Source organism: Mytilus galloprovincialis, chromosome 7, assembly GCF_965363235.1.
Source record: "Mytilus galloprovincialis chromosome 7, xbMytGall1.hap1.1, whole genome shotgun sequence".
Lineage (NCBI taxonomy): Eukaryota > Metazoa > Mollusca > Bivalvia > Mytilida > Mytilidae > Mytilus > Mytilus galloprovincialis.
Window position 1 is genome coordinate 72,330,676 of NC_134844.1, and position 52,420 is coordinate 72,383,095.

The 52,420-nt window shown below is 33.3% G+C and overlaps 2 protein-coding genes across 2 annotated transcripts; both read left to right on the forward strand.

Moving 5' to 3' along the window:
- The first annotated feature begins 4,985 nt into the window (after window positions 1-4,985).
- Window positions 4,986-16,630, forward strand: LOC143084265 (complement C1q-like protein 4). Its single transcript, XM_076260674.1, has 3 exons — window positions 4,986-5,012; window positions 9,830-9,935; window positions 16,145-16,630. The coding sequence occupies exons 1-3, from the start codon at window positions 4,986-4,988 to the stop codon at window positions 16,600-16,602; spliced, it is 591 nt and encodes a 196-aa protein (XP_076116789.1). The 3' UTR covers window positions 16,603-16,630.
- A 2,193-nt stretch (window positions 16,631-18,823) lies between these two features.
- LOC143083616 (nuclear receptor ROR-beta-like) lies at window positions 18,824-30,769 on the forward strand. Its single transcript, XM_076259891.1, has 7 exons — window positions 18,824-18,943; window positions 23,592-23,952; window positions 24,672-24,828; window positions 25,408-25,682; window positions 26,213-26,441; window positions 27,609-27,842; window positions 29,926-30,769. Exons 2-7 carry the CDS (start codon window positions 23,611-23,613, stop codon window positions 30,174-30,176), a joined length of 1,488 nt encoding a protein of 495 aa, XP_076116006.1. The 5' UTR covers window positions 18,824-18,943; window positions 23,592-23,610; the 3' UTR covers window positions 30,177-30,769.
- The last annotated feature ends 21,651 nt before the right edge of the window (window positions 30,770-52,420 follow it).

The following is a 52,420-nucleotide window of genomic DNA, read 5'->3' on the forward strand; positions in this document are numbered from 1 at the left end:
TCAATAGACACTCCAACACAATCAATTTTGTTGGTGATCCCTATGCATCTGTTACTCTACTGTGCTCTATTTTATAACACTTTCAAGGCATTGTGACGTCCAACACATTGGTCATTTAATTATAATTGTGACCGAATCGTGGGTTATCATAATGTTTAAACCTACTTTGACCCAAACTAATAAACTGTTCCACCGTTTGCAGATGCAAACAGCTTCTGTCACAATTAAAAAAGCACACTTTAACAAATTGTCAAATAATTTGATAATCTAAAATTCAAGATATTGATATTGTACAATGTATTTCCATGTATGCTTGCTGGGTGAATGGATGGGCGTTCAACGTACAGCGGCCAATTAATATGCATATTCAAGAAGAGAACTTGTTAATGTAATATGAATATCAACCCTGGAAAATACTAGACCGACACTCTGAGACGTATTTTTAAAGTGCAAGTTAATAGTCCACAGGAAGACATTTCACCTTACCCGTAAACATTAGTGCTAAGCGAAGAAACTGCAAAAATCAATTTTAAAGTTTTTAGTTTGATCTCCCGCAGCAAAGATGAACGGACTACCACGGTACAACAGTAAAGCGTTATTCACAGAGATCAATTTATCCGTCCGCAAATGTACAATCCCTTGAGTAAATGGCAGATGCGAATGAAGAAAAAAAACCAAAGTACTAGTATCTTTTTTTTGCGTTAGTTATCCTATCATAAGAATATATTTGGATTATTTTTTATTCGGAAGTCCTGAGCTCAAACGCGATACATATATTGATTATGTTTTCAGTTTTCAATTTGTGTGTTTTAAGACAAAAGCAAATTGAAAACAATGTTGAAAAAATTTCAGGTCAGTATGATGTCACTGTGAAATACCGTGGTAAAAGAGGGACAGAAATTCCTAAATCGAGAGTAATTGCATTTTATGCCTTTATGTCAAAATCAATCACAAACCCGAGCATTGGCAGACGATTGATATTTGATGTAGTGAAGACAAACCAGGGAGGTGGATATAACAGCCATACAGGAGTGTTTACCTGTCCAAAGACCGGGATTTACGTTTTTGTTTGGGTTCTTAGATTGTACTCTGCGCATCATTCGACTGAATTAATGATCAATAATTCCGTATATGGATCAATCTATCTTAATAACGTCAATCGCGATAGCAGCGTCAGTAGCACAGTTGTTGCGCATGTATCGGAAGGCGATAGTATTTATGTTCGTATACACTCTTCGTACAAAGGTTCGGGTTTATTAATCAGTGATAAACACGGCAGACCAGCATTTTCAGGATGGTTACTGAACTAGACAGTTTAGTTTGAATAAACGCATTTCAAAACATTAACACGATTTATTTCTCTAGCTCATATTACAACATTATCTATAAATAAAGGCAACAGTAGTATACCGCTGTTCACAACTCATAAATCCATGGACAAAAAACCAAATCGGGGTAACAAAACTAAAACTGAGGGAAACGCATTAAATATAAGAGGAAACAACGACACAACATTAAAATGTAACAATGTGTAACACACACAGAAACGGACTAAGCATTAGACAAAATCTTATGAGAATAACAAATATAACATCAAAACTAAATACATGAATTTCGGATAGATAAGTACCATGACACGTCTTATAGTAATGTGAATTCACACTAAATTCTATCATTATTCAGCAAATATGGCAGCTCTTTAATCCAGAAAAAAAGCCATCAAAGACACAACATATTTACGTTGCTATTTTATTTTTATTAGCAAGTGGATGGATACCGCTAGCTACAAGCAGACTTAGATTAGATTGTTTTCATCCATTCGTTTGATGGTTTGAACTTCTGATTTTGCCATTTGATAAGGGTCTCTCGTTTTGAATTTTCCAATATGAGTTGTTTGTGTGATTTTACTTTTTTGTCGAGCCTTCGATTTTTGTCGAAAAAGAGAGACACAGAGATCCTACATTCCGTCGGGGGCGTTCACAAATATTCACTCTGTGGTTAATGTTTTTGAAATTTTAATAACTTTCTAAAACGATCTTGGACTTCTACAAAACTTGGACAGAAGCTTGTTTATGATCATAAGATAGAATCCAGAAGTAAATTTTGTGAGAAAAAAAATCCTGTTTTTCCATATTTTACTTATAAATGGACTTAATTTTTCTTCCAGGAAACATTACATTCACTCTGTGGTTAAAGTTTTTATAATTTTAATAACTTTCTTGGATTGGTATCAAACTTGGATAGAAGCTTGTTTATGATCATAACATAATATCCAGATGTAAATCTAATTAAAAAATGATATTTTTTTCGGTATTTTACTTATTAATGAACTTAGTTTTTCTACCAGGAAACATTACATTCACTCTGTGGTTAAAGTTTAAAATTTTAATAACTTTTTAAAATTTTTCTGGTTTATGATCAAAAGGTAGTATCTAGAAGGAAATTTTGTACCTGCTTTTCCGTATTTTACTTGTAAATGGACTTAGCTTTTCTTCCAGTTAACATTACATGCAGTCTGCAGTTAAAGTTTTTAAAACATTTATTAGATTCATATTCTTTCCTGGATTTTTACCAAACATGGACAGAAGCTTCTTACAATCAAAATATACTTTTGAGAGGATTTTTTCCCCTCATTTTTGTTGAGCCTGCGATTAACATCAAAAGTAGGCGGGACACTGGGTTCCGCGGAACCCTTACATTTTTTTTTCATCATAAGCTCAGTAGTTATTCTCAAGAAACTAAGATTCCAACTCCCACATACAAAAGTAACCCTAAAAGAGGAAATATAAATGTAAAATCTGAGGTTCCTTTCCATCCTATAGCTCCTCTAGTTTTTAAGTAACTTTACATACATACTTGGCTTTCATGTTTTTTGTTTGGCCATTACTGTAGTGTGTAAATCAAGATAGCGCTTTAAAGCACCAATTATATAGTACGATCTTTCAGATCTTTACCTTACATGTTTCCATAAGAATCAATGTGGTATATTCATAAAGGTATTTTGATTGACAAGATTAACGGAAACACAGATTGTATTTGGATTATTAGTTTAGTTTAGTTTAGTTTAAACATATTTATTTACAGTGACTTATATTAATCCCTTTCCACTTTGCGGGTGCGAGTGCTGCCTTGTAGCGGCATTATTAGCCCACACAAGGTAAAATAGTTACGGTGCATGGAGACTTCCAGTTGATAATGGCAAATGTTGAAGACATTTGAGGACATTAAGAACGGAGATATCTTCGTTTCTTGTGATATCGTTGAGAAATAAGAACATCACCATTTAATCAATGTTTTTGACAAACACACTAGTAAACACACTTATTTGTCAAATTAACATGATTTTTTACCATTGCAATAGTTATACATTAAGACATTCTATTACGTGTTTGTCTGCTTTTTAAAAGGGCAGTTTCAGAGAGTGTCCGTTCAGTCTACATTTTCTATAGCTAAATAAAGGCAACAGTAGTATACCGCTGTTCGAAACTCATAAATCGATTGAGAGAAAAAAAATCCGGGTTACCAACCAAAACTGAGGGAAACACATCAAATATAAGAGGAGAACTACGACACAACAGAAACACAACATTAAACTGTAATAAAGCTAATAAAAGTGTTTGATGATTTCTTTTATTTTTACTTTGGGTAAATCAGTACTCATAATCAAACGTATAAGCATAGATTTATTTTTTAATTTCTTGTTAATTTCAATGTAGGAATTAGTTTTCCTCGTTTATAAGTATTGGACACAGTTTAGAATAGTACCCCTTACATATTTCTAGGGTTAAATCATTAATACGGAGTTTTATAAAACACCTCTTATGAAATAATTTTATTCTGGTATATGAAATAAAATTCTTAATTTTGGACGCCATTTTGATATAATTGAGAGAGCAAAAAAACAATCATTGATCGTATTTAATTGACAATTATTAAAGACGTTTTATCGCTAAAAATCTAAATAAAAATAATCATATTAGCGTAAAAAATAGTAAGAAGTAAAGAAAAAGTGCCAAAAAAAAAAGAAGAAACATTTTGTTAACAATGGATCACCATCTTATAGATCGTGAACAATTGAAGGTCATATGATATAGCTAACATCGACTTCATTTTTATATGGTGGAGAGTTGTCTTATTGCCAATCACACACATAACTTTTTATATATTATGTAAAAACTATTCTTATTAGAACAAGCAACATGAGAGTCTAGGTGGGGGCCCTTCATTTTTATATTTTTGAATTTTACCCATTATTCCCTATTCTTTATTCATCACCATTATTCATTATAGTGGAGCACCTCAATATTCTATATGTTTGTCTTTTCTGTTTTGGCCTTTTCATAAATTACAACCACTTTCACTCTATGAAGGCTTTTATAGGATTATATTAGGGTGTAAGTGTAGTATTTGGAGGAGGGATGAATTTGAAGGCATTAAACTCTTTTAAAGGTGTTCTTACGTAGCCTCGTAGAAGCAATATTGATGAACCCTATTAAGCATGCCAATATATTTCCTTTAATGAATTTTGTTTTTTGGTTAATTTTTGTCTTATCATCACTTCGATTTGATAAAGGTGAGTATATAAATTAACGTTTAGCCCCTTTTATTTAGTTAATTGATTACATGACAATTTACGTTCAGTGACAAGTATTACTAAAATATTGAGGGGACCACATGTTTATTAAATAGTATTTTACATTAAACTCATCATAGATACCAGGATTGAAAGTTCATATTAACGCCAGACTACAAATTGAAAAACTCATCTGTGACGATCGAATAAAAAAATGTTGAAAAGGCACAATTCAAATTTCATAGCATAAACACGCAAAAGTTTTGAAAATCATAGGTATAAAAGTTGTTTCATTATAGATAACGCTAGTATATTTCAGTCGCTATGTCTCTAACAAGCATGCTGATTTCTTGGATTGTGGTATTTTATAATGGTAACCTTTGCAGACGCGATGAAAATAATAAAACTAATTATGTACAAGTTTAACCTTTGTCAAAAGGTATGTGGTGCTTCGCAGTATATCATATAATTTATTTAAGGTTTATATTTTGTATTTTTGTATTTTTGTGATTTCATGGTTATTATTAATAGTTTAAAATTCATATATAGGTTATATTAAACGAATCGTGTTATGCAAATTTTGCCAAGGGAAAGCAATATTATAAATGTATCAATTTTGACTATCACCGCTTATCCAACCCGACAGCAACAAATTCATTGATCGGGTTTAAAAATCTTTAATGTTGAGTAGAAAGACAAAATCAAGCCAAGATAAATAAATAAATGGGGTGTGCCTTCAAAATTGTAGTTTATTAACGACAATCTCAGCAAAAGAAATCAGCATGTAAAAAAAATATATTCAATATTGTTGTTATACCGACAAATCGCGAGGCTCAGCCTAAAATTTATTAAAATAGAAACTCCAGGATAATACAATTTGTCGGTGTTTTATCTGTTGCTCTGACTGAGCTCTTTGTAAAGGCTATGTGACGTCTAATCTTATAAAAATATATATCTCTGATTTCGTTATGTTCATATGTATATGTACAAGAGCGGGAGTTGATATAGGTCAGAACTTTAATCACATTGTGTGACGTCCAATACGCTGGTCCTGTATTGATAACTTTAACCGAGAATTATCATAATGTTTGAACACACTTTGCGTCGTAGCTACAATCCCCTTCCCTTTCATGAATGTGACCTACCGAATTAAACTATTTACCGGATTTGTAATCACATAAGCAACACGACGGGTGCCACATGTGGAGCAGGATCTGCTTACCCTTCCGGAGCACCTGAGATCACCCCTAGTTTTTGGTGGGGTTCGTGTTGTTTATTCTTTAGTTTTCTATGTTGTGTCATGTGTACTATTGTTTTTCTGTTTGTCTTTTTTCATTTTTAGCCATGGCGTTGTCAGTTTGTTTTCGATTTATGAGTTTAACTGTCCCTTTGGTATCTTTCGTCCCTCTTTGATAAGTTTGAGTGACCCAAACTAATAACATTGTCCTCCGTTTGCAGCTGAGATAAAAAAAAAATGTTTTACAAAAAACACAGAGTCAAATACAACTAAATAGATCAATAATCGGATTTTCATCATATTGATATTATTCAAAGTCAGCTGATCGACACAAAATATCGAATCATGTTTGAAACTCGTTCAATGCGATGCAATAACTTGAAACAATCTTCATATTGTGACTCGCAGCTGATATTTAACGGTATCAATATGCAGAAATCCTGACAATCGGTACTTGCTTAAACAATATAATGGAAACATAGTTCTCTGATTTCGCTATACTTCATACGAACTCGTAGATTGTTGCTTAAACGGACAATATAATATAACCTAACCTGTATTCATCCAAATTAAGTTGATCGCTTCAAACTTCGATAGTACAATCACTTGAGTAAATGACAGTAATGTTTGAAAAAAATAGTATCAGTTTCTACCTAGTTAGCTTACTTTAACTATTTGCATTTCATATTGAGACAATATACAAAAATGTACTTCAGTGGCGAACGTGATGCATACATAAAGTTAAACAATACCACGTCTGCAGTTTTCAATTGAATTTTTACCAAATCAAACTAAAACAGTTTTGAACAATTTCAGGTCAGTATGATGTCACTGTAAATTACCGTGGTAAACTTGGTTCAGAAACTCCTAAATCTACAGTTATAGCATTTTACGCCTTCATGTCAAAAAAGATAACAAACCCGGGCATTGGTCGACGACTGGTATTTGATGTCGTACAGACAAACGAGGGGTTGGATATAACAGCCATATAGGTGTTTTTACCTGTCAGAAGAATGGGATTTACGTTTTTGTTTGGGTTGCAAGACTGGCTCCTGCATATCATTCCTTTGATTTGATGATTAATAATTCTGTATATGGAACCACCCACCTTTATAACCTTCATACAAATGGCAGTGTCAGTGGTACAGTTGTTGCGCATGTTTCGGAGGGCGATAGCGTCTACGTTCGTATGCATTCTACCTACAAAGGTTCGGGTGTTGTACATAGTGATACATTCGGTAGAACAACATTTTCTGGATGGTTACTGAACTAGACAGTTTGATTTAAATAAATCCAATCTCAGAATACTTTTTGATGTTTATAATGGGCGAGTAATATTTATGCAAATACCATTACCGCTATAATATAGTGCATCATCCTCAGTTATTAAGTAGAAAACATTTGCTAGCTAAGGTTTTGGATCTATTCTTCTCATCATTATCCGGCTGTATCGAGGAGGGGACCCGGATTGTATCCTTTGTATATTTGACAGTTCAACAGACGTAAAATATTCACTTCAGTTTTTTTTTCAAATACAATATCTTTATTAAGCGCTCTTTGTAATGCTCAAGTTATACCCGTTTTAAATGAAAGGTACAATTGTTATTTCTTTAGGCAATGCCGCATATATCCTTATTTACATCTTTCACTCATAACGTATTCAAACATAATTTATGTTTTATCAATTGCAACACCAGTTATGTTGTTTGTTTTCAAAATGCAGAGTAGTCCCCTAAATGATGTTCTGGAGGAACCGGTTTCCTTCAAATCTTTATTCTTTTTTAATACTATTTTTCTGTACTTTATCGTTGTTGTTTTTTATTTTATTTTCTTTGTCGTGTTTACTTCTTGTTCTCTATTCTTGTCTATCTAACTTTTTATTCCCTATTCCTTATATTTTAACACCCCATTTTTCTCTTTCATTTGTTTCTGTACTTTTTTCCATAAGTTCTTTGTCGTTTATTTTTGTCCATTATTCTATACTATGTAGACAGACTTTATCCTGACCGTCCTAAATGCGAGTTCGCTCTCCCTGAACCTTAATGATAACTATAACAATCATGTGTTTTAGCTTGGATTACGTGGTTATTATTCAGCAATTATAGCATGCTTAATAACCTAGAAAAGCACTAGCACTAGGTAGTTGCTGGAACACTGTTAGTATAGAAGGTATCATAAGCTCGGCTGTTTTATCAATATAACTAAGGTTTCAACTCCAACATGAAAAAATGAGCGTAGAGTAAAATTAAATGTAAATAGTTCCCTTTCGGGCACACAAATCCTCTAGTTATCATGTTTGCATACATCTCTGACTTTCATGTTTTGGGTTTTACCATTACTTTTGATAGTTAATCTCAAAAGCGCTTTGAATGCACAAAATATTAAGTACGATTTTTTAAGATCGTGAACTTACATGTTTCCATAAGAATCAATTGGGTATATTCTAAAAGGTATTTCAATTAACAAGATTTACGAAAATACAGACTGTCCATGGATTATTAGCCCACACAAGGTAAAATAAATACGGTGCATGAAGACTTCCGGTTAATAATGGGAAATGTTTAAGTCATTTAAAGACATTAAGAACGGAGTTATCTTCGTTCCTTGTGACATCGTTAACAAATCAGAATCAATATCTACATTACCATATTATCAATATTTTTGACAAACTTATACAAAATACTGTCAAAGTAAATATGAATCTTTACCATTGCAACAGTTATCAGGTTATATACATGTAATAAACACACAAGCTTCTGTCCACTGTTTAAAAGGACAATTTCAAAGAGTATCCGTTTAGTTCCACATTTTCTATAGCCAGTGTTTGATGATTTCGTATTTTTTTAATCTTAGGTAAATCAGGTTTATAAACCTGAATTAAATTAATATAACAATCTATAAAGAAGTTTTCATTTTTTTTTAAATATTAGACACAGTTTACCCTTACATATTTTTAGGTTTTAATTATTAATACGTAGTTTTATAAAACACCTCTAATGAAATAATTTAATCCTGGTATATGAAATAAAATTCTTTATTTTATAAGTCATATGATATAATTGAGCTAGGGAAGGATAAAAAATCATTGATCTTGTTTAATTTACAATAATTAAAGGTGTTTTATCGCTAAAAATCTAAAAAAAAATAAGTCATACTCTGAGCGTTAAAGATAATAATAAGAAAAAGAAAAAGTGCAAACAAACAAATAAAAGAATTTTTTTGTTAACAATGAATCACAGTCTTATAGATGTCATATGATATAGCTAACATCAACGTCATTTGGTTTATGGTGGAGAGTTGTCTCATTGGCAATCACACCAAAGAGCTTTTATTTTATATTATTTAAAAACTATTCTTATAATAAAAATCAAATTGAGTGTTTTAAATTTTCGCAACATGAGAGTCTGGGTTGGGGCCCTTCGTTTTTGTATTTTTGAATTTAACCCATTATTCCCTATTCTTTATTTATCCCCATAATATTTATTATAGTTTAGCACCCCAATATTCTTTTTTTTGGTCTTTTCATTTTTTGTCCATTTCATAAATTACAACAGCTTTCACTCTATGAAGGCTTTTATAGGCTTATATTAGGGTGTCAGTGCAGTATTTGCAGGAGGGATGAATTTGAAGGTGTCCATAAGTAGCCTATTGGAAGCGATAATGAATCCTACCCATTATGTCCTTACTTTTCATGGTCTTTGGTTAATAGTTGTGTTATTGGCAATCAAACACCATCACTTTGGTTTTATAGATGTGAATATATTGACTTTTGGACCCTTTAATTCAGTTAATTGATTACACGACAATTTCAAGTCCAGTGGCAAATACTACAAGGATATTCATGAAATCAATATGTTCATAACATAGTATGCAAATTTCTGCATTTACTAGACCAAGAGAGAAAACATATTTTTTACTGTTTTTCACAGATTCAAATTTCAAAGCATAAACATGCAAAAGAGAAATTATAGTTTTGAATATCATAGGTATAAAAGCTGTTCCATTGTAGATCACGTTAGAATGTTTCAGTCGTTAGGTCTCTAACAAGCATGTTGATTTCTTGGATTGTGGTCTTTTATATGGTTAACCTTGCAGACGCGACGACCTCATGCAGAACAGCAGACGGTAAGTTTGTAAAATTTACAAAGTAAAATGCTAACGTAATCAAAATTTACAAGTGCAACCTTTTCAAAAATTTATGTAGTGCTTCGATGTATCATACAATTTACTTTATTTTTTGTTTTGTGTTTTTGTGATTTTATGGTTACTATCTTATATAACTGCTATAATATAAACAATACACATTTCAAATACAGATCGTGTTATGCAGATTTTGCAAAGGAGAAGCCTTAAAGTAAATTTAACAGTTTTGACTGACAGCGCTTACATTGTAACCAACCATAATTATGTTATCCCAGATAGTAACATATTCATTCGATCGGGTTTAGAAAATCCATACTGTTAAGAAGAAGGACGCAATCAAGACAAGTCTGACACCAGACTCGGACTTCTCTTGAACTGAATTTTAATGTACGTGTTGTTATGCGTTTACTTTTCTACATTGGTTAGAGGTATAGGGGGGAGGGTTGAGATCTCACAAACATGTTTAACCCCGCCGCATTTTTGCGCCTGTCCCAAGTCAGGAGCCTCTGGCCTTTGTTAGTCTTGTATTATTTTAATTTTAGTTTCTTGTGAACAATTTGGAAATTAGTATGGCGTTCATTATCACTGGACTAGTATATATTTGTTTAGGGGCCAGCTGAAGGACGCCTCCGGGTGCGGGAATTTCTCGCTACATTGAAGACCTGTTGGTGACCCTCTGCTGTTGTTTTTTATTTGGTCGGGTTGTTGTCTCTTTGACACATTCCCCATTTCCATTCTCAATTTTATAAGATAAATGACCAGGAGCCTGAATTTAATTTTTTAGTTTATATACTTATATACGCACGGTATTGATGCCACTTTGCGTTACACGACGTTCCTAATAAAACGACGATTTTGACGTTGTTCCACAGAAAGTTTCAAACGTTGACCTTATATTCTACTCATGTGGAAAGCCGCTTAAATTACAGAGATTTTCGAAGTTGCTTCTTTATATGGTTTTATTTTTTTAAGGCGGTGCAAATAGAAAATTCTATTGACTTTGAACAAAATTTTAAATACATTAACAATTTTTAATTTTTGCGAAAAATTATAGATGCAACAATAACACAAAATAACAATTTGATGTCTTGTTAAATGATTGAAATATATAAAAAGAAGATGTGGTATGATTGCCAAAAAGATAACTCTCTACAAGATACCAAAATGACACAGAAATTAACAACTATAGGTCACTGTACGGCCTTCGAAAGCAAAGCCCATACCGCATAGTCTGATATAAAAGGCCCCGAAATGACAACGTAAAACAATTAAGACGAGAAAACTAACTGCCTAATTTTTGTAAAAGAAATGCCGTTGCCAACTTTCAATGATTTAAAGATGGTCGGGGTTTAAACTATTTTGTTTAAAAAGAAAATATTTAATAAAATTGAGAATGGAAATAGGGAATGTGTCAAAGAGACAACAACCCGACCATAGAAAAAAGAACAACAGAAGGTCACCAACAGGTCTTCAATGTAGCGAGAAATTCCCGCACCCGGAGGCGTTATGCATATCATTCGAAAGGAAATAAACCATAGAAATCAATAACATAGATGAATGTGTGCTGGCCCCTAAACAAATATATATTTTGTACTAGTTCAGTGATAATGAAAATTGTAATCAATGAAATTTTTTCATTGATTACAATTTTTAAATCAGGATTGTTTTACCAAATAATTAAGAAAATTCATGTTATGTAGGAATTTACACATTTTGTATATAAATCAGGCCGTTAGTTTTCTCGTTTGAATTGTTTTACATTTGTCATTTAAGGGTCTTTTATAGCTGACTATACGGTACGGGTTTTGCTCATTGTTGATTGCAATAGAGTAACCTATAGAAATTATTAATTGGTCTTTAATGGAAGTTTGTCTCGTCATACGGCCGCATCTTCTTACTTTATTATGAGAACGGTGATTCTGTATTGTTGTGTTTTTGCATTCGCAAACATATTTTACAAGCTATCCTTTCATCCGATATTTTTTCACAAATTCAAGCTTCAAAAAAGGGTCGGCGATCAATATTTTTTTTATAATATTGAAATTATAGAATTTGGCAAAGTATAGAAATTCTTACACAGACCAATACCTACCTCACAGATTAACAGCAGGTCGAAATCCGATTTTGAATGATACAATTATTTTCATTTTACTATAGATGTGTATTTTTAGTAATTGCTATATGTGCATGTTCACATGGATAAAAAAAATTCTCAAGCGAACAACTATGGACCAGGAATGCATTCCATGCACTTTTTATATACTATTAGTTATATTTGGTTCAGCGCTTCTATTTTCAACATATAACAGAGTATATCGGTTTACACTAAATCTTCTTAGACTTTTTAAAAAAAAGTTTCCAAACTGATTATTTTTATGTTTTCGGTTTCAATCTTTTTGTTTCGAGTTTGCATTGTTTTACAAGTATAATCAAAGTACTGAAGTACTGAACATCGGATGACCGCAAGTTCTTGTGGATGGTCACAAGCACTTGTCTCAGAAAAAGATCACATTTCTATACCTGAAACTGAGATTTATGATTTTTTTTTCTGAGAAAAGTTCGTGCGTGGATGATGAATAAATGACATGGAATTTAACCTCACTGCTTCAATATCTATTATATTGTGGTGATACAAATCAGTATATTCTGATATGTTGTTATATATTAAATTAATATTTGTATATATATATAGCAGTTACATGTTTGTATAATTTTCGTCCAATTGTGTATCATTCTATTCTACGATTCTAATAAAAGTGCAGTACACGTGCATGGTAGACACTCTTCAATAACAATTCGATTTTTTCAATAGATAAGATTTGAGTCGACATTCATAATTTTCCACAGAACTTTCTTGTGATATTCCTCCGCATGCGTTAACACATTTCTTTTGCACGTGTGCATAGATTTTAATGCATATAAATATTTCAAACGACACAATATGTTTGTATTATTAATTTCCTTTCTTATGAGTATTCATTGCTGAAATGAATTTTTAACAAGCGATATATCGATGATATCCGCGTAAATATGCGATCGGTTTCCAGCCAAAAACGAAAGTCAAATCTCTATGGCAACAATACATCGGAATTAATCCCCTCACGGTCATCGCGATGTAAGAATCAATATTCAAGCTATGTTTTGTGGCGTTTTGTGAAGATTAAAAAGATCTACTTTACACAACAACAAAAATATTTGCACATAAAAGATTGATTTGTTATTTTTTTCTTTCTCGAATGAGTTTGGAGTGTCTGTAAATTAATACATTAGAGCTAGCTGCTACATGTTTATGTGCCATCCATCATATATGTCGGACAACAACTCTATCTCTCTCTCTCTCTCTCTCTTTCAGTCGTTCTCAAATTAAGGCAAAAGAAATTTTTTAATTTTCATATACATGCCTATTTACCAGACAATTCTGTTGGAGATTCGAGAAAGTAAACTTCATTCTGTCACACTACTTCTAAATATAATAACCACATTTTTCATAATAACATTGCTGGGTAGATGTACTCACAGTAGATCAACAAAAATGATCGTTAGCTATACTGAAATTTTATGGCATACGAGTATTTCTCTGATAAAACTTTTTGTTAAATGAATCGATGCAACAAAAGAAAAAATGATTGCACGTTTTACTGATATGTTCACGACTAAGGAGTACTTTTTCTCATGAGATTTATTGTGAGAATTTTCATTCATGTGTATAGCTTCGAATTTTTTAATAGCATTGCTAGGAATTACAGATACTGTCTGGCTGAGGAGGATAATTAAGAAGATCTCACTTTTGTTTGCATTTCCCTTTTCAATGTAACTTGCATGCTTTTATAAAGTGGGGGTGTGGTCATTAGTAAGTTTTCTCTTTGTTATAGCTCCGGGGCCTTGTCTTTATGGAGTATCCCAGTTAAGTATTTCGACATCTTATATCCTTGAAACAATGCAGACTTCATTTTTAATGCATATTAAACGAGAACTTTATTTTATATAGATCAGACCATTTCATTTAAATGTGTTATGCCAAATATGCAAGAAAAGTCGTATACCAGTTTAACGTTATTATAACGCGAACGTCAAATTACGGTTACGGGGACATTTCATTGGACATCTTAGATCGTTTCGGATTTTCTACCTGCAATTCAAACAAAAGTACATATCATATCATTTTAAAGGAAATTAAATGTATTTTCCATTCATATCAGTCAACAGGTGATAAAAATTAGAGATATAGTAGAATTTCGTTTGATAAAAAGCCTCTGAATTATTCTTTGTGTTATTTTGTCCAGCGGGACATTTTATTGGACACGGGAAAAATGACGATGTTTTTAAAATAAGACCGCAGTTACATAATGGTGACTTCAGATAGCTTCTTCGGAACATGTATAATTTTTCTGATATTATTAAAATCCATTTTTGTATGTTATATATTATGAAATTAAAGACAGAAATTTTTTTTACGGGTTGAGCAGCAAATTGGGACATTTTTTCTCTTTTTTGTTTAAACTTTTCTGACGATCTTCCTACTCTTATAGTTAAAAACGTATATTACTTCATTTAACGTTAAATGTATACAAAATAGTTGTAAACTTTTAAACCATTCTACTTTCTAATGAATCCGCACTGGGCTTTCAAAGACGCACATAAAACAAAATTGTAACAGCGGGACACCCTTAAAATGACGTTATAGGCATCGAAATGAGCAATTTTTTACATTAAAAAATAGACAAAGCACAAATTCATCTATGTTATTGATTTCTATGGTTTATTACCTTTCGAATGATATGCATAACATGGCTATTTATTGTAAAGGATAAGAGCATGAATTTGAATAACCCGCCATCTAACCCATATTTCCAAAGTGACACCAATATCGTGCGCAACGTCAAGGCAAATTGAATACCATCTATAAAAACTAGATTATACAAAAGTAGTATTGAGAATTGTTGTAATATCGACAAATCACGAGTATCAGACAATACTTTTTCTCAATAAACTTAACTATAATTCAACGTATCGGTGTTCCCGCTTCATTTATCACTCTGCTCAACTCGTCATAAACTCCATTTCATGGACTTTTCATGTCTAGTATTTGGACCTAGCATTGATGACGTTGATATGCAATTATCAAGGATGTCATATTGTTTAAATCCATTTAGAGTTTGATTTTCTGGTAAAAAATACAATGTTTCTATCATATCTTCGTTGCATACGAATGAGAAATTTTGATTTGTGGATCATATTCTCCAAGATTTCTTAAATAAATTTTAGTTCCCAATAAAATGTAATATTGTGAATAGACATGCTTTCTTCATAACAATGTTTCAACAGTGAGCCGGAAGAAATACGAAAAGCTTGATATAATTCTCAAAATGATGGTTGTAGCTTTTAAAATAAAAGAGTTCTTCTAGCATTGTAAAGGAGTTGATTGTGTCCTCAGTTTAGTGCAGAAGCGCTTCGGTGCTTCCTAAAATGTACTTCGGTTAACAGCTAATAAAATTACAAAAAGAAGCATTCAATTCATAATTGAAAAGCACAGTCAACAGTGGCGGATCCAGGGGGGGGGGGGGGGGGGGGTTCCGGGGGTGCGCACCCCCCCTTTATTTTTGCCGATCAATGCATTTGTATCGGGACATATGTTTTGCACCCCCCCCCTTTGCCCTGGGTGCCCTGGGTTAGCATCCCCCCTTTCGAAAATTCCTGCATCCGCCCCTGGTCAAGTTTAATAGACTGAATATCTAATTTTATTCCCATTGATATCACAAACAAACAATTGATATATGCTGCCCGACTAAATATTTTCAAGCCATTTTTCACCTCGCTGCGGTATTACGACACTAGTATCTTCGCAATGTGACTGACAACTGATACTAGTATTTACATTGTATACCAGTACTGCATCAATATCCAGAAACACCTTTGAAGCGATACTTCCTTAACCGACAATTTAATAAAGGAAATATATAATTATTTAATTGCGTATCAAACAGTAAAAAAGTAAATCACTTGAGTAAATGATAGCTGCGAATGAAGCAATGCACAATATCAGCTATATACAGCTTACTATAATAAATGTTTGCATTTGTTTGTATATGCATATGACCGAGTAGCGAACGTGATGCATTGATTAAGGATGAAAACCATGTTTTCAGTTTACAATTGAAAATCAAAATGATTTCATTTTGAATCAATTTCAGATCAGTATGATGTCACTGTGAATTATCGTGGTGAAAGAGATATAGAAACTCCAAAATCGACAGTAATAGCGTTTTACACCTTCATGTCAAAACATATCAGGAACCCAGGAGTTGGTCGACGGCTAGTTTTTGATGTAGTAAAGACAAGCAAGGGCGGTGGATATAACAGTCATACAGGTGTTTTTACCTGTCCAAAGACCGGAATTTACGTTTTCGTATGGGTTGTAAGAGTGAATTCTGGATATTATCCCTTTGACTTGATGATTAATAATTCCGTGTATGGAACCACCTATCTAAGTAACGTAAATCGTGACAGCAGCGTAAGTGGTACAGTTGTTGCGCATGTGTCGAAGGGCGATAGTGTTTACGTTCGTATGCACTCTTTCTACAAAGGTAAGGGTGCATTACATAGTAACGGAAACGGTAGAACATCATTTTCTGGATGGTTACTGAACTAGACAGTTTGATATGAATAAACGTATTATCTAAAAAAAATGTTTATTTTCATTACATCGTTTTATCGCAAGAATATATAGTGGCTTACCAACAGTTACGCAACAGAATTGTTTATTTAATTACGGCAATTTAAAGGAATTAAAACATTAAGGGTGCATTTCTTTCTTACACAAACGATGCAAACGGCTAAGCACGAAAATGTTTTGATCATCTGTTCGTTGCTGTTTGTTTTTCTTTGATTGTCAGATATTTTTAGGACTTGTTAGTTGTTGTTTTGTACTGTAACAGTTGTACTTTCCTGTATGTTTGGTATATCCCGTTTATATTCTTTTATACGAGGATAAAATTATCCTCGAATTGAACCGAAGTTATACTATCCAGAGTTTTAAGAACTTCTATCTGGTATTTAAACAGGTTTACAACCGAAAAAAAAAACATGTATACGTTTTTGCGAACTTTTGCTTGAATTAATTAAACAATGACTTATTTAATGTGCAAACTTGAATTACTACAGACAAACTTATTTGAGTGCTGGAAGCTGATCAACCATTTATATGAAGGAAAAAAATACGAAAAACAATAATAATATATACGATTATGTAAGTTTGTAAGCATGTGGAAGAAGGCACATGCATGGACGTGCCTACTTCACAGTTCACCAACGATAGCTCAAGAGTCGGTTTCTGAAAGAAACTTACGACTAAGATTAATCGTAAGTTATGAACAATAGAAAACTTTCGAGTTCGATGCATTTCCGTCAAAAACTCTGGTATTAGTGAACATCATTCCTGCGTTTAGGGGCATCGTCACTTCCATCCCAATGTTGAGCGAGTGGTTGGAAAACTATAATGCTATATTGCACGAATTATTCGGCAAATTAAATTCTCATAATTGACAATCAGCACTGCTTTCTTTAGGGAATTGTGATTAAGTATTTACAAAACAAACATTATTTCTAGATTATCATGCACAATGACGATCACTAAGACGCTTGATGAACGTTAATAGTGCAGGGATACAGGCGATCACCTCTATCTGGTAAATGACGTCACAAAGGTGCGCAAAATTGACGTTTTTTTTTTCTCCCCCAGTGACGGATGAACTCGAAAGTGGTCTATTCACACGGTTCAGTTTTATTGTATGCACTACACAGGGGCGGATGCAGGAATTTTCGAAAGGGGGGTGCTAACCCAGGGCAAAGGGGGGTGCAGGGGGGGTGCAAAACATATGTCCCGATACAAATGCATTGATCGGCAAAATAAAGGGGGGGGTGCGCACCCCCGGAACCCCCCCTGGATCCGCCACTGCTACAGTATAGACCTTATTAGACTACATATGGTAAATTTACTATAATAAGGAAAATCGTTATTTGACAAGGTTTAAGAAAAAATCATTCTTTTAATCGATTTTAAAACAAACTTTATTAGCAATGGTTAGTGAGCACAACATTAATACAAAAGAGGTTCGAAGGCTAATATACAAGTACATACAAATTAAAATTAACAACAACATCATGACGAGGTCAACATAAAAAGAAACTGTTGAACACACATTAGGGAGCTACCATTTGATTTTTATGGGGGGGGGGGGGGGGGGGGAGGGGGCTAGGATGAAAAATTTTGTCCTACATTTTTTTTAGTTGTAATCTCTGTCCTGCCTTTTTTTTTATTAGTTTATCCTTACTTTTTTTACCTAAATTGTCATCCTGTCTTTTTTTTTGCAAAGTGTCTCATTCTGCCTTTTTTTTTAACTCAAAACTCCTGTCCTGTCTATTTTTTTCAAATTTCATCCTCAGTGGCGGATCCAGGGGGGGGGGGGTTCCGGGGGTGCGCACCCCCCCCTTTATTTTTGCCGATCAATGCATTTGTATCGGGACATATGTTTTGCACCCCCCCCTTTGCCCTGGGTGCCCTGGGTTAGCACCCCCCCCCCTTTCGAAAATTCCTGCATCCGCCCCTGATCCTAGCCGCCCCCCCCCCCCCCACCAATAAAAATCAAATGGTAGCTCCCTTACAATAACTAAAAGAGCATTACTGATACCATTTCACATGTTGGAAAGTATAGTTGGATTTAAAAAAGCTGCCATGACATGGTTTACTTAGATGTCCGTTGCATGTTATTCGTATTAATTAATCAAGTTTGTCTCATGTGTACATATTTAATAATTCAAAATTTCCCACATTTAACTTTTAAGTCACGCCAATTTGAACACACGAACAGTCTACACTATGTTTAAACCTATATGTATATGAACCTACCTGTGAAGATATAAATAGAAAGTTAGTATTATGATAACGGACCAATGTTTTGGTGAGTGTTAACAGTAAACAATACGATCAAAAAGTAAGTAAACAAGATATAAGGTTAATTACCAAAGATACCATACTTAAAAAAGCCATTAAGGGTTTCCTAGGGCGTTTTATTTAGTACATCAAATGATATTGGGCGCTCCTTTTCAGTCGCTATTTAGACACCGTTCTATTTATTGAACGCAGGTTATGTGTGCTCAGATGTGTGTTATGAGTATAGTACATCTTTTATTCGATAATTAACATGGATTGCGCAATATATGTCCTTATACTTATCAATTGTATTACGTGGCTATATTTTATTGCACACATTCAATTTTCTAAGTAGTTTTACAATTCAGGGAGTGTTTCCCTTGACCTGATGAACTATAAGGAAGTACGATATAATAGCAACATGTGATAAAAAACCGTGTTCTATTTTTAAAGAATGTTGATGAATCGGATGACTCCGTGTCTCACCGTGCGTCATTCCTGTAGATTTATTGATAATTAACTTCGATATCAACATTATGATCCGTACCGTTTGTCTTGAGCGAACTTAACATTAAGGAAAGCAGAGAATTGAACAGAAAGTGCCTAAGTTAATGAAAGTCCCTAAAATATAAAGAAAAGAGAATAATTTTTATGTAAAATAAAAAAAAGAACAGAGACATTTCGGAAAACAAATTAACAGCTAGAATACAGAAATTAAGCACCCCTTCCAGACACTCCGTATAGCTTGTAGATGTCTACTGACAAATATTTTTATGCATATTACATGTAAAGTAATTGCAAGTTCTCTTAGATCACTACTTCAATGTCTTTTTTCTTCATGTTAGTTGTATCTATGTGCTTCTTGTCAATCTGACGATTTAAGCCTTACCAGCTGATTTTATAGTTTGTTCTTCTATTGTTCTCCGTGTAATCCCATGCACTATCAAAGGTTTGGAAATGTTTGGGCGTTTGTATATAAAATTCTGTATAAGGTTGTCGTTTTTCGCTTTCTACTCTCTGTCATTTTTGTGATTATTGCCTATAATAAATCAGACTGTTGATTTCGTTTGATTGGTTTTACATCTTGTTTTTTCCTTTTATCATGTTTATAGCCGAATCTACGGTTTATATTTTGTTCATGAATGAAGGCTTTACGGTGACTTATAGTCATGATAGTTGTCCTTATCAATATCATCTGGATTCTGATGGATATTGTATAATTTACAATCACTTTTTTTATTTTATAGATGACTGATTCATCATTTTCTATATTTAGAATCTTTGTAAAATGCATATCTGTTATCTGTTATTGTTACACAATAAAGAGAGATATTGCTTATTTCTATGAGGTACATATCTCCTAAATCATCCTCTTTCATTGATAAAATTAAGTATTTGGTACCTCAATTGAATAGTCTCATAGTGCTCTGATGTCCTGTCATGGCTTTATGGTCGTTGCACTTAAATCTTCGACTACTCTAAAGGTGGATAACTAAATTACCACTGTTCATGATTCCAATATCGACTACTATGTGAAATATGTCTGTGTTAGTCAATACATTTATTATGTTTCTCGTTTTTTGTTTATATAGATTAGACCGTTGGGTTTCCCGCTTGAATGGTTTTACTCTAGTAATTTTTGGGACCCCTTATAGCTTGCTGTTCGGTGTGAGCCAAGTTTCGTGTTGAAGGCCATACCTTGACCTATAATGGTTTACTTTTATAAATTGTTACTTGGATGGAGAGTTGTCTCATTGGCACTCATACCACATCTTCATATATCTATCTATAAAATCATGCATATATTAATGGGGAAAATCTCGGCCAATAGGCGCCTCAATTTTGTTTATTTATATTACCTTATGTAACTTGTTTACTCGATCCTCGATACCAACTAATCTTTATCCGACACAATTTTTTTTTTATCAAACAGTAATATACTTGTCAGATATTGCACATACAACTTTCGATTATATGCTTGATATTATAGAACATGGTGCTCTCGATTATATATTTGATATAGAACATGGTGCTCTCGATTATATACTTGATATAGAACATGATGTGCTCTCGATTATATACTTGATATAGAACGTGTTGCTCTCGATTATATACTTGATATAGAACATGGTGCTCTCGATTATATATTTGATATAGAACATGGTGCTCTCGATTATATACTTGATATAGAACATGATGTGCTCTCGATTATATACTTTATATAGAACGTGTTGCTCTCGATTATATACTTGATATAGAACATGGTGCTCTCGATTATATACTTGATATAGAACGTGTTGCTCTCGATTATATACTTGATATAGAACATGGTGCTCTCGATTATATGCTTGATATAAAAAGTTGCTCTCGATTATATACTTGATAAAGAACATGGTGCTTTCGATAGACTTAAAAAACAAGCTGTTTTAACCTAGGCAAAAATGGTAACAAAAACTTTTGGAAGTCGACATCTGAATAGAGAATTAGATTCTTTTTTCATTTAAAAAAACCCCACATAAATGATATCAACTAATAATGTGTTCAAACTTACGGACAATAACCTCTTATTAAAAAGCCGATAATAATTTTAACTTCTAATGCAAGATTTAATATTTTACACAATTAAACAGTAAACTAGTGTACTTTCAATGAAGGCAGTTATTATTTCAATGCTCTTTTACCTTTTTGACAATAAAATAAAAACGTATCAAAGGCTCATATTAGGTAGTAAAGCCAGTTTCGGGTAAAGTAAAAAAAAACAAACAAAAAATAGTCCCGTATCAAATGCACAAACACATCAAACAAATGGAAAACAACTGTCACATGCAAGACTTGATACAGGCAATGTGTCATGTAGAGATTGGTGGTTGGCCTGGTTATACAGCTAGCTAAACTTCTTACTTGTAAGACAGTCGCATATAATTCCATTAAATCATTAAATTGACAACAATGTATCAACACTAACATCGGTCTATAAATTCACATATCATTTTTCATGTGCGCCATGGTTCTGTGTTGATTGTTTATCAATGTCACGACCTGGAAATCTCAACAACACACTCGATAGTTAAGTAGCTTATGATCAACAATCAATAAATTATAATTTGTCGATATAGATTCATTATATATGTTTTAAAAAACGTACATACTAGATAATTGGATTTAGTTTACTATGTATATGCATACATTGGTTCAACAATTTCCTTAACAATATTAATACAAGAAGTCGTTTCAGATCATGTATGGCTGTATAGGGAATTCTTATGAAGTACTATTTAACAATGATTTGGAAGGTCACACATGTATAATTACTTTCAAAATACCGTCTGTCCGCATCATACCAGTTCTTTTTTGTTGTTGTTGAGGTCAATACAGAATAATCGCGGGACGCTATGAATAATTATTATAATACATGAACATTTCAGTTTCTATAAGAAAAATCTCCCACGTTTTAATTGCCACTGTCACGAACATTATTATGTATTGTAAACGAGAAATCATACCATAATTATCATTGGGGTGTCCCTTTAAACTTATTCACATTGGGCGTAAAAAAAACCGCCTACGCACAACATATAACAGTTTCAAACGTTTTGAAATGTTTGGTATGCTTTATTTGTAAAGGAAATCGGTAATGATGCGTTAGACGACATTCTTAACTGACAAAAAATAGGATTATACAAGTCATGTAATATAATCTAATAATAGCTTTGTCACTATCCAGGTTCGCTTATATATGATTTGCTTTAGCTGTTGCTGGTTTGATTTGTGTACTGAGGGGCGGCTCCAGTCATTTTTTTTTTGGGGGGGGGGAGGGGGCGGGGAGGTTCGAACCATATGTCCCCATTCAAAAAGCATTGATCGTCTAAAAATTGAGATTCTAACCACCATAACCACTGAATCCACCACTGTGTACTGCACAAACCGATAAAATAGTTTAACTCAAATGAGCCGTTTTCCCGGTTTGAAATTATCCATTATATTGGTTGCAGAAGTCAACCAAGCTTTTATCTTTTGAATTATCTGAGTATTATCAAATTGAATGCACTGTTTTCTTAAAGAATTGTAATTGCATCTGGTCCATGTTTTATGTAGTACTAGTAGTCATCATTCAGGTTCAGTTCAGAGTTATAGGTTAACTCCAATCAATCTTTAATGACAAAGTTTTCCTATCGAAGGTTGTTGTTTATCTTCGGATACTTCAGTTTTCCATGAAAAAAAAAACTGGTGCACAACCATGATCGTAGGTTGTTGTTTATCTTCGGATACTTCAGTTTTCCATGAAAAGTTAGCTGAAAATAAGGCGAAACAACATATACCAACATAAAAACTAACCGCTACTTTTATTGTGTATATTAATGATCTTGTTGTTATTTTTATTTTGTTATGTTGTGTCACATACTATACATATGTAGGTTTATGGCAATAAAGATTTGAATTGAATTGAATTGAAATATAGTTATGTCGAATCTTATCTAGACATTAAAAATTCAATGGTATTTTTGTACACGATGTAGGGGTCAATAACAAAGTTGAATAAGAATGATAACTAGACATGCAAGCTTTCAACGACACATTTGCTGACTTTTCCTTCGACAAATGTAAGTTAGAATAATAATTTATTATTAAGACTTAGTAATGACAAGCTTAATAATATACTTTTGACCAAAACAATCGAGATAATAAAAATGTTTATAAATACATTTCAGATACTCTGTAGACTTAACCATGACATCCATCCTTGAACATTTAAACGAATGTGATTCAGCCGCAGAAACGTCACCACAGCATAATCAGATTATAACAGTTATGGACTCTCCTCAGTCTGACAGTTTGTTATCCTTGTCACCAGAGTCGAACTTGAATTCGACCCCCTTAGCAGATAAACAGTCGGTGGCATCAACGACCGACAGTGGTATCGAGGAATCAGAAGATTCCGAACAACCACGCACGCCTCCGAAAAAGCATAAAAATCAACCTCCAGACGCAGATCTACTTCCGCCATGTAGAGTTTGTGGCGAGAGGGCTTCCGGTCTTCATTATGGCGCTAATACATGTGAACCATGTAAGGTATGTACCAGGATTAAAGTATTGAACGCTGGACACGCACTTTGTCCACAGTTTAAGACTAACCAGTCCAAAATTAAAAAGGTCTAATAAAATAAGAAGTGGAAGATTCATGAGGATCTAAAATTCCGAAAAGTTTTTTGCAAACAACAAGCTGAGGTAATCTATATTCCTAGGGTAGAACATCCTTAGTATTTCGAAAAAAGTTTAGAAGTTATAATTACAGCTGCATTCACAATAATACAAATTGCAAAATTGAATATACTTGTAACCTAATGCATAAAAAAAATCTATTGTAGACAGCGATTAAAAAAACTATCACATTTGTACGTGTTGTGCTCATCAAGACTTGTAGATTTCATAATAAGTGAGAACTGAATATCGCTTGATAAAAACATTCAAACACTGAAACAAAATTACCAAGCAAAACAAAGCTACAAAGTAAAATCACGAAAATACTGAACTCCGAGGAAAATTCAAAACGGAAAGTCCATAATCCAATTACAAAATCAAATGATAAAACTAACGGAGCTAGTTATGAAAAGTCATATTCTTAAAAAAGATAGTGTTTGACCTTAAGGAGATATCATTTGACTTTCTTTTACATAAATTGTCTTCCTGTTTTTTTGTAAACAGTTGCTATATTAAATCCTGCTTCCTGAAAGGTTGGCACTTTTATAATATAATCGCATTGTGAGAAATAATTTCAATATTTGTTTCAGGGTTTTTTCCGTCGTAGTATAGTAAAGGTTGAAAAGAAAAATGAAAAATACACATGCGTCAAGGGCGATGAAAACTGTAAGCTTGGAACTGGAAAACGGACAATGTGTTCATACTGTAGATATCAAAAGTGCCTTGAAGTAGGAATGTCACACGGAGGTAAAAATGATATTTATAAATATTACCTGAAAGCAAATAATTTTCAGTTATACTGATTCATGTGATCTTCTGCTGAAATGTACCATTAAAAAAATGTTTTACAAATTTTATAAAGACCTGATTGTCAACGAATAGATTTTCTGAAAATAAAATCTTTTTAGTGTATGTCCCAGGTTTTGGAATTAGTCTGATCACCGGGTTTGTATTTACACGACCAACACGACGAGTGCAACATATGAAGAAGGATCTGTCTATCCTTTCAGGGCACACATTGTCAAGATCACCTCTGATATTTTGAAGGGTTTGTATTTCTCAATCTTTAGCTGTCTATGTTAGTTTAAATACTGTTGTTTGTCTTTTGGCTTGATCTTGTCGATTGCTACGTCACTGCGAGTTTCTTTTCGACTTGTAACTTTGAATGTCCCTTTAGTATCTCTTTAGTCATAATGTAAATTATTCTACACGAACTTAGTGCAAAAATAAACTACTAGCTATATATATATAGTATTAAAGTCATGTATCAGAGATGTATATTAAATCAATCTTTTTATATTTATTACAACTACTATTCCCTTTTAGCTATTAAAATTGGAAGGTACACATATGAAAAGAGAACAAAAGATATTACGGAGGTAAAACAACTAAAACAGAAAGACAATCAAACTCCTGACACGGCAGGAGACAATAAAATGCATGACACGTCAGGGGATAGAAACGTACAGAATGTTGATGTAAATGAACAGGAAGTTGATGATTTAGTAAATAAATTGATTTCAATACAAGAGGAATATACTGCTGATTTTAGGAAAAGTTTTCAAACTGGCGGTCTACTCGAATCACAGTTGTCTGTATTTGTAAGTTCTGTTTATTTTATATGCCTGACCAATTCTTTTCTGACCGTTTTTTATCGAATAATGTTTAAAATTTAATGGTGAATCACTTTTTTCTGACGTTCCATCATGATTGATAATAGCAAAAAAATCTGACAAAAACATTTTAAGCAAGCAATGTGGACATGCGAAGACCTTTATTACCTGTATTTTTTTAAACTGTTTTTTTTTATTTTGTAAAACGTAAATAAATATAAAAAAATTTATAAAATGGGGTGAAAAAAATATAACATTAAGGATTATGTATATCTGAAAAATTCTTAAAGCATAGAGAATAATAGCCCTGAAAATAAAGAATACAGAAATCAGGACTCTTCTCTCCAACTCAAATCCTCATTAATACCTGACTGACTTTCCCACAGTATGCCTTCTTATCGTGGGGTTCCGGTCTCTTTGAGGTTACATCTGACAATATCCCGTTTCATAGGTAAATAAATAAAAACACAGACGCTTGCCTTGAAATTATTATTTATTTATATAGCATTATATTTTAGGAACGATATAAACAAAGAATTGAAATATTTGGTAACCTTGGTGCACTACCGTGGAGCGTGTATGAGGAAATCTTTTCCACAACCGGTATAGAAATAGACGACCGAAAAAACATGATGAATCAAATTGCAGACCGAATGGAAGTTGCTATTCGGAACATGATAACTTTTGCCAGAAATATACCGGGTTTCTGTGACCTAAAAACGCAGGATCAGTTGTCGCTTCTAAAAGGTATGTTTTAAGCTACATCATAAACGAATGTTATAAAGAATAATGATAAAAAGTTTAAAGAAAATGAAAATAGACAATAAAATAAAGAAGTTCATATGTTTAAAGAATAGCACAAAATTCCTAAACATCTTTGTATATGTTTTATTTGTTTGTTCTCAATATAAATGTACCGATCTAACAGGTAAAGACTTCTTTGATTGGTCAGTCTTGTCCAGTGTTCTCCTCAATCTCCTGAGTTCGGGGATTTCACCTATGAAAGCAACTATGTTAAGCAGGACTGATTTAATGACTTTGGTTAAGTGTTGATTTTTAACGCCAAACTGAGAAAACTGGACTATATTACGACAGCAGTTCTTTAGGTGGAGGTGCGGGGTGAACCTATAGAGAAGCCTAGATAGTTGGCAGGAAAATTGGCAATCGGAATAGAACGCACCTTGTTTATTTAAGCGCGCTTCGAACTCAATACATCAATTCAGGCAGATAATCATACTGAAACCATTCCGCCGATGCCTACAGACTATTGAGCTTTCTTGGTAAAAAATTGAAAACAACACGATTAATAATTTCATGCGTCCATATCGCTTTTCTGGATTTACCTTCATCAGGAACGCTCAAAGCCAAACATTTGAAATCCAAGGATGTGTAAGTACCGAAACCGTTGAAGAGTTATTAGTCAAAAATACCTAAAATAAATAGCCAAATTCATCTAAAGTCAACTTTGCCTGAGGGAGTTGAAACTTTCTTAATGATTTCAGAATTTATATACTGACAATTTTAGAAAGGTTTGTTAAATCATGTCAGTACCGTACGGTACTACTGAGCTGATGATACCCCCGGGGACTGATAGTCCACCAGCAGAGGTATCGACCCAGTGATTTGAAAATTGAAAACAACCCGTTTAATAATTGCATGCGTCCGAAGGCACTTTTCTGGATTTACCTTCTTCATGAACGCTCAAAGCCAAACATTTGAAATCCGAGGATGTATAAGTACCGAAACCGTTGGAGAGCTATATATGGTAAGTTGCAACTCAACCATCTTTAACTAATCACTATTGTATCCATATAATTACTTTTTTAGACCGTTTCTTTGGTACATTTTTTGTTTTAATTATATACACATCGTCACATGTGTTTTTTTTTAAAAATTATTCACTATTTTTTGTAGTTGGGTATTTGGAGTATGGGTTCTTGGGATTTCATACCAGAATCAACCCGGAACTGAAAGTAATTGTATGTTCGAATTCATCCACGTGTGCAGGAGCTCACCAATCAGATTTGACTAAAGTAATCGATCCAAAATATATTGATATGATGTTTGAATTTGCTGTTAGTATTCAAAAATGTCAGTTGACAGTGGAAGAAGTAACACTTGCACGAGCCATTGTCCTCACTTTCAGTGGTAAGAAGGCATATACTATTTTTTAAAAGATTTAAATGAAAAAGAGATTTAAACTACAACGTTAGTGCAAAAACACAAAGAAAAACAAAAAGTTAAGAAAAAGTCGATAAAATACATTCATGTCCAGTGCACGATGATTAATCAATATTGTAGACATCACAATATCTACAATGTTAACACGATATTGTGTCAACATTGTTTACATTGTTTGAACCCTTATATATTGTTTACATCGATGACATTGTTAACATCGCGATGTATACAATCTAGATAACATATTGTGTTTACATTGTTTACATCGCGATGTATACAATGTTAACACGATGTTGTGTCAACATCATATAAATTATTTTAACCCTTATATATTGTTTACATCGTCGACATCGTTAACATCGCAATGTATACACTGTTAACACGATGTTGTGACACAACATCGTATACATTGTTTGAACTCTTACATATTGTTTACATCGTTGACATCGTTAACATCACGATGTATACAATGTTTACACGATATTGTGTGTACATCGTTTACATTGTCTTAACTCTTATATATTGTTTACATCGTTGACATCGTAAACATCGTTATGTATACAATGTTAAAAAGATTTTGTGTTTACATTGTTTACATTGCCATATAAACTATGTTGACACTATTTTGTGTCAAATTAGAGCTATAACATCACATTTAATTAAAATATTTGTTGTTAAAAAACCCATAAAAATGCAAACTGTATATATGTAATCGACAAACTTCATTGAATAAATATTATATAAATGAATAAAAAAACTTTTTATTGATATTGTCAACATCACAATGTATACGATGTGAACGATGTAAATACAAAGGTATAGACTTGGTACACATTATTTATACGATGTTGACGATGTAAATGATGTATAAACAATATTCAAACATCACGATCTAAACGATGTTAACGATGTAAACAGAAAGTTATAGAGTCGATATACAACATAAACACGATGTTGACACGATATTGTAAATATTGCGATGTATACGAGGTGAACGATGTAAACACAAAGGTAAAGACTTGGTTCACAACGCCAATACGATGTTGACGATGTAAAAACGATATTGTCAACATCACGATGTATACGATGTGAACGATGTAAACAGAAAGGTATGGACTCTATATTCAACATAAACACGATGTTGACACGATATTGTAAACATTGCGATGTATACGATGTGAACGATGTAAACACAAAGGTAAAGACTTGGTTCACAACATCTATACGATGTTGATGATTTAAAAACGATATTGTCAACATCACGATGTATACGATGTGAACGATGTAAACAGAAAGGTATGGACTCTTTATTCAACATAAACACGATGTTAACATGATATTGTTAACATCACGATGTATACGATGTGAACGATGTAAACACAAAGATTAAGACTTGGTTCACAACATTTATACAATGTTGACAATGTAAAAACGATATTGTCAACATCACGATGTATACGATGTCAACGATGTAAACACAAAGTTATAGAGTCGATATACAACATAAACACGATGTTGACATGAATTGTTAACATCACGAATATACGATGTGACAAAGGTACAGAACATAAAGATAGGATACAATGTTAACACAATAACGCTTAAAGGAGGAAAATATAATAAGTAGGATTTAAAATCGTAGTTCGCAGACCAATAGCGAACAGCATGGCCAATTGAAAAAAGACCTACAAAAAATACACAACCAACCTCAGCAAGGCCAATCTAAAAAAAAAACCCAACTCATTATTGAATAAAACATGCTTGGGTTTGGCGCCAACAAACTTATTTAAGCCCGAAACATTTTGTATGTTCTAGTCCCAAGTCCGGAGCCTGTATTTCAGTGGTTGTCGTGTGTTGCCAAACTCCGTATAGTGATCGTGTCCGTTCCGGAACTATTTTCCTTTACTCCATGTGTTCATCCATCTGCTACAGAAAACTTCTAATTATATATAGTGACATACATATTATGTCATAAAGACAATTGAAATGTGCTCAGCATAATTATTTTATAAGTGAAGAAAAAATAACTTCTTGTATATTTTTTTTATAGATCGATGTGTTCTTGAGGAACCAGAAAAAGTAGACAAAATCCAATGGCATCTAGTCAATTGTTTACGTTGTGTTGCCAAGAAGAACTTTAAAAATCCTGACGAAAGATTATGGAAAATATTTGACAAATTCATATTGCTTCGGGATTTTGCAGAATATGGCCGAGAGGTCAACAATATTAGATGTAAATGGGAAGCGATGAAAAACCACCCTCTTGTCTTGGAAATGATTAATCCAGAACCAAGTTTATAAAAATAACAACGTTTTATAGAAGTACATACATTGCACAAGTCCATGCACTGTTTTCAATCTGCATTCATAACAGATTCTATGTTCACTTTTTACTTACCAAAACCTGAAGACCATTTAATGAATGGCTGTTATTTATTTTGAATTTATTGAACCATTCAAAATGAATTATTGCCATTCATTATAAATAAATTTCTATCAAAAATAAGGCTCAAAGATATATATTAATACGTTAGAGTGGGCGTGTCGCTATAAAAATTGATAACATTGAAAATAAAGCTAATCCTTTAAACCAATCAGAAGACAGTAAATACACCAAATTTATTTATTCCGGTATTCTCGAGATTTTCCTTTAAATATCCATTTTATTGTAGTCTGGTGTCCTTTCTGGCTGCCCGCTTACGCTTTCAGTATTGATGTTTAAATGGGGATCAGAATGCAAGGCTTATCTTAATACCGTTATTTTTCCATGTAATTTTGTCCACTTTAAGGAGCACCCTGAGAGGATCACATAGTTTTCAAGATGTAGAGGCAGACATTTCATTGGTTAATTGTCATAATCATCATAACAGAATGTATAATGTTATAAAGAGTAAGCGAAGCATTGGTGCATGATCTGCATCAAATTTAGATTATTACACAGATGTCCCGGATGAACAGTCATTCCCCGAAAGGACTACTTTTAGGGTGCAATTCAGTGCTTGCATATTTCAAATGATACAAATAGACTGCAAAAATAATATATATATATATATTTTTTTTATTAGCCAAATTTTTTTTCAGCTGATGTTGCCTAATCTCAGGGAAGTACGGGGCTCCATTGGGGTACCTGGATTTTTATTACATTTTCAATAGGTCAAGGGCCCAAGTATATTTATATACAGTATGAATTGTTACACTGTGGTATATATGTATATCTATATTGTTTTGAAATGGCTTAAATCAAATTGAAATTAGAAATAAACTGTTGAAACACATATTTTGTTACAAATAAAAACAATAAGAATATTGTTTGGTGTATCATTATTATACGACCGCAAAAATAAAAAAAATAAAATTGGTCGTATATTGGTATCACGTCGTCGTCTGCGTCGTCGTCAGTGTCGTCCGAAGACGGATTGTTTCCGGATAATAACTTTTGAATAAGTAAAAAGAAATCAATAAAATAATAACGCAATGTTTATAGCCACAAAAGGAAGTTTGGGATTGATTTTGGGGGTTATGGTCCCAAAGGTTTAGGACTTAGGGTCCCAAAGGGGCCAAAAACAGCATTTATATAGTTTCAGGACAAACAGTTATGTATTAGTATTTCAATTGTTCTGATATTGCACCACAACGTTTAATACCATAAGTAGAAGGTTGGGATTTATTTTAAGGGGTTATTGAGCAAACAGTCTAGGTTTTAAGGGCCAAAAAGGGGCCAAAAACAAGCATTTTTCTAGTTTCAAGACAATAACTTGTGTGTAACTGTATGGATCTGATATTGAACCACAAGTTTCCATGCCCATATAACACAGGGAAGGCTGGGAATCAGTTTTGGGCTAATTTTTCCGAATATGTAGGAATAGGGGGCCAAAAAAGGGCCAAAAAGAAGCATTTATCTAGTTTACAGACAATAACTTGTGTTTAAGTGTATGGATCTCTCTATTTTTTTACAAGAATGTTCAATACCACTGAAAGAAGGTTGGGATTGATTTTGGGGGTTCTCGTCCCAATAGATTAGGAATTATGGACCAAAAAGGGGGCCCAAAATAATCATTTTTTTTAGTTTTCAAACAATAACTGATGTTTTAGTGTATGAATTTCTCTGAAATTAAACCACAAGTTTCCATACCATGAAGGGATGGTTAGTATTGACTTTGGGTGTGTGTGTGTGTGTGTGTGTGTGTGTGTGTGTGTGTGGGGGGGGTTATGGCTCAAAAGGTTTCGGAATTAAGGACAAAAAGGGAGAAAACAAGGTATTCCTGGTCAATAGACAATTAAGACAATTTAAAAGCAGTGTAAGGGAGGTAATTCTAAAACTGTTAACATACAATGTTTGGTATGTACGGATTAACCTCCCTTTCACTACTTGTATAATATGTATAAAGAAATGTCAAGTTTTGGACTAATTGCAAAAAAAAAGGGGGGGATTGTTTTCATTTTTTTTTCAAATTTCTCAAATTCTAAATTTTTGAAAAGTTAAAAAAGAGGAAATCTTTAATTGCACAATATTGCGCAATATATTTGCAAGATCTTGAAATTTGTTTTATGTCAGAAACGCATATTATGTCGAAAATTTGATCGCAATCCAAATTCAGAGTTGTATCAAGCTTGAATGGTGTGTCCAGTCCATACTTGCCCAAACTGTTCAGGGTTTGACTTCTGCGGTAGTGTAAAGCTGCGCCCTGCGGAACACCTGGTAAACTACTCTGCTAATCTGTATTTTGGCTGTATTACCATTTTAGCTTTCCCTGCCAAAAAAAACATGTTGCCATTACTTGGCGTCCGTCGTCGTTGTAAAAGCTTTAAAGATATTTTCTTTTCGGAAACTAGACTGAACCAATATCAACCAACCTTTGTGTGAATGATCCAGGTTAGGTTATCTAGGCATAAGACGATTTGGTATGAGTTCCAATGAGACAACTCTGCATCCAAATCACAATTGTAAAAGTAAACCATCATAGGTCAAATGGGAGCTTGGAAAACATATTAATTTATATTCGTTTGAAATTGATGCGATCCTGACGGTCCATATTTTCTTATCTATCTGCAGGTTTGTATCATCACTTGGGATATTAAAATTATTTCCTAAAAAAAAGAGAGAGAAACCAATATGCAGTTGCTTCACGAAAACAAATTGGTTCAACAACAAACACAAGCAGTGAATATGTTTAGAATTTACAAATGTTTGACGGGAAATAAAATGCATAACGTATTCTATTTTTTTAAGGTGGTACCTAACACCACAGCGAGATAACTCTGTAATATCAGCTAAACTTTTAATTACGTTGCGTTGTGCAGGCAATATAAAGCTTCTCAATGATCAAAATTAGTGTTTGTCAAGCAGCTATATAACCAGTGTAATTTTTCTGATAAAACGCTTGGTTCAAATTATTTTATTTTTTTATATTTTTGTAAAAGGGTCAAAGTAAATACTTTGTCAAAATTTTATGAAAATTAAACGAGCCAAATTAATTTTAGTGAAAGTGTTGGGTACTACCTTAAATTGAAATTATACTCCTTAGGTAAACGACCATAAATCTTCTGTAAACAAAAATCGTGGTATACTATTTTTTTTTTTTACTTTGATTTAAAATGAAATTTAATTTGAAATTACTTAGGAAAACATATAATACGAAACAAACTATGTACAACGCGACGTTAGCTTCCATTCTGAAACAAATAAAGGTGTTATTTACAAGAATTTAGAAATAAACAATTGATAGAAAAAGCAGAGGCGGATTTAGGGGGGGGGCCCTTTTGGGAAAAAATTTGGTTGCTTATATAGGGAATCACTGAAGCGTGACTGGAGCGGGCCCCCTCTTAGATCACTTAATGGGCCCCCACTAATGAAAATTCCTGGATCCGCCACTGAAAAGTACTAATTCAATGACCCCTACAAAAGCCTTAAATATGACGTGTCCATTTCGCCCATTTCATGTTGCAGTCTTCAGTTTTAATGTGAGTGTTGTGTATACTGTTATTTGTCTTTTTTTCTGTTTTTGTCACCATTTTAGGTCTCTGTGACGGCTTGTTGACTTATACGTTTCTCCCACTTGAAAATTCTGCTCCTTTTTTTCAGGATTGACTCTCCTTCATTTTCCTTCATACAAAATTTTAATGTCGTCCCCTCTTATTCGCAAGTTACTTAAAATTTTGCATTAGTCGGCTTAATATTTGGATAATAGACAACCTTCATGATTGTGGTTTTAGGTAACCACATGTATGTAGCCTGATCTAAATGTAAAAATAAACAAAGCGTAGGCATTAAAATGTGTCAAAAGGATAGACACACATTACATAAACATTTTCATTTAAATAGCTCAGTAGTAAATGATAGTAAACTTTGAACGAAATACGTAAAGATTAGATGTCGATTTCCAGGACGAAACATACTTCCGCTAGCTGATGACGTCAACAAGGGTCTTATCCGATTTTACTTGAATGACACTTCTCTACAACACCTGTGACGCTCTTAAGTTTCCGATTGTCGTCCTTGTACCCCATGTGACATACATGTGATACTCTGTTGCTTTTCTAGTTATTATTCGCAAGTTGTTGTAAAAGAAACAGTCAGCAGTTATCTACAAGATATTTTTTTTCATGAAAAAGTTAAACATATTTTATAATTTGATTTTAATGACACGTACAGTGGCAAATATTTCATGTATGTTCAGGACAAGAACAAATTAACAATATATTATATACTCTTGATATCGAGTAAAAATATACTTTGCCCTAGACTCAGTTAAGTTCAAGAAGGCCCCTCACACCGTATTATAAAGAGTGTCATTGTAACATTAAAATGAAGAATATACAATGATTTTCCTATTCTTATGAGTTTAATAGTAGTAACGTACATGTACGGGTTTGTGTAAATGAAATGACTTTAACTCTTCTTTACCATTATGAACAGTTAAAAGTACAATACATGTTCATGTTATTTTAATACTTTAATCGCGGTGGGTTGCTGTTTTAGTGGGAGATATTATGGACATAATTGTGCAAATCATGATACAAGCATGAAATTTGGTACATGGATAGAATAAATGATAATTAAAAAAATTCAGCTGCTGGCCATAATTTTTTTTCATTTTTTCAAGATGGCCACTGCTCATTTTGCAAATGGCGTCATATCCAATTGGTTACATTTCGTAAATCTTTTTGAAAGCTGTGTAATAGGTATAATCCAATGTAAGTTTTGATAAAACTTAAAAAAAAATTCATAATGTACGAAAAAACAAAACCTATATGAAGAAAAAAAGTGACTTTCGGTCCCAAAATGGAGGCAAAACGTGGAAAATGTCAATTTTATCATTTCTTTCAATTTAACAAGAGATATCACTGACTTTTTTTTAATTCAAATGCATATATAGTTTGTTTAGAAAGACAGGTTGCTTATCTTATAATTATCTGACAGTTACCAATACACAAACCTGTACACGAAAGACCAGAACGGTAGAATTTACAGTTACCAACACAGCTGAATGTCTTGCATCCGCATTTCAAAATATCATGACACGAGGATCAGCCTTCACCAAAGGAGTCCATTTTGGTGTCCAACTGTCATTGTTTGTTTTTCTTCATTAACCCAACTCCTGTGTTCATGACTTGGTTCATGAACCTGTCGAATGAATTAATCCGGACGAGCCCAAACATGTCCACCTTGATATGCTTCTCTTTTGATGTGCTCTAGCAGATTAAAATCGTTTGCAATGAAGCAGCGGCCTTATGATGATATTCCGTCTACCACAGGTAATGATTAGAATGAAATTCAAAACAGTGTGGCTGTGACCATTGATTTACACATTAAATTCATCCATTGACTGGGACAATTTACGTGAACGTTTGTCTGTAACAACCACTGTTCACGACGTACCTGCGATAGACATTTAAACTGTGGGGTCACCAAAGGTTTCTTAACGCCTTTAATTATAAAATAATTCGAAAAATTAATCAGGAATAACCTTTATGTTTTGATTAATATAATTGATATAGTTTAAGTGTCTTTAAAAAGTACATAGTGAGCAGTGGTCGTTACATACAAACGTTCACCTAAATTGTCCCAGTCAATGGATGAATTTAATGTGTCAATCAATGGCCACAGCCACACTGTTTTGAATTTCATTCTATGATTTTGTGGTAGGCGAAATAGCAAACGATTTTAATCGTGTTGTTTCCTTAACAGCAAACGGTGATGTTTCCGTACATGAAGCAAACAAATACTTCTATGATGTCCATTTCTGTGTCTTCATACAAAATCGGGGAAATACGTCCGTTACATCTGAGAATACTTCCAATGTCTGCCAAGCTGACCTTTTCACTTTAAATGCCGACACAGTGTCACACCCACTAAATGCATGGAAGAAAGGAAAAGCTGCTACACGAGGAACAAACGCATTTGATATTACATGTACAGGAAGCCATCGAAAGTCTTTATTTCTTCAAAAACCTATCCACAATTTGTCATCACCTAATCTTGCGAGTACTGCAATTCCTAATACTACTATATCTATGTCAGTACGTCTACTTAAAATTACTTTTTGCAACCATTTTCAGCAGCAAGCTTATCATGGACAATCATTCGTGTATCTGCTTTTTCATGGTTACAATTGCATAGCTGGGAAGTATCCGCATTGCAATTGAAAGAATATATTCACTTTGAGTAGCTTTAGAATTTTCATTAGTCTTTAAAGAAGCATTCTGTCGGCAAGAAATTTAAACAATTCCGTTTTGTTTCATTTGCGCAGAGAAAACTACTCCAAACCCTTTGCATTCTACCAGAACCAATATCTTTCCGTCTAGCACCAGTACTTTGCCTTTTATTTTCGTCCCAGCCTTTAAATAATTCATTTAGTAAACATCAAACCGATGTCTACTCTTGAATACAAAATGTACTTATCGAAGGAAGATTTTATGTAAGGCAGTATGATATCATTTGCATAATTATCAAATATGTTTGCGCCAAGTGGTGGCAATACATTAACCATTGCTGCCCCACCAACGATAAATGCGTCAGAATTTGGATCAGTTGATGGCAAATCGCAGAATGTTTCAAGTATGCCCATTTGCTGCGATTTAATACCACATTCTGGCACAAAGACAGAGGAGCAGTTTGGTTTTCATGGCTAAAGAAAAAATGAAAAGTCTAGAAAAGAGATCGCAATCAGTGTTCAGGTTCTTTAGCTTTATTCTTTGACAAAGAAGTTTCCAGTTTCATTTTACAGCTTTTATATGGAAACGTTCTTTTTCGTCTGGTTAAAAAAAGCAGATTCTCCTTCGCTTCGCATTTGCTTCAAAAGATTGTACTGTTTGGATCTTGGAGTTTATATACAATATCTTACCTATTTCTGAATCGACAATGTCCTTTAACAGAGTAAATTTTGTAAAAATTAAAACTGACGGCTCTTAAAGAAATGGATTTCAAAACTCGTTCATCACTTTAGAAAGCCTTTAATGTTTATCGAAGAAATCCTTTTTGTGTGTTCGTAGTCTTCATCATCTGTTGTAGAATGACTCAAACAACTAAATCTGTCAAATTTATCTACCAGACTACTGACGTTTGGTCCAGCTACAATTCATCGTCTCGAAGGGATCTTCGATTAAACGTATGGTACCAACATCCCCGTTCAAGACTCATTATTCTGTGTTTGCGTCAGAACAATTGTAATATAAGAAATCAACTTGCTGGTCTTACGTACAGTAAAAAATACCATTTGCAAATTTCATTACCACCTGCGGGTGATGTTCGTGAAGGGAAGCCATATCTTGGAGATGGATCGGTAACCATCGAGCATAATTTACTCGATCAAGACCAAGATTGGTATCATACTTGATATGGACTGTTTGTAAAAGAGGGACGAAAGATACCAAAGGGACAGTCAAACTCATAAATCTAAAACAAACTGACAACGCCATGGCTAAAAATGAAAAAAGACAAACAGAAAAACAATAGTACACATGACACAACATAGAAAACTAAAGAATAAACAACACGAACCCCACCAAAAACTAGGGGTGATCTCAGGTGCTCCGGAAGGGTAAGCAGATCCTGCACCCGTCGTGTTGCTTAGGTAGCACTCCACAGTTGGAAAATAAAATTAAAAATGAGCCACAAAATGTTTTATCATCTCCTATTCCTGGATTTCTAATACATTAACCTAACTGTTTGTGTTGTACATGTGCATATGTATGTAATCAGTATATTCCATAGATTTGATTTTCAAAAGTTAAAAGAGTGAAAATAAATTCCTTTTATGTGTAGCCATGGCAACATTCTGCATTTATTTACCATAAAATATTGCAAAAAGGGGGGTGGACATGTCACATATCCCCCCAAAATTTTGATCAAACTAGAATTTCAATGCCTTTGCGTGATACCTTTTTAGAAACTGTTTTCATAAATCTTCCTAATGATCAAATAAAAAATGGGTGTCTTTCGCCTCATTTTTTCGTAAAATCCAATCACAAAGTTCGTGCGATAAAAAGTTGGAAAAAAACATTGCAATAATTGCCGGACCAATGTATGGTAGGGACATGCAAATACGGACTGTCATACAGAAAACAGCCTATATTACATACATTACATAATCTTGATGTTCATATAAACCCAATACAAAGGCTATTTTAATACTCAGCTATCCAAAAATGAATTTTATTGCACACTAGCTCTCATATTTGAAAAATCCACAGGGGCCAAAATGCAAAACTACACACCTAACTGTGGAGTGCTACCTTATGTGATTACAAATCCGGTAAATAGTCTAATTCGGTAGGTCACATTCATGAAAGGGAAGGGGATTGTAGTTACGACGTAAGGAACATATCCGATATCATTTGTGAAACGGTTATTCCATTACGATATCTGACTCGTGAAATGAGCGTACTACAGAAGGCACACGAAGTTCTTAATTCATAATTGAACGCCAGAAATTAAAGTGTGGTCGATATGAATCTCTTTCCTTACACCCGTTGATCACATACTTGAACGTCACAGAGTCATGAACTATATTTTCTGTGTTTACGCTTTTATAACGACTGGCATTATCAATTCAAGCAAACCACATACAGTTATCTATTGCGAGTGTCTATTCCTAATTACATTTGAACATACATGAAAAGCATCTGCCATATTAGGTGTTGCAAAATCGGCTTCAGTGGGGGCACATGTCCATCCACTATCACGCAATATATCACTCAGAATTTTAAAACAAGCCGTTTTAATGTACAATCCACCAAACATGACGATAAAATCATGTTCTCCGTACAAATCTGGCCATTCCCAATATCAAAGGGTTTATCTGCAGCTATAATTGATGTTTGCCCGATATTTAGAAACTTAACCACCTTTTTCACCTTATCCATCGAATGCTTGATCATTGCAACTAAAAAGGCGTGTTTTCAAACTGGCATCAAAGAAGTAACACTTTATACTCGAACAGACGTGCCTAGATGCTTAGAGTAATGAATGACGACCAAGATATGTTTAAGAATTTCAAATCCTCATCTGCTAGATGAACTACGATTTCCATCATTGTGCCCTTGAAGTGTATGTTATTCTCTCTTTATTTATTTTCTAAACGGATGTGTATCATAACCTTTAAAAATGTCATCAAACAAATTCATAACATCATTAAAAATTCAAAAGCGCTAACCATGTAATAAAAAGTTCAAATTTTTGTGTGTGAATTTTGTAAGATTTTCACGCATGCGCAAACCCAGAACATGTCAAATATTCATTTCTAGTACATACGTCACATGTAAAGAAGATATCCACCAAACCTGATAATATATTTTACTCAAAGAAGGTCAAAGAAAATGTTTTCCAGAAAATAAGTATTTCAATTTGAAAAAAAAACAACATCCATTTTAGAAAAGGTGGTGGCCATCTTGAAAAACTGAAATTTTCTTATGGAGCAGTGTTTTCTTGAAAAGTATATAATAATGATGCTTGATTCTAATTTTCATGATTGTATCATCATTTGCACAATTCCCTTCATTTTGCTTGCTAAGGGAGGTACCATTTGATTTTTATGGGGGGGGGGGGGGCAGGACAGGAGTTTTGAGTAAAAAAAAAAGGCAGGATGAGACACTTGCAAAAAAAAAAAGTCAGGACGACAATTTAGGTAAAAAAAAAGTCAGGATAAAGTAAAAAAAAAAAGAAGGCAGGACCGAACAGAGTGAAAAATAAAAAGGCAGGACAGATATTACAGCTAAAAAAATGCAGGACAATTTTTTTTATCAGTGGCGATGTGCTTGAGTCCAATCTTTATTGACTAGGATTGCCAGTTTTCCTACTGAAAGTCGGTGGTTCTCTTCAGACATTCCTGCTTCAGCCATCAATTAAAACACACCGCCACGAAATAGCACACTATTGCTGAAAGTGGCATTTATCACCAATCAATCAACCACATCTCATTGAGTCATGTTTATCAAAACTTTACCTCCTAGTGGGTACGTTCTATTTTTAGTGTTCAATGTGTTTGCAAGCTCGGTAACTCCTTGTGCCTAAGTTCACCTCCTAGTTGTTATATATATGTACGTTCTATTTTGAGTGCATCTTTAACGTATACGTAGTTGCAATATAACTCTTTGTTTGCATGTTTAAAGATTAAGCAGGAAGGAATGTCGACACCTTATACTAAATACCATTTCAAAATACTTAAAGTATAATATTTCATTCATATGAAAATTTGTCATCCCTGACATCATACCTGTGCACTTTAAAATGTCTACTCAGTTGAATCAACGATAATTGTAGTATTTATATGATATTATGTCATGTAGGCGGGATGTCATAACTTATTGTTATTGCTTTGAACTGCATTTACAAATATCATTCAGTAAATAGTAGTAAAATAGAGAGAATATGTGAAAGTCAATTTATGGAACGAATCGTATTTTCTGCACTACATGATGACGAAGACTGTATAATGACAGTAACTGTTGCTTTCCGTTATAAAAAAGATAGCTAATGAGACAACTCTTCACAAGAGACCAAATGACACAGAAATTAACCACTATATGTCACCGTACGGCCTTCAACAATGATCAAAGCACATACCACATAGTCAGCTATAAAAGACTCCGAAATGACAAATTTAACGTGAAATGTAAAACAATTCAAACGAGAAAACAAACGCCGGTCTATATTTATTTACAAAAAATAAACGAAAAACAAATATGTAACACATCAAAAAACAACAACCACTGAATTTCAAGCTCTTGACTTGGGACAGACACATACATAAAAAATGTGGCTGGGTTAAACATGTTAATTAGCAGACCCCCCCCCCCCCCCCCCCCCTGTTTTCCCTAAACCTGAAACAGTGGTGTAAACGTACAACATGAGAAAGAACTATAAAAATCAGCTGGAAAAAGCTTAACTCTTCAGAGGCATCTTCGCTAACGAAGATGATCAGATGGATACAAATAGAAATACATTTAATAAAAACACAGTGTGTTGGTTTGTAAAGTACAACGTTTAGTGTTGTCAGTTTTTATCGACGTAATTCTCCCTTTTTAGAATGTACCTTTGAGTTGTTTTTTTTCCCCTTTGAAATAGTTAAAACCATGAACTTATTTTCTACGCGTAGATTTCATTCTGGAAAGTTTTTAAACCTAGTTGAAACAATTCCAAAATATAAATACCTTGTTTTGATTAGCGATAAATTGCAGACTTATACCGTATCACTATCAATATATAAGAATAAGGAGATGTGGTAGGATTGCTAATGAGAAAACAACTATAGTATCAAGTTATCAGTTAGTAACTTTCTTTCCGGATTTAAGTTTTTAACAAAGTTTATTTTTGTATAAAATTGTCTTTGATACTAAGCAGCGTCATCAACATCAAGCAAAGAAATCCACTCAAACCGAGGGGCCAAGTTGACTTTTATAAAGATTGGACCGTTGGTTATCCAATTTGAATGGTTTTACACTAGTAATTTTTCGGGGCCTTATATAGCTTGCTCTTCGGTGTAAGCCAACGCTCCGTGTTGAAGGCCGTACTTTGACCTATAATGGCACTTTTATAAATTGTTATTTGGATGGAGAGTTGTCTCTTTGGGACTCATACCACGTCTTCCTTTTTACTCAGTACTGAGGTCGCCATTTTTATTTTGAAATAAAGAATACAAGTGTGTTCCTTTCCTTTTAGATTCAGCAAGTGCATGTAGGGAAACAATTGTCACTGGAAGGTAAGCAACCACCAATCACAATCAATTAATTAATCAATCAATCAATCAATCAATCAATCAATCAATCAATCAATCAATCAATCAATCAATCAATCAATCAATCAAGAACTCACTGTAACTGTTCGTTTTCATAAGGAACTATAAGAATTATATGTCCAACTTCTTTTAAGTTGTTGAATTGCTCTTTGCTTTTCGCATCCGGCAAATTCCCTTTCCTACATTTTTAATGAAGAACCATTTGTTATATGCATTGCTTCGCATCACGGTGCGGAGCTTTTAGTTTCAGTCAAAATACACGTCATCTTGAATAAATTACTTGTCACGTGTAAATTCTGATTGGTTGCATTATAATGAGACTGAGATACAGCAACAGCTATTGGCTAAAATAAGATAAAAAAAATTAAAGACTTTTCTCGTCCAGGATAAGACATCAAATGCCGGAAAATTAACTATGTGTATTGAAGTTCCGATCAACTATCATTAATTCATGTTCGTTTTATTATGCATATATTTCATAGATAAATTCAATATTGAAATATCAATTGCCAATACGTGTTAATTGCTTTGTTACTCTGCAATTTGCACGATTTGCTTTGATAAACAATGTTCCTATACAATGTTTACAAAAATGTATTATCTTTTTTTATAACTTCTGGCAATATAGGCATACCTCCAGAAAGGCACACATCAAAGTCGTGTCTAAATTTATAATTGTTTTAATTTTTTACAAGAAATTTAAATTTTTTAAAAGCATGGGTGTATAACGCACACTCTTAAAGTACATCCATTTTGTATCAATCAATATCTAAAAATTCCACATTTTTAATACTAATTTAACAACCAAATGCACACATATAACCTTTAATTAGTATAGAGCGAAGCAGGCCATAGCTTTTTAGAAAGCTAAAACTTGTTTTGTTATTGTCTTTGTGGTTGTGGTTGAAATTATACGCCTTGCTTAAAGATTAGGGTTGGAATGTTTTGAATTAAACATCATAAATAACATTTCACAAGTTTTCATTCAAAAGGATATATGTCACCGCTGACATGATAATAATTATTGTGTAGTTTAATATGTCTAGAATCAAATTAACATTACAATTGTAGTAAAGTGGTTTTTGTGTAGGAGGCGATTTATGATTTATTATCATTGCCTTGAACTGCATGCATTTACAGATATTGTTCAAAATAAAGCGAATACGGAAAAGTCAATTTGTAGAACGAATCGTAGCTTCAATAATGATAATTTTCAATTTTCAATTAATAAACTGTTTTTCATGAATGTCATATTTTCCTAAAGAATTTTCATTTGAAATGGTGTATACCCAACTGTTAATTGCTGCAGTTAATTTTTTTTTATCGATATGTTATTGGTATAATTGCTTCAATAAGTGTCCATTTAAAATATAACGTTATTTTTCAGTGGCAATAAAGACTTTTAATCTACACTTTTCTCACTTTAAAGTAGATAGGGTGTCTTCCTCCATCTTAGATTTTGAAATACTGGAAAACAAGGTCTAGATCTTTGATGAAATGTGCAAATTTTTATAGTAGTAGGTAATTCATGTGTAAGAATTTTCATTATAATATAGAAAATGCCATGTTTGATCATATTTATGATAGTATTTTACAAAAAAAAGAATTATTTTGTTTGATTCATTTTTGTCTAACTTTGTAAAATAAGGAGAGGCAACTCAAATGCAAGGGCAGATAATTCAGATAGTGTTACTTTTACAATAGAATGTGTTAGGAATTTACCCATTTTTACATATAGCAAGAAAACGAGTTAACTTTAGTTGCTTTCAAAGATTTGTTGCGTGTAGAATTTATATGAATAGATTCAAATTGTTTTATTAAAAAAAAAGGTCCCAAAAGTATAAACCTATAAACGGTTCACTTAGTTTAATCAGAAAAACACTATAAAAGATTGTTTTTATTACGCTCTACTATGATTGCTGTTTGTTTGATATACACATGCACTGATTCATCAATTTTGAAAAGCGTTGGGATGGAGATTTGGGAGTTCCAACCCTCGGAATGGCATGGAACGTTCAAATTATGAAAAAAAAAAAGAAGCACCAACTAATCGAAAAAGGGGGCTTCCAACTCCAGAAACACATCTCCTGGATCCGCAAATGATATATATCACTTGTAAACAACAAATAGGTGTAAAGTTTATTTATGGGGATGAAAAACGTTGGGAAATACTACCTCAATCTTATGAGTTTCAAAATTAAAACACCTACATCTAGGTAACCAGTTCAAAAGTTTTATGAATGAAATGTATTGTAACAAGTAAATCTCCCGAAACGTGTTTTATATTTATTGCGTGGGAAATAGAACTATTTTGAGGTTAATTTTGGGAAGATTTTTCATAAAATTAATAAACGATTTATGTCAACGGCAATTTCAGTGTAAGCTCTATCACTGTGTATCATCGCCACCGGAAATTGGGTACTAACGAAGCGGAGAGAAATAGAAAAAAAAGTAAACAAGTTAGGAATTCATTCAATTTAAAGCATTTCCACTCATTTGATGAGGGTGCCGCTTAAGAAATGATTTTCTGATATATAATTCTTTAAATTATTAGGCAGATAAGTACAAAATTGATACAAGATTTTGTGTAATACTCCAAAACTTGCCACTTAGTACCGGAAAATTTCGAGGTCGGTCGTCCTCTATCCCCCCATTCTCAAGATATTGAACTGTTTTTCATTATTTTTCCAGACACGTTTTTAGATTATTATAGTGTGGCATCATATTTACTGAAATTTGTTGTCAAAAAGATGTATTTTAAAGAATATAGACCATGAAAAATAAAGTCTAGTGTACGGCAACTTGCTCGTGTTGACAAATTTACTGTATGGCAACTTGTTTTTAACTGTATGGCAACTTGCTAATTTTAGAATAGTTATTTACCGTCCTTTCAAAGAAAATATTGTATTAAAAGTTCAAATATCTAAGGGGTGGGGGAGGGGGGTGTTCCCTTTTAAATTAAACTGTTTTTGTCTTTTTCAAGGTTTTAATTTGTTTAAAACTGTTATTTGACTGATAAATTTAAAAACCCTTAACTGCTCGACCCACTGTCTGTAATCTGTGTTGTTAAAATTTGCAATGTTGTTAACTGTTTATTTGAAATTGAGATTCCATTTATCTGTTACTTAATACTTAAGTGTTCACTGTTTTTTGACATTATTTTCTCTGTTAACTAATCTTAACTGTAATTTACAAGAATCACATGCAAATTTGGTGTCCATTCCTTTTTTTACGTTGCTTCCGCAAAGTAAAAAATCTTTGATTATAGTAAATCCTTGATAAAATTGAGAATGGAAATGAGGAAAATGTCGAAGAAACAGAAGCCCGATTAAATAGAAGAAACTACCCAACGCAATGAGAAGATTATTCACTAGGATGGGTGTCAATTCACAGATAGGAAAAAACTTAGAATTAACACTCATAATTTTTAAACACCCTCTTTCCCTTCCTTCCTAATAAATAAGGCTTACTATTTGAGTTATGCATGTGTATATTTATGGAAAGAGAATCGTCCATAGATTTGATTTCCAATAGTAATAAATGTGAAATATAATTTTTTTTGTATGTAACCATGGCAACAATCAGCATTTATTTGACACCAAATATTGCAAGATAGGGTTGAACATGTCACAAAGATCTCAAAAATTTGTACCCAAAAGAAAAATGTCAATCAATAAGAGTGAAACCTTTCCTGAAACCATAGACATATATCTATCAAAAGGTAAAAAAAAATATATGCATTTCTGCGTTTTTTTCCATAAAATTGAATTGAAAAGATCGAGCGTCAAATCTTTGTTGAAAAACAATACAAATTTTTTAAATCTATGGCGGTACGGATAGGAACGTATGGACGTTCAAACTGTAAAATGGCTTCTAAAACATGTTAAAAACAATCTAAATGTTCATATAAACCCACTAGGAAGGCTATATTATTATTCAACTATCTAAAAATCAATTCAATTGTACAAAAACTTTCATATTTAGAAAATTCACCATGGCTATAATGCGAAACTAAACTTGTAACTGTGTATTGATACACCCGAAGCTGTCTCCTAAGTGATCATGATCAATCATTTAACTACAAAAAGCAGGCGCGGATCCAGCCATTTAAAAAAAGGGGGGTTCCCAACCCAGAGTAAAGGGGGGGGGGGGGTTCCAACTATATGCTCCCATTCAAATGCATTGATCGGCCAAAAAAAAGGGGGGGTTCCAACCCCCGGAACCCCATCTCCTCTGGGTCCGCCACTGAAAAGGGGGTAGAAGTTCAATGTTTGTTTCTTGAAACATATAAATGAACCAAAATTTAAAAAATGAAATAAATACAAGACTATATAAAAATGTAGCAAAGGTTACAGACTCAAGTTGGGTCATGCAGGTGCAACAAATGAGGCAGTGTTAAACATGTTTAGAGATATCTCGTACCCCTCTTTATACGTCTAACCAATGTAGTTATATCTGCCTTTTATTTGTTATATATCAAAAATGTTATAAGGAAAGGCCACTTCTTATCCAGCTAAAACCCTGGTCAGTCCTATGATGAAAATAATTCAGAAGTATGTGGAATGTTTGATAAGTTATTTTGACCCTGAGTACCTGGACGGAATCGTGAAATATATAAAGTACCTTTACATTTTGCAATTCGTAAAATAACTGAACCGTGTGGCCTGGTAGAAGAGGCCGAACAATGATGACTTGGTTCTCAAATTGATGTCAAATTTGCTAGTCTAAGACTTCAGAAATGTAAAGATGGACCAAGGCTTTTTTATATCAGCTCAGAGTTCTTAATTTGGACTTGGAGATGAAAGAGCGCTTCAATTTGTGACACCTTACATGTTACTTTCTGATTTATACACTGGTTTTGATGATTTAAAATAAAAATGAGTAAACCTTCGTAATTCCTTTTAATAAAATCATGTAAGCAATGAGTCGTATGAATACCCTGACTGAGATGTAACCATAATTTAAAAGAGCTACCGCCATAAAAAAAAATAATGTTCACGCCGTATAGTATTCACTCATTCTAACTGTTTGTTACACTTTCCTACGTCATGACGATAACCCAAGTTTACTACGACTGATTGACATAAAACATTTACTCAACAATATACATAACCAGAAGAAGCCTCCCTTTTGCTGTTTAAAGCATTTTCGATTATTCATGACATAGTCCTTTTTCTTGGAGTCGATCACTCCGTCTGCTTTTCCATCCGTTCAATTGTCTGTCCATGTGTCAATAAAAAAAAATATGGTACTTGCCACAGGTACTTGTCTCAGAATTTTTTTTTCCTATATACCTTAATATAGGAAATTTTTTTTCTGAGACAAGTGCCTGTGGTACTTGCGTGTGATGGATAGTTATCTTATTTGCTATCATACCTCATCTCCACTGTTTTTATCTAAAAAAAAAAAAAAAAAAGAGAAGCTAGCACCAACAAAAGAGGAATGGACGGTTTATTTTATTGAACTTATACAATTCAACCTAACAACAAATAAGAAAACAGTCGTTAGTAGTATAACGATATATAAATGTATTTAGGATAATATGGTTGAAAAAAACCTTTTTGTACAAAATCGAAAAGCGGTACGCAACGAGACCTTCTGAACTGAATTAACGGCATATATTTAATAATATTTGATAAGTAAGACATTTTGTATATTTGTAAGCCTGTAAAGCTTTGATATCAACAAAATATCGTCACTTGATATTATTTAAACAGTGATTAATTTACTCTTAAAATTATAATATATTGCAAGACGCCGTACAGACAAAAGTTGTTATTTTGCAATTCGCCGTACAACGTTCTGCAATTCGCCGTACAACAAACAAACAATGTTTTTGTTCATATTCTTTAAAAAACATGTTTTTGACAACAAATTTCAGTAAATATGATGCCACACTATAATAATCTAAAAACGTGTCTGGAAAAATAATGAAAAACAGTTCAATATCTTGAGAATGGGGCGACAGAGGTCGATCGACCTCGAAATTTTCCGGTACTAAGTGGCAAGTTTTGGAGTATTACACACAATCTTGTATTAATTTTGTACTTATCTGCCTAATAATTTAAAGAATTATATATCAGAAAATTATTTCTTAAGCGGCACCCTCATCCAATGAGTGGAAATGCTCTAAATTGAATGAATTCTTAACTTGTTTACTTTTTTTTTCTATTTCTCTCCGCTTCGTTAGTACCCAATTTCCGGTGGCGATGATACACAGTGTCTATAGACGTCCATATTGTAATGATAGCAATTGGGGGTCATGACATTCGAAGATACTCTTCCCACGTGTAAATCAATGACTCCATTAATTTATTCGTGGTATGTGTTAAATTTTTGGGATGGCTATGCTACAGTTTCCATAATTAAGACATGAATATCTCAAACATGTAGGATAATATTGAAAATTGACAAAAAAAAATTTTCAAATCATTTTTAAATTTAAAATCCTACATGTAAGAGGTGTGGTTGAATAGTCAAGGTAAAAATTACGCACCTAAATTGTGTGAAAGAGGTGTTTATCACGTGACGGCCATACTTTAATTTCTTAGAATCCAAAGAGGTATATTTATATATCAAGAGCATGCTAAAAAATTGCCTCCGTCTAAATTTTGCAATAATCCCATACATGTAGCAAATATACACGGATGATTAATATTGACCATTTGGTATATGGCCGTGTTCTTAGCACAGGCGGATTTAGGGAGAGGGAGGCGGCCCGGACCCCCCTTTTTTGGAAAAAAAATTGGTTGCTTATATAGAGAATCACTGAAGCGTGACTGGAGCGGGCCCCCTCTTAGGCAGTCAGTGGGCCCCCACTTATGAAAATTTATGAATCCGCCACTGCTTAGCGACACGTACATGCAGGTCAACAATTTAATTTGTTGAATGTAATAAAAAAAAAAAAAACTACCGGGTGCAGTAGGAAGACCACCGGCAGCAGTCCTTTTGTGCTCATTACTGTTTTTTAGGAGTATCATTTGCGCCAAATTTTATTTTTCAATATTGTATCGAATTGCGCCAATATTCGGAACTCATTTGCGCCAATTTACCTGTGCACATATCTATCATAATTATTAATGATTAATATATATTTATTCATATTTTTGGCTAAAAAGTATCATAAGTTCGAGATATATATTTCACCATGAAGATGAGCATCTGAAGAGAAATGACCCGAGTTAAAATGCACTAGACAGTCATTAACAGAGAGAGAGAGAATAAAATTTATTGCTTTGCTGAATATTTAATAAAGATATGCCAATAGAGAAGAAAATAAAAGCTTTCGCTAATTATGTTTTAGCACATATGTTAATGACACAGTGCTTTGTTTCAACCATGCGTATAGGCTCTTTTATTATTAGGAATTATAATGAACTGTTTTATGAATTTCGTCCCTTCCAATGTTTGTGTTTTAAGACAATAAAGTGAAGTTACAAGCTACTACTGTACATACATTAAATTGGGAAGTAACCATGCAGCAGCAGTAAGAAGAAGATATGTTTCAGAAAAGGAAACATTTGCCGTGTAAACTGCCAGTTCCAAACTTCCGAATAAAGGAGTAGGGAAGTCATTTTCTTTCTAATTGACGCAATCGTATGGTTTTTTTTGGCGGAAATAATACCATGTAATTTTAAAACATGTGGCGCATAAGTAGCATTGGCGAAAAAAGTTGTGGCGCAAAAGGACGCATTTTTGGCGTAAACGGATCTCTCCCAGTCCACCGGAGTTAAGAGCGAGGATTGCTTGGCATGAATACTCATACTTATACAGAAAACGAAATATTTTTCAGGTTTATATGAGAGAAAAGATTTTAAAAGAAACAACATCATTAATCAAGTCAGACAACAACGTTACGATTCAAATAACAAAACAGATACAGTTTATCCAATATATCATGCGCTGGATAGTCCCAAATGTAAAAGCTGTGAACACAATTTTAGCAGAAACAATCAAAGATATACCCAATTCTGAAAATAACGAGAACAAAGGTCTGACGTATGACAAATAACAATTAACTACTGTTGATGTTCTTGACTCGAATAAGGCATATGAAAATGACAGATGAAATACGAATAGAAGCCATTCGATACAATAACAATAATAGATGTTCGAAACAAATTCAATAGCAGCCGTTCTTACAGGCGTGATATATTGGTCACTGAACGTAATGCAAATAACAATCGATCCTGTACTTCGGAGGGCCCTCATGGGGTTTTTGATTATGTGATTACTTGGCCGTTTTTTTAATGATTATTTGATTATTAAGCCAAATATTTCATGATTATTTGATTACCTAGGACTGTATTTTTAGTTTATGATTATTTGATTACTAAAGATAAGCAAATATTTAATGATTATGTGATTATATTGGCAAAACAATGGTGATTATGTGATTACTAGGACCCCCCCATGAGGGGCCTCACTTCGATGCAGTTGTCATCGCACGTAGAAATAGGAGAAATTATGTCAAGATCGTGTGTAATTCCCAGTTAATAAGTACAGAGTTTCAATACAAACGAAACGTCATAATAAAAGAACATTGTTTAAAACAATAAATAGCCAAATTGATAAGAATCCAAAAGTACAATTTACAATGGTTTAACAAACACAATATAGTTATAATCGTAAACAATATAACTATTAAGCCGAAAATAAGTAATTAAGGATTTGAATAACAAATCCTGATCTTGATTGCAAGATATGAATTATTAATAACTATTATATTGTGAGTATGTTAAGCTCTACAAGACTTGGTGTGGAGAAGCTGTGTTTTCGAAAAACAGTAAATGGATTCTATTTTGACAACAAATGCCGGTCCTACATGTGAGATGGCATTCATAAGTTACGAGCGAAAAACTAGTAATATATGTTCCCCCTGTTTCAACATTTTTAGTCATAGAAATCCGTTTATCAAACTTGATCTCATCAGATATGCTCATCTGCAAATGTAAAGGAGTTGTGGTATCGTTGCCAAAAAATTACGTCCCCTTTCAAAAATCCTATACTGTCTTTCGTCTGATTTAATTGTCAGTCTTCGATCACAGGGAAGTCAGTCAGTTTTCAGAACGATTTTGCGTTGTTAACATTATGTAGGTTTATATGTTATATTCTTTATCTTTATTAAGCAATTGGTGGACTAAGAAACCGTGACCTCATTCCAAACAAGATACTAAAATACCTTTATGTCTTACTATTACTGAAGGGAATAAATAGGCATGCATACATGCACTAAATACCTCTGAGTGATTGTTGTGTGCCTGGTTAAAAATCTTGCTAGCAGTGAACTTATACTTGTACAATACAGAGTATAAATCCGAGCATGGAATATTAATCCTAGTTCACGGATTATTAATCCTAGTTCACGGATTATTATTCCAAAATACGGATTATTAATCTGACATCGCGAAATGTTAAACCTAGATCACGGAATTTGAATCTGAGATCACAGATTATTTATTATTGAGAAACGGAGATCACGGGTTAATTTCATTGTTTGAAAGTCCCATTATGGCTTCTGTAGTAATGTTCGAATCTTTAGTTGAAACATCGTTCTGAACACGCATGCAAAATTTGCCACTGGACGTTAAATAACCAACAATCAATCAATCGAGATGAAAATAATTTTCATTGTTTCAGATCAAAATAAAATATTTGATTTGTTGACCTCTCGTTTAAAGGCAGCCATCATTTATCTTTATAAATGTATTTATTCTGTCAAGTCTGCAACAATAGCAGACTTCTGTGACGTCATAGATACAATCTATGTCTAACTTTCAGTTATTAATCTTCCCAAGTGTTACTGACAAGTTGCAACTGAGGTAAGCAGAACCTTTTAAATATCTGCCATCTACACTAACTTCTACTAAATCACAATTTATTAATAAGATATGACATGAAACGGGCACTCCGGCTTCCTCCACCAATAAAAACTGACCACCACGAAATAGCCTAAATGCGGTGCTTAAAAGTGGTGTTAAAACACCAAAAATCAAATCGAATCATACAACAACCAAGCAAGTTGAACGTCATTGTCGGTGAAAGCACATGTATGTGTAATGTGACGGGGTTCAACGGGTGTCATGAGATCTCAATCTTGCTCATTCTTAATTCATCTAACAGATAAGATAAGATAAGGGAGCTACCATTTGATTTTTATGGGGGGGCTAGGATGAAAAATTTTGTCCTGCATTTTTTTTTAGCTGTAATCTCTGTCCTGCCTTTTTATTTTTCACTCTGTTGGGTCCTGCTTTTTTTTTTTTTAGTTTATCCTGACTTTTTTTACCTAAATTGTTGTCCTGACTTTTTTTT

Bases quoted from the DNA above. Each gene is read 5' to 3' on its own strand.
- LOC143084265 (XM_076260674.1), top strand. From the start codon at position 4,986: ATGTACAAGTTTAACCTTTGTCAAAAG. The intron at 5,013-9,829 runs GTATGTGGTGCT...AGATCACGTTAG, and splicing joins AGTTTAACCTTTGTCAAAAG to AATGTTTCAGTCGTTAGGTC. The intron at 9,936-16,144 runs GTAAGTTTGTAA...AATCAATTTCAG, and splicing joins CTCATGCAGAACAGCAGACG to ATCAGTATGATGTCACTGTG.
- LOC143083616 (XM_076259891.1), top strand. From the start codon at position 23,611: ATGACATCCATCCTTGAACATTTAAACGAATGTGATTCAGCCGCAGAA. The intron at 25,683-26,212 runs GTAAGTTCTGTT...ATTATATTTTAG, and splicing joins AATCACAGTTGTCTGTATTT to GAACGATATAAACAAAGAAT. The intron at 27,843-29,925 runs GTAAGAAGGCAT...TTTTTTTTATAG, and splicing joins CATTGTCCTCACTTTCAGTG to ATCGATGTGTTCTTGAGGAA.